Source organism: Paramormyrops kingsleyae, chromosome 2 (genome assembly GCF_048594095.1).
Source record: "Paramormyrops kingsleyae isolate MSU_618 chromosome 2, PKINGS_0.4, whole genome shotgun sequence".
In the NCBI taxonomy this organism is placed as follows: domain Eukaryota; kingdom Metazoa; phylum Chordata; class Actinopteri; order Osteoglossiformes; family Mormyridae; genus Paramormyrops; species Paramormyrops kingsleyae.
The window spans coordinates 6,473,251-6,545,339 of NC_132798.1; positions in this window are offsets into that span (position 1 = coordinate 6,473,251).

Consider the following 72,089-nt stretch of genomic DNA (forward strand, 5'->3'; position numbering starts at 1 on the left):
GAGTTGCCCATAAGTCAGACATTATTAACCTGGGGACTGTCTGTATTCTACTGTTTTGTATGTATGGTATTTGATATTCTTTTTGCAGATGATATGTGGAATACGGTTGGAATATGGTAAGACTTTCATAATACATGGTTGCATTTGTGAATGCAGAGAGCAGACAGGGATACCCCCCTCCCAAACCCCTTGCCCTTCCTGGCACACGTGCATTACTTTACATCAAACAGAGAGAAAATTCATCACCAGATTTATTTTCAGTCAACAGAAAACCCCCAGCAATCATTCCCCAGGTTCCCGCTCACACTGATACTTGCTGACTATTGTGTACTCCCCAGGTTAGTATGCTTGTGCCATTATCACAGCAAGCAATGCAATCGGCCCGCTCTTCATGGATGTGCAGATTATGGGGAAGACACAGAAACACAGAATTATGTAGAAAGGTTAAGTATTCTGAGCTATTACCAGCTTGCTCTCACCCTACTTTTGCAGAAATATACCATAATATTTTCCAGCTTCTCAGTCACCCAATCTGAAATGGAAGGAAATGACCCCCCCCCCCCATCCAGACTGACACTTCTTATACCTGCAATACTCAGAATACACACTCTCACTGTTATACTCTGCCCCCAGTGACCCCCCCCCCCCCCTCACACACACACACACACAGATTAGGTATCTATATCTTTGTGGGGACTCTCCATTCATTTCTACTGGTATAACCCTAATCCCAACTATGATAACCTTAACCCCTACTCAGCCCTAACCATTACTATAAATCACCAAACAAAATACAAGACTTTTGTTATTTTAAGTTTTTTGATTGCATTAACAGATTTTTGTAAAATTGAGTTTCCCCTTGTGGGAGGTCAAAATAGCAGACTTTCATCACATTGTGGTAAAGTGAAGGGCAGGTGTGATACCCAGGTGTGCCGCACTTCCTGTTTATCCGGAATGCCCCAGATTCAGGGCTGTACTTTGGCCCTGTGCTCATCGAACTAGCCTCCTACTCTACAGCAATTTGTCACGAGTTCAGTATTGACATGCAACCATTTGGCTTGTTGCGATGCTTTATATAAGTCAGCTATGTGGAAAGGATATAAAGAATGAATATATGTAACGATCATTTAATCCTTAATGGATAATTCAATCTGTGTAATGAGGCTAGCTAATAAACAGCCATGGCCTATTTCTATTAATATTAAAACACTTATTCCCAACTTAATCTAGCCATTCAAATCAACCAAGCATGAGTACCCTCAAACCACATGAATGTTTTGGTTTAAAAAAGGCAAAAAAAAAACCTTAATTATGATATAAATAGTTTAACTAAGGAAATGGGCAATTATAGAAACTTATAAAAATATATTAAAACTTTATTAAAGTCAGAGATGCGTACAGTACCATGGCAAAAAGAAAACATTCTTGAAATTAAAAATATTATCTAATATAAAAGATGAAACATTCTTTTGACCTGATTTGCACTTCTGGTTTAAAATTTTAAAGGAAATGCAATATAACACCTCAAAGGTTTTTTATTGTAAAGTTCTGGGGTAATTAGTGTTGTTTTGAGGACAAAATAGCTCAGCAGGTAATTATTGCCTCAGAGCTCCTGCTTGTGAGTCTGATTTCTTCAGAAGGTTTCCTTTCAAAACTCCATATCTGCAATCCTGGAACACGCTGTTCAGTTGAACTGCTGGTTGAGTTGCCTGTGTGACAATACAGGGCACCTCAGTTTTTCCCAAACTTTTTTCTCTCGCGGAATACTACTTGCGACGAAAACATCTCACATCCACATGACATTCACCATACACAAGTCACAAAATAACTGGTTTTTCTGTTTATTGGGCACTGGCTCACAGGCTACTTACGTTTAATGTGGAACTTTGGCTTTTTTGCACATAAACTCTGTAACTCTATAGCTCATAGCTTTATCAGAAATGTTAATTGTTTTCATCATGAATTTTGCTTGTACATTAGTTTGACTTTTCAAACAACTGAAGTGCTCAGCGTTCTTGATGGCAAGTGCTGCATATTTTGTAGCAAGATGTCTTTTCAGTTGAACCATCACTTTGTTTCTCCCCGTAAACCAAGGACAATGGAATTGGAGCCCAGAGACATCCTGTGCACATGAATCCATAATTTAAGTAATCAGCATTGAATTGTCTGCTCACCACTGCAAGACAGAGATAGCCTAGGTTCATGGTCAGAAGTCCTTTTCAAGTATTTGTCCATTGTCTATCACTTTGAGCTAGGAACAACAGAGTGTCAATAGTGGACAACTGTAGGCTATACAGTATTTGCTGTTACTTTTGAATGCAGTTATGTTGTGCTGTGTGCAAGGTGTGATCGGTGTTAGGGGGACGCAACTGCAATAGGATCTTCGAGGACAGACCGATAAAGACGATGACAGTACAACACTGTTATTGGAGTAGTGTAGCTTAGAAATCATGACATTAAATTTTTATTATTATTAATGCAATAAAAAATTAATATAGATTTTTCCTGTGGCACACCTGGGCACCGTTTGGGAAACATGACCCTAGACATTTCCCTATGCAATACATCAACATTTTGCCAAATGATAACCATGAGTAGTTAAAATGTTACTGAAGATCTGTAGCTGCATTTCTCTATCCTAAGCAGTAGGTCTAAACATGTTCCTTCGGGGTAATAAAAGTCTTCTGATTCTGATTCTTTAAACAGCAAACAGAAGCCGTATAGAGAGCCTGGTGCATTACATTTCCAAATAATCGGGGGGGGGGGGGGGGGACCACAGACTATCTGGAGGGAAACAATCAGGGATGTACATTGATTAGTCCAATCTGTCAGCATTTTGTATGTCTGAGTTTTCTGTTTTGTTTTTCTCTCAGTAGCAAGGGCCAACATTCTGGCAACACCCCTACCCTGCCCCCATCTATGTCCATAAGGTTCATATATTAAACATGTTTTTGGTTTTGCCAAAAACCAAATGCAATAATTTTGATAATAGACAAATAATGTTAATTAGAATGTATTTTAATGTGTGTAATAATGAATATGCATAATGCATATTAACTGTACAAATTATGTACTTGTGAATAATGATAAAATTAATTGTACTTGTGGGTAATGAAAAAATAAGTAATGATAAAAAAACATGCTTTTCTTGGTAGATAAAAGAGACTAGCTTCAGTAAATCACTTTCAGTAATACTTCTGTAATACACCACCAAGTCCTCCATCCATCCATCCATCCAGGGGTTATCCTGGACAGGATACCAGCCCTTTACAATATTTTTCTTTCTACATTAAATCATGTCCATATTATTAATTAAATGCCCTGTAGAACTGTAATGTTATGAAAGAACTTAACTTAAATATACATTTTAAAAACACGCTTGCTTAATATACAATTACAACATAGGTAACCCCAGCTTTACGGAAGTAGATTGTTTCTATGAAACCTTTTATAAGCCGAAATGGCTTAAAGCAAAGAAGCAATTACCATTAATTTACATGGGAACAATTTTTGAGCATTCCAAGAATCCTATCAAATCATACCAAATTACACACAAAAATTTAAATAACACCTGACTCCAGCAAAAGCAGGAATTATATGATAAATACACAGACTATATAAAGTATAAATAATGTATGCATAGTATAGTTTCACTTACAGACAGGGGTGCTGCTAGAAATTTTCGGCCCCGTGAAAGTGTATCATTTTCGGCCCTCAACCCAGAACAATCTAAGATTGCATGAAATTTTTTAGGGCCCCTGTCTAACCATATTTACACACTATACACACTATTTTCGCTTTTCTCGTTTTTTCGTAATAGCAAAAATCTTCTTTGGATCACTTTTGTAAAAACAATGTGGCATAAAACATGCCTTCGTAATGTGGGGGATGCCTGTATATAAATGCAGCGCTATGCTATTCTTATTAAAGTGATGCATTGTTAGTTGACTCTACCTGTCAAGTTGTAATGTCAGGATCGGTCTCTGTCTTGTCCCATTCTGTCCTTCATTTCCTTAAGTTCCCTTCTCTCCCCTGTTGACCAAAATGTTTTGCTGTTCTTTCTAACTATTCCTAGTCTAGCCCATGTCTTGATATCCTCCCAATGCCAAAGTCTTATGTTATAGTTCCCTGTTTGGCCATCTGGGATTATGCTACTTTTGTTCCTTTAGTATTATACCCAGTCACAGTTCCCATAGATCTCCCTGTTCCCTGGCCCAATGCATAGCTGAATGGGCTGATAACCACTAAGCCCAGACCATCAGGAGTTCAGTTATTTATGCCTCAGGACTCAGTTTTTCTTTTCTTAACCTTATGTGTGTATCTTGTTCCTTGTGTTTGACTCTGGTTTTGCTCCCTGCCCTTAGTGTCTTTGAAGCTGACTAACCCTTCTTTGCTTGAGTTGAATATTAAGTGCTGTGGCGGGATCGGCCTCTGTCTTTTGTCTGTTCCCTGCTTGGCCAGCAGGTGTCGCTGGCCGTCCGGAGTGCTTGTCTCCTGATGTGTTCTCATGTAGCTTGGGCCACTCCACGGCTTCCTCTTTTGTTTTGTGTTCAAAGTTGGCTGTTTTTGTACATCCTTGGTTAATTTTGGATTTGTGTTACGGTTCTTTGTTTTTGCTCCCTGCTTGTAGTAATCATCAGGTACCCTTGTTATCTAGTCTCCCCTACTATTTGATCCTTTTTCTGTTTGTTACTCTCACCTGTGCTTGTGTTCCTAGTGCTTGTTACTGCCCACACCTGTCTCTTGTTGATCCTCATCATGTATGAATGTAAGTACCTGCCCTTACTTTAGTCTTTACTCGGTCATTGTGATTGTTCCTTATCAGCTCCAGTTTGCTGTGTTTGCTTCTGTTTGGATGTATTGGATTCTTTGTATTTTGCTTCCTGGTTTGCTGTGTTTGTTCCTGTGCTTCTCCCTTGTTTAGTTTTTGTATTCTACTTACAGTAGCTGCCTTTGCTAGACCCCTCGGGGTTTGATTTAGTTAATTGTTATTTTGAATTCAGTATAGTCCCTTGTTTTGTAAAGCCGCAACGTGGCTCGTTTTTTTGCAAAGCTCCGCCACCGTGCTGTGCCTAGTTTGCAACTGTGTCCTGTGCTCCAAGTATCTCCTGGTGCCCTAGTTCTTGAACAATTGTTAAATCTAGGCCTTGTTACTTGTGTATAAACATCCCTGTTGATTCTTTCTTCCCTTGTCAGCTATTGAATGTGTTCAATGTTGCATGTTCTGATATGTACTCAGCATTTTCTTTCTCATGTTTGATTTTAGTCTCTGTTAGTTCCAGAATTGCGTGTCTGCCTTTGTTTAGGTCAATTACAGTCTCTTTTGTTTCTGAATGTTTATTTTGAAATAAAGTAACCCAAGCTTGAAAGCTGCATTGTGTACCGTTGATTATGTCCAGACATGACATTGTAACATATACAATGTTTCTTTCTTCTGCATTGATTCTGTCCATTTATCTATATCCCTATATACATATGTGTGTGTGTGTGTGTGTGTATATATATATATATATATATATATATATATATATATCAGTAAAAAGGTTTTTCTTTTCATAAAATCTATCAATATTTTGTATATTATATGACACTATCGTTTTGTGTGTGGAATTTACATGTTCTCTCTGTGTTGAAGTGGGATTCCTTTTACGCTTCAAATGATAGATTGTTTATATTTAAGTTTACAAATTGCTCTCTCTGTGTGGTTTTCGGTGTGTATTTGCTCTGTGATGGACCAGTATCCCATTTGAGATGTACAGGTACCAATCTTCTGCCCTATGCTTCCAACCTTTCTGTGACCCTGTACTGGGTAAGCAGTTATGGAAAATGGATGGATGAATAAATGGATTATTGCAGGAAGGCCACAACATAAGAATATAAAATTATATCATAATATGTCATGTGATAAACAAGGTTCAGCTCTTCAATACCCCTTAACTTTTGTACGAGGAGCATAAACCAAATTAATGGCCCAGATTTTGTGTGACATCGTTCTTTTATGTCCTTCAGGGACCTTCAGGTGTGGTCTTAGTTTTAAAAACGGGAGCTTTTTGTTTCTTGTCAGTTGCTCTGAGCCCAAGAGAGAAAAGACAGAACACCATTCTTTAGTGAAGCCGTACAAATTCAGCAGAGTAGATCTTTGAGAAAAGCTGATTGATGTTAAATGATATACCTTTCATTTTTAATGGTTTTGTCATTTTTTAGTCTTTCAACTCCTGTCACACTTCTGACAAAGAAATCAAGTCAGACTACTGTTTCTCTGCGTATGCAGAGAACGACAGGTTCAACCATTTATTAAAGTCTTTTTTTAAAACAATGCTGGCAAAAGCATTATTTCCAATCTCACGTTCATGTATTATAACGTAACTAACTACAAACACAGTTAGTAACTTGGATTCTTTGGTGTTAATTTTGATTCATGACTTTCAGTTAAATAACATTTATTTCCTGCTGTTAAAATTAGCTGCAACTCACAAAAGGGACACAAAGACAATGTGCTGTATATTATAGGCATTGTGCATTTTAAATTCACGTTTGTTTATCAAATGGCAACACTTGATTCGGGGGGGGGGGGGGGGGGGGGCAGTGAAGTCATGTGATACGACGATGAGAGGAAGGAAGTGAGATTTTATTTTGGGAGGGTGGTGAAGATGAGTAGGAGTGAAAGCAAGACACAGGGGGCTGGGTCGAGTATCAGTGTTTGGGCCCATTTACCAGGGCTGAGATGAAACAGAACTCTATCTCTTATAATGATTAGGAACAATAACTCTAACTTTACCCCACCCACCAATGGCATCCTTGAGCTGTCCTTTATATAAACACTTTAATTGTAAACAATTCACATACTGCATTAAAAAACTGTGCCTCTCCAGGATAACCTGTAGCCTTTCAGTCAATAATACTGAAATACCTCTGAAAAACCCTCACAAATGAATCCTATGTTAATTTTTTTCCTTTAATCTGAAGTGCTGCAGGTATCTCCATTTTTAACTCACAATGTTAATCAAGGGCGTAGGTCTGGTTTCAACAAATCAGCCCCGACCTCTCTGGCCTCTCTAGCCCCACAATATTGGCAGGAACATGTCCCTACCATCCATGCCCAAATCTACACCCTTGATGTTAATGTATTTTTTCCTCTTTTTTTCTTGTAAAAGTTAACATATTGAGGGATGGTGTTTGGCTGGATGGATTAGGACTCACAGTGACTGAACACTGATGCTGCTGTTAGGCCCTTGAGCAAGGCCATTAACTCCCACCTGCTCCAGGGTTGCTGGAAATTGCTGAACCCCCCCTCCCCCCCAAGCTTGCTCTCACCTGTGTGTGTCTGTGTGTCTCATGGAGAGCGAGATGCGATAGTCAAAAAGACAATTTTCCATGGTCATGAATAAAATGTAAGTATTCTATTCTATTCTATTCTATTCTTTTCTATTAGCAAATTAGTGGGCTTTACTCTTTTCAGTCCAGCTACACACATGGTCAAAACAATTGTGGCCAATCTTATGCACATAGCAGTTTCTTTCATAATGAACTTAAAAGAATTTCACTGGATTGGAATGTTGACACTTGAAGCATGCTTTCAATTCCTGCTCAATCCTTCTGAGTCATTACTTATTTCTTTAAAAAAGTCTGGTTATTAAAAACTTTTTAAAAGCGGCTATGTAAACGTAATAGTACAATGAATTAAAATCAATATATATAGAGTATATCACTGGACCACCTAAAACGTTAAAACATGTACTGGCCGGTTGCTTTTTTAAACGCAATGGTATTGCTTCTATAATGCATACACACAAAGTTAAAGAGAAAACTACATTCTGAGCATATATTGCTGTAAGATTTTTCCTGTAGAAGTTCAACTGTAACAGTTTGCATGAAGTTCAGCTCTATTGTACAGTGTTTGAAGAGATATTACCTCAATAATAACACATTGAGGTTCACAATTCCTTCCTTGGTAAAACATACATTAGTAAATTTTTGTCTCACATTTGAATAAAAAACAATTATATTTTAGTAAGGCATCCAGCAATTGACACAGAAAATGTCTGGGTAATCTCACTACCTCGGGAATAACTATGTAACTTCAGCAAGAGGTACGGAGAAGCTCCCCAATTCTATTTTACGCTAAATTATCACTGGAAAGTCACAATCAGTGGTTTTATAGCATGCTGACACATTTCTCTGTGTGTGACACCTTTCAAGAGACATAAAGTCAGCAGCTGTGCCTTTTAACTTCATACCTAGGAAGTGAAACTGTCTACTCTAGTATGATTAGATGTAGTGAAAGTAGTTGGTCTTGGAGAGTCATTCACTGGTAATGTACAAGTCATCAGTGGCCACAGTCAATCTTAATGGCAAAACACACAGAGGTTCATATTACATGCAGGAGTATTTTCTTGGAACCACTGCTTGCAGAACTTCTGTAAAATTCACTTGCAAGAAGCATCAAAATCATTACCAGAAGTCATTAATCTTATACGTAATTTTATAAGACGTCACACTATTCTGTTAATTGGTCAAAATCCAACACCTCCCACTCAGTGAAGACCAGCTGCATATCAAGACTCATCATCCACCCCTACTCTACCGGTTATATTCAGTGCTCAGGCATTAATATTCCCTCTTAATCTCAATCCATTAAAAGCAATAGAAGATGACTGAGCCTTTCTCCTTAATCAGCAGAATAACAACACTATAATGCTAACTGCTAATGTGTTAAATGGGAACCATTTAACACATTTAACACTAACTACCTGTAAATGCACCCCTTAGGCACAACCAAGGTTTTCAACTTAATAAAACACTAAGAAACTATGAGCTAGACCACAACTACCACATATTTTTAAATACAACAAATTTGTAACATTTCAAAATTTTGTACAGTGTTATGACAGAGAAAATGCCTCTCAAATGTCCTGCTAAATCTAGTAATTAACTGTGATCTTTACATAAACCACAGTAATCTAAAGCCATGTATTTTAATAGAAGGCAATATCTAGCAACAAATTCCTCTCCAAATTAAATTGCCTGCTACACTGACACGATAATATGCTTTCAAATGATTTTGTTTTTAAGTTTTTCTAAGTTGATTTTAAGTTTTTATAAACCAGTTTCGGATTTATTTTTTTTATAAGCTACCAAATCGAATAAATGAGCATTTACATTTCATAGTTTTTCAGAGTATGAGTTTTGCACTCTCTCTGTTGCCTGTATCCATTTCTGTTTCCCTCAAGGCTGTATATTATGGAAGCGCGTTGCAATCTCAAATCAAAAACAAAAACAAAACTAGACACCTTATCTCGTAATTATGAGAAAAGATCTCGTAATTATGAGCTCATATGTCATAATTACGATCCTCAGTCATAATTACGAGGCGTCTGCACATGCTTGGCAAGACTTACGTTTTCGGGTTTCCCCTGTATGTAAAGGCCATCTACTGGTGCTGTCACGTTTTATTGTATTATGTGTATATATATATGGAGCATCCGACTTTGAGTATCATACGTCACAGTCAATGTATATGTTTATAACTCTTCCTTGATTTGGATGCTAGGGGCAAATTCAAGAGTAAAATTATAATCAGAAGCTTGACTGCTGAAGTTTTTTTTTAATGGGGAATACTCAGTGTTGAAAATTCAATTCTGGTCATTCATGTAGAAGGTATGAACAGCAAAAGACTTTACATTATGAAACAACATTATCATACCATCACTGTGTTATAATAACGATAAGAACAATATATAAAAATTGCATGAACTTATTTACTGTATATGGAGTACATTTGAAACATAATCATAATCATTGGGTAATAGGCCTCATTATGGCTCTTACACTGGACAGCATGTGTTGAGGTAATGCACTGATAATTAAACTTAGCTTCGTATTTGTTTTTTTAAACCATAAAACTAATGTAGATTATAGTTACGTTATAACTACATATCATTACCATATCATATTTTATTTCTTTTAGTAAATCATGATATAAATGGCTGTGATTTATGTGTAGCATCATACTTCCCAAATGGAGCACGACTGTTTCATCATGCCAATAACACTGCATTTGAATATTTTATAGTCAGGGAAAGGCAAATCGCCAATTTGTCTCCAGGCTACGGGTTCTGAAATCAAGCTTTATAGGCCAAATACTGAAGCGCGCATGTATGTGTGTGTGTAGGAGGTGGCAAGTTTTGCTTGTTTTGGTTACGCTACTTTGAGTGCTATAGCGGCTATTAACCCAGAAGTCACCTGCTGTTTCTCCATTCCTGCATACTTCTGGTGAGATTATGGCATCATTATTTGTCAAGGTGAATTTATGTTTCTTGTGTTCCTCAATACAATGTTGTCTGTCTGCTTACAACAGGTAATGTGCTAATATTTCTCAATTTTAAAATGAATTTCAATTTCATTAAAATTTAGTGTAATATTTCTAGCCATTTGAAAATAAGCTTTAAAAAAGTATCTCTTTTTATAAAAGCGTCTGCTAAATAAAATGTAAATGTGAAATATAATTTGATGAGCCCAACAGCATTTGTTATCAAAATAAATTAGCTAGCAGGTGAGTGTGCTGTTAATAAAATATAATGCTACAAAAATAAAATAAAATGCTACACTGTTGTGAATGAAATATGAAAAAAACAGTACCAAAGTGAAGAATAAATGTTAGCATATTTTAATAAAGAAATAACATGTCAAACTACATTGGAGGAGGGAGACAGACAGGATCTTGTGAGCATCCACTATAAACAAGATGAGAGGATAGATGAGAGGAGAGGAGAATGGGCAGGAAAACAACATGCTCCATTTTAGATTAACACTGATATATATTTATGTACAAATGTAACACTGGTATTATTTAAGTCCAATAAACCAAAAAATATGATAGATTAATACAGAAAAGGTAAAAGAAAGAAATGTACTTAAATGTGGCACATGAAAAGTTTGATCACTAGTGGTTTTGGTATCACATCACTCCTGAAATTCAGCAAGGACACTACAGAAAATATTTGAGAATAGGCACATTATAAAATCTTCTCTTTGTTCATGCACATGGATATATTTTGACTCATGCAACACTGACAACTTTTCTGCCAGTACTTGGGAAAGATCAGGGCAACTCTTAAGTTTATGAGGTTAATGTGTAATTCCTCATTTTAGTCAAGCACAAAAAACACATCACACCTCCCAGTCAAGAATATGATGTCACTGTGATCTCGTACTGATCTCATAGGTTATCTCACTACTGTGATACCACTGCAAGATCAATTTGAAATCACACACTTGACCACACTTCCATCTCACCATTTTATCTCATACTGTGAGATCATCATGATACCCATGTGATATTATGTTCATTATCTATTGATCTAGATGAAAGAGATGCATAAAATACGTTGACCAAATGTATAGGTACATACATCATGTATTAAACATTCCACGAGTATGTTTAAACAAAAAACAAGCTTAAACAAAGCTTTTTTTGCACAAGTACACTGGAATGCTTCTCTGCATTTAACCCATACGTGACAATGTAGCATAGCAGGGGGCAGCTAATTCAGCACCCAGGGAGCGGTGCTTGGGGGTGGTACCTTGCACTGGGTACCTCAGTGGTGCCTTATTGATCGGGGATTTGAACCTGCAACCTTTCAATTACAAGTGCGCTTCCCTAACCATTAAGCCACCACTATCCAGTTCCAGCTGAAGAAGAACAACCAATCAATTTTGGAGGGACGTCCAGTTCTCAGTAACGTCACCGTTGTCCCATATTTACGCCACTTGTTGATAACTGTCTTTACTGTGTTCCATGGTATATGTCATACAAATTGTACCCTTCTCCTGACTGATACCTGAACAATGAGATCCCTTTGATGCTTTGTAAGCTCTCTGTGAATCATGGCTTTTGCTGTAGGAATCAACTGAGCAAATGTCAAGAAAATCCTCCTGGGACAGCTGAACTTTATTTGGGGTTAATCAGAATCACTTTAAATTGATGGCAGGTGTGTACCCAGAAAGACAGAATACCTTAACTAAATTAAAAGGTGCTTCTACAAATCATTAGTTTAATGGTGTGCACACTTATAAAACCAGCTTATTCTGTTTTTTTTATTCTTTATATTTTCCCCCTAATAAATTTGCTTGTTTTTTGATTGAATTGTACAAGTTTTAGGTCATAGTAAAGGTGGGAAAAGTTTAGAATTGATTTATTGTTTTTTTACATCACAAAACCTGGTATTTTAACAGGGGTGTGTACACTAAAATAACACTTTTCACTGTCAAAGAATTCTGTATTGAGTACATAGTACATCAACAATTAAATCAAGATCAAGTAACATTAGAAATAACAGTCAACACTGTCTGGACCCCCATTCCTGACTGCAATGATCACTTGAGCTCCTCCATAAAAAGCAAAAAACTTTGACAATGATACAGGTTGATTGCATGTGCAGTCCTAACCCCAGCTCAGCCCGTGTCAGTGTGCATTATGCCTACCTTTGCACTGATTCCCTCCCACATTCCATATATACTATTCAGTCTGAATTGTTTATGATGCTCTGCTGGGTACAGTACACCTTGAAGCTGTTCTTGAATTTGCATTATCCTAGTTTCTCTGGCATTGGAACCCCCACTTGCTCGTTGTCTTGATCTGTCTTTCTTATGGTATTCCTGATAACAACTTTCCTGCTCGCATCTTCAAGCACACGATGAAAAAAATCTCTATATTTACCATTATCGCATAAGCAGCTGACACTGTTTTTGAAAAGATATCTAAAAATAAACAAGATATTTTGATGGGATGTGTTTGGAATGAATACATCCTATTTTTAAGAATTTTACAGGGTGGAATTGAAACCTTGGGAAATAATTGCCGGGAAAGTTGTCAATCTGTGACAGTGGCATAACGGGGCCATAGTTTGACCTGGAGGTATAGCAGACATAGAACTGTCATATGGATCATTTAAATAAGTCCGATCCTGCGAAGGAGGCAAGTTCCTACAGTCACACTGCAGTCACGCTGCAGGCAAACCACAGGCACAAGGAGTAAAAGAAAAAAAACGTAGTAACAGACAATCAGTCTACAGAGGAATTTTCATTTGCTTCATAGTGGTTGACAAGTAGTGTTTGCATTGTATATTTTAATAATAAATTGCTGAGTTGTTATAGCATATGACATATCACATCTTTTCCGTGCTTTGAATGTAATAATGTTGTACCACAACACACCTATGGCCTGGGGTGACTATTGTGAAAGGCGCTATATAAAAATAAATTGAATTTTACACAGTTGCCCTTGAAAACTAGGCTAAAATCATCCTCCAACTTGAAATCTATACAAGACTACATTGATTTACCATAATAGTGCAGAAATAAAACAATGGAAAGAAATTACTTTAGTTGATTGCTCATTAATACATGAAATAGAGCATAGTTATACATGATAAATTGAAATGTATGTGTTTGTGTTATAAAAAATTAAACCAAAATGATCCATCCATAGAGAAACATCAATGCATGTACTATAAACAGCTGTTGACTGATGTGGGGATTTTCTAAGCCTTGAGCCAAACCCATGGCACATTTTTGACAGTTCAGCGACAACAGTTCACCTAAACCATATTTTTATTGCTGATGGTGGAAACCATAACATTCAGAGGAAACACAAGGACAGCATGTAAAATCCTCTTGTATACAGACCCAGGGCAGGAGACAAGCCCACAAACCTGAAGGTACAAGCACACAATGTTACCCACTGAGCAAGCAACCCACAGATGATAGATAGATAGATAGATAGATAGATAGATAGATAGATAGATGAACTACATTAAAATTGATACATTTAGCAATGGTATGTAGACAGGCCTCTGCATCTAAACCGTTCTAAGGTGTTTTTTGTTTTGGTGCACGAATGATGTGGAGCATGACAACTGCCATAATGTTGCTCATCACATTTCACTTCGCTTCACTGAGTCATGGGTATTTCATATAATTAATGAATTTGCTGCAAGGAAATAATTTATTTCTACCATCAGTGATTGAAAAAAAAAGATCTTTGACATTCAAAGCATGTAAAGTCATTATCTAAGCAGGTAATAAGGTACTTCGAGCAATAAGTGTGAAACTAATTACTATTATACCTCAAATAATTACTATTGACTTTTTGAACATATTTTTAACATTCAGTAATATCGAAAGTATTCAAAATATTTCTAACATATCATCAAATAAGGCTGTTTACATGCAAAGAGCGGGACTTTCTCTCAGGACGAATGCGATCTGACTCCATGCCATGTTACCAGCTAGTTACTGAATCCCCTACGGGCTTCACACAACTATCCTCAGGATACCTGGATCGGACAGATAACATTTGCCTCATCCCTGGGCTGGTGAGTTCTAGTACCATGGTGTAACCTCATCAAGCACTTGTCCTCAACCCCCATCGAGTTGGAAACCGCGGATGATGCAACCCAGGGAATGGTGCTGAAAGGGACCTTGTTTGTGTTTTTCTCTCCCCCAGGGGGATTGCATCAAAATATGTGCAATGAAGATGAAAGCTTTAAAAGGTACCCCAACAACTAAAGTTTAAGTGTTTATTCCTGGAATAAGAATCAATGCATAGCAGATAACTTACTGCATATTTTGGAATGGAAACAGCCATAAATAACACAAAACTAATGGAAAAACTCATTCTAATTGATCTCATACAAATGTCACCACAACAGAGGAATGTGATAAATTTGTGTTTGGATACATTGCTCAGTGTGATCAATAACTGATCATGGAATGAGAATTGGTGCAGAAACTCTCAAAATGGCAATGAGTACCTTTCATTACATATCAATATAAATAGTAAAATAGTTTTAAAAATGTTTAAATGTGGGTATTTTGGCACACACCTGCACTTGTATGAGGTCAAAGGAAGAAGAAGGAAAAAACCTGCATGTTCCCAAGACAGTGATTTGTTCAGAAATCAAAGTAAAACAAGAGAGCCAACTCCAGGTCGAATGAAAAGCACAAGTCAATTACCACATCAATTTTATGCAGAAATAAACGCATAGCACTGAAAGCAAACTCTTCCTAATCTGCTTGTCCTTTCAAAACTTTTTTTCTTTGAAGACCTGGTTTTAGACAGGATAACGAGGGTTGATTGATACCAGATGGTTCAATTAGGGTGACTCGTTCTGGAACCCGGCATTGCAGTGTCCTGGCAGCTGCTGAAGTCATTTCCCTATGATTAGGTTATGCTCTGTAAGTTCCGCTATAAATTTACGAAATAGGAAAGGTCATAGGTCTCCTATGTCTAAGAAATTACAAGTCACGATGTGAAAATGAATGCAAATATGCAAGGAAACAACTTCTTTAATTCACAATTATTTTCTCTTTTTCATTGTAAAATAGTAGAGTAATAAGAATCTAACTGCTTTAATTCACAATTATTTTCTCTTTTTCATTGTAAAATAGTAGAGTAATAAGAATCCAATGCAATCATACAGCTGTTTCATTTGCACTTGTCACTTCTATATTTAAACATGGTTTACCATAGCAGGTTCAGTTGTGTCTCTCACCTTTAGAAATGTCATGTGATTCAGATGTACAATAAAGTATAACATAGAGTGAACTTGAAGTCAGTACACCATAACCAACGCTGTGGTCTTTTGTCTGAGCCAGTAATGTTGGACATATTTCAAAATGTGGCGCCACAATATAACAGACACAACTTTTGTTGCTTTCACATGGAACATCAAAGTCACTCATACACAGAATGCATATTCTCCATCCACGTGTCCTGAGCAACATGTGAAGAAATGTGATGATGTGATTTATGGGCAGCATATCGAATATTTGATGAAGCACCTCTATATCATATTAAGAGTTTTTTTTGGAATGGAAACAAAATCAATGCCCATTACTAGCCATAACACTTATCTGTCACGGTTTATTCAAATCTGTCACAAAGTTCTATTTGCACAGTCAGTAACAACAATGTTGCTATTGACGTCTATACCTGCACAATAAAATACCAAGGGGACTAGGCTTTCAGTCGTTTGTCACCAGCTGAACTGATGTCTAAATAGGACAAAAGAGAATGAGCTCACTATTGAAAAGATTGCTTGGCTTTTCCATCATCGTATTGCTGTCAATCTGTCCACAGCCTCGTCAACCTAATATTTATACATATATTTCGTTTTTTCTGTTTCCTGCTCACGAAACACTTTAAATGACGCAAATTCTTTTTTCAATCATTTGGTCAGCGTCACATTTTATTAAATTTTAACGGCCAATATTGTAGCGCAGAATGGACTGATTATTACCTTTCTGTTAACCAAATAAATTGCAATTAACTATGCATTTCCTGTGGTAAGATACTTGCTGCTACATTGCTCTACAGTGCAGTTTTAAAAGCATCCCCCAAAAACCTGATCAACGAGCCTGACCTTAATAACATGGGGATAATTTGAAAATGGTGTTACCTAAACTTCTCATCTACTTATGGCCACAACTAAGCCTATAAGCTGTCTTGCACCTAATTGTTAGTATAATGCTGAATGAGGTATGGCAGCCCTATATGTTAGCAGTAAGGGCAGACATTGATTGTCCCTCTAGGGTAAGCAGTCACAGACAGTGAGTGGAAGCATAGCGGGAGAAAAACCAGCAATGAAAAACTGACACTCGACAAGGAGCATCACGGTGGAGGCTGAGAGACACAGAAGGAAAGTGACTCTGTCTCGCTGACCTGTTTCAAGGAAACGGCTGTCATGGCGACCAACTTTAGAAGGTACAGTGTGGAAGGACAGGAGAGTAAAATCAGAGAGCAAAATAGCAGAGTAGCCCTATGGTACTATTTCAGCAAAAATACTATATGTGTGGATGGAGAAGAGGAGAACAGTGTGTTCTACTATTAGAATACAGTGGCTGACCAGTGTATAGTTAGAGAAGCTTGTGATGGAATTCAACAAAGCCATATTTACAAAGCTGGATAAATGGGTTTTGAGAATGGGATTCAGAGTCATCACAGGGGGATCGTTTGGAGAATTCCTTATCCTGTACCCATCAACCAAACTCTCATCTCCAGCAGCTTCAAGCAACAGTCATATTTGTGAAAATGAAGTATTTTACCAACACCTGGATATAGGCATTTGATAACAACGTTCTTCTCTCGCCAATAGTAAATTTGCCATTTGGGCTATTTTCTCCATTTTGGAGAAATTTCAGGCAGTTTAAAACAAGCTTGAGAGAAGCAGAGTGTTATTCAGTCTGAATTGAGAATGTGACATGTTTGTTTCTATTTGAGGAGGTGCCTTGGGAACACAGAGCTGAGCTGACATCCTCAATTCATTTCCTATGTTTATCTGTTAAGTGTTTTCTATTAGTGACCCCACTGCAGGTCTATCAGCAGAAACCCATCAGCACGGAAGCTTTGGCCCGAGGGTGGGAGGTTAATACCTGGGAGGTTTATAAGAGTACTGTATAAAATAGGACATTCTTTTGAGCTCATAGGTCTGGCTGTAGGAGTAGCAGCGGAATTTTAGAGGCCAGGCTAGACAAAGCCGAATTTAGGACTGGCTTCTGGAGGCTTCCTTGACAGACTCAAAGAGCCCATCAACTGTATGCTCTAAGTGGGTTTGTCGTATACACTTAAAAATCACATTTCAGCACCACTTCTGAAAAACAAGAAGCCTGACTAAGCACTCTCAAACCCTGGTTTAGTGCAGTAGTAGAAAGATGGCTGATGAACTGTTGGATGAAGGCCATCTCATTGTCCAGGATGTCTGTGGTTTTGGATACTTATCTAACCACTTGAAACATCTCCTGGATTAGGGGCTCTGGCGCCATGAAAACTTTTAATGGCAACACTTTACCTGACAGGACTTAAATAATATAGTATAATACTAAATAATATACTATTAGTTATGTATTAATTAACCACAAACTAAATCTTAGTTACATACTGATTTCATGTTAATTCATCATTAATGAATCATGATGCATATTTCATCCCAAGCACTGTGTTTGTTACTATATCTGTTCATTCTGTATACCTTTGTGAACTGCTAAGGAACTACTAAAGGAACAAATAACTATAACACAAGTGAAATACTGATCTCATGTTTGATCATCATTAATGAATTGTGACATCTTTTATCTCAAGTAGCAACTTTACTTGTTCATGTTCATAATTTGTACTTCAGTATTAACTAAATTAAAGTCAAATAAAGTATTACCCCTTGAACAATGTTTAAATATCCGTATTATAGAAATTCTGAAATTCACCATGTAACAGGATCCAGTAGCAGGTTAAACTACAGCTTATGTATTTATCAACAGAAAATTTACATTTCTTCTCAGACAGTGGCTTTCGTTAGGTAGAAATCAGGCAACTAATTTTGGGTGCACAAAATCAACATCAAGACGACAAACCATGGCTAGCTAAGGGTAATTAGTAAAATTCATTTTCTTATGTGAAAACAGGTGTATTCAAAATGCGTGAGCTCTCAGTGGTAAATATTGATATATTATCACAAATCATAACAAGAATCAAACAGCCCACAACGTGGCCTGAATTTAATCTGAAATCTCTCCAAAGCATATTCCTATACTTATTCTTATAGTAGTCCTTTTCTGTGAGACCAACAGAGGGCGCTGTTTGGATATTTAAATTTGAAATCCGTTTCCTTGGAGATATTTTCAATACAGTCATTCATTTATAGATGTTGGTTTAATAAATGTCTTTAATGGGACAATACAAACATCTTATATCAATGTTATTAGGACAATTAAGCATAACGCATAGGCTGAAGTCTAAACCAAACAGCCTTCAGCGCAATATAATGACATATATATATTTTCTGTTTCTATAGAAATATACATTCTACATTTTTGTATTTAATTCATTTCTCATGGGAACTGCTGATATAAGAACTTATGAGTAACAGTTTAATTTTTTTGTGTTGTAGCTAGGTGTTTTTTTTCCTCTCGGGTATGACTTCAGGCAGATGGCTTATGAATAAATTCTTCAGCTGTGGTTTGAAGGCTAATTCATTAGGTAATCTAGAGAGATAAACAGAGGGTTATAAAGATAAACAACATAAGGAAAATATGGGAGCATCACAACCATTTAAAATCCAGGCTTCCTACAAACCTGCCACGCCCGTCAACCTGACACGGTCTCCGCTGAGACGACGATGATCTCATTATTTAATGGAGCTAAATAAATATATAGCACACGAATGAAAAACAAAATAACAAATAAACAAAAACAAAACAACAAGAAAACATAAACAAAACGAAAGACAAATAAAGCATGGGGTGAAAATGATCAGCCATCCTGCAGTATTCACAAAGGCTTTGGCGGCAATCACTCACTTGGCAGCTGAAAAATGTGTTCTGGGACCTGCGCTGTATTGGTATTCTTGCTGAGTAACAGCAAAAGCCTTTGAGACTGAATTACTTTATAATGTGGGAGTTCTACAGTAAACCTTGTACCAGAAACAAGAGAGGCTAAAGGGAAACAAAAGAATATCAATGAGTAATGGATTGCTCTGGGATTCTCTGTTCTTGACCTCAGAGTCGTGAAATCACAGCCCGTCCATCTTTGAACTCTGTGAGTTAGAGGTCTGTCGCCTACTAGCAGGATGAAGAAAAAGACAGTTCATAAATGAAGCGGGTCTGGAGTTCCTTTTGCTAAGATAGCAATGGCAAAACACGTCGCACGCATGGTTCTTTTCACATGCCTCTGAAAATGTCTAGGCCATCTGCTGTTGATACGCATGGAGAGAGATGCCAAACAAAACCGAACTAAGCAAAGGCAATAGAACAAAAAAAATGCACTGCAAAATTAAAAGCCATAAATACTCACTGAAATTTGCAGATAGGAAATGACAAACATTATTTAGACAAAAACAGTCATTCACCAAATAAGTAATTACACTAATCAAATAAAACAGATGGCACTCATTATGCTGCTAGAAAAATAAATAAGTAAAAAATGGTTATGTTTGTAATCTGAACAGCAATCTGTAGTCAGGGTGCCTGCTAAGGTTCATGTCATTATAAGTTAAAATATACACAGAGAAGAAAATAATGTTTTGATGTCTTGCACTGTGGGCCATTTAGAGATATCAATTAGCCAGACTGTAGGAGGGAACTCGGATTCCTGAATGACACCCTCATGACGCATGCACACTCCACACACACACACAGAGCAGAGGTGAGATTTGAACCCCCAACCTCAGAGGTGTGAGCTATACTGTAGTACCACCCACTTAAACATTTACATATTTATTTATATTATGTCGATACATAATGACCCCACAACCCTGACCAGGATAAGCAAGATGACTGCGCACTTAACACCAAAGGCAGTTCCTTTAAACAAATGACCTTATTTGCTAAATAAACAGTGTATAGTGAATATCTAATTCATTTGATTCACAGCATTTCAATATATTGGTAAGACACATTTTTCCTTACATTGATTCCTTTCTGGAAGTTCACAACAATTATCCATTATGTGAACTTCACAGATTAATTATGAAACACGCAAAGAACAAAGTAAAAAAATACTGTCAGTGGCCACTTCATTAGCTATAGCTATTTGTTATTGCAAACAACCTGCTCCTTCAAACGGCAGATCCTGTGGCTGCAACTGAATAATACAACATACAGACAGGGTCAAGAGGTTGAGAGTCTGTTTGGCTAAACATTAGAAGAGATAAGATGTCTGATCCAAGTGATTATGAATGTGGTGTGTTTGTTGGTGCTAGACGTGGTGGGTCCGGCATTTCAGTAACAGCCGCCCTCCTGGGATTTTCACACGCCATAGTGTCTTGAGTTCTGATGTTGTGATAAACAAAAAAAATAAAAGAAAAAAATTGCAGTCAGTGGTAGTTTTGTGGGAAATAAATGTTGTTCATAAGAGAAGTCAAAAGAAAATGGTCACACTTGTTAAAGCTGGGAGGATGGCCACAATCATTAGTGCAATATTAAGAGCTCAGTACAAGAATGCTGTGTAGAAAGGCTTCTGTCATGCCCTGCTTGCCCGATCCTCCCGTGTGCCATCTCGCTACCTCGTGTGGAATCCTCGTGTTACCAGCTATTTCTCATTGTTGTTGATTAGTCCTGTGTATTTAAGTCTGCGTTTGAGTATGTTTCCCCAGTCCAGTCATTGACGTTGTGATGTGTTCCAGTGTGTATGTTCTTCAATTAAACCCCTTGTTTGCCCGATTTCGTGACTCCTGCTCCTTTTTGCCCATTCCATGCCGATCACATATAACAGTTTCTCTGACCACACAAGTCATCAAACTCTTGAAGTTATTCTGTAGTGGGTCCTACCTGGTACTAGCCAGGTGTATCTAATAAATTGGCCAATGAGAATAATATTACCATAGTAAATGTTAGTAAGATCTTTGACAACTGAACTTGTCTGCTGGTTTGAGTTACTAATTGTGAATACTGTCCTATGTCCATACTTTGTTTAAATCCATTTCTCAACTGCTTCCACTGCCCTTGAACCCCAGGACACGTGGTTGGGGTACACCTTCCAGAGGGAAGCAGTCCATTGCAGGGCACATGGCCACATACGTCACAGACTACAGGCAAGATGCCCCACAGTCAGAGTGGAGATAGGATTCAATCTCCCAACCCTGAAAGCGTGAGAGAGCAGTGCTACCCACTGAGTTAACACATCACCCTTATCATGTGGAAATTGCAGTTGAACCCACTTGATCTTATCAGTTTGTCTGAGATGGTCTCAGTGGACTGCCACCAGTCTCTCATCATCATCATCATTAGATTGTCACTGAAAATTCCCAAACCAAAATGGCAAGATAAATTTATATTTATATAATAAGCATATTGGAATATGTAACCAGCTCATGTCAATGAAGTTTAAACTGTAGTAAAAATTAACAAAAACAAATAAATAAATAAATAAATAAATAAATAGAAAAAAATTATGATAATAATAATAAAACATTTTGACTGATTTATTATTTGATTGAGGATAACTGGTGCATTTCCTACAGGTATTTCCATTCTATTTAAAACACTCCCTCTGATTATTCACATTCTTTAGGATGTTTGTCTGAGTGTTTGACAGGGCTCAGTAAGTGTATCTTTTATACCTTTATTTTCAATTTCATTTTTCCTTTCAAAGAATTATGACTGATTTCATGTTTTTTCCCCCACAGAGCCTCATTATACATTTTATGGCTATTAATGAATGTATTTTTAATAATGACAGTTGATCTAAACAAACCAACAAACAAGCAAATGAATAAGCTACTCAGTTGTTATGTGTAAAAAAAAGGCATCAGAGAACAACATGGAGCAATTCTGGAGCAAATGACAGCACAGGAGCACAGGTGTAAAAATGTCACCGCATGTCTTAATTCTGACAGTCTTGTATGACATGAATAATGCATTAAACTCAAAGTGATATGCTGTTCCAGACACAGGTGTCACTGGAACATTAACTCACACAACAAAATGCTTTTGTCGCACAGAGTTTATGGATACACAGGTTCTCACTCCAAACAGTGTATCAGGTAGCATGGAGGCAAAAAATCTGGACAGGCACCATAATGCTCAAGTTCAAATTCCTTTTGCTTTTTTAAGAAGCTTCTGTATCCAATTTGTTTTATTGAAAAAAAAAGTATATCAGAAGTGACGCATATAAGTCTATATATGCCATGCAAGTTCATTTAGATAACTGCCAGAATACAAAATCCATAACTAGACAATTACTGCACTTAACCTTGTGGGACCTTTGTATAATGATAAAAATACACACAACAAAAGACTTACAATTTATAATAATAAAATTGTTCATTCTTTAATCATCTTCTCTTGTCCAGTTCCATTATTTTTAATTTGCCCTTTTTTCTGCAGAATGACTAATTAACCCGTCAGCATGCCCGTGTCAGTTCAGGCAGACTGTTGACTAGCTCACACTTCCTTTGATATGTGTGCTGTCATCTAGCAACTTAATTCATTTTATGTTCTGCGGGTTTCATGTGATGCAACACGCTTGAGAATACTATTTATATGATTCCGCCCGCAGCCTTTCTACTGGCAGTATAAATCGCTGTACATTGATGACAGGGGGAAGAACTTTGCGGCTTAATCTACCAGATGTAGCTCAGGTAAATTTTGTGTTCTGTGTGCATCTTCTCTGCTGCAGGACACACATTGTTCCCTTTAGCCATAATGACAGAAAGTGGTCATCCTGAACTGAATGGCCAAGTATAGCTAAGGCAACTGGCAGATCATTATCATACTGGGATGGTAGAATGCTCCTGTTCTGGAGATTCACTGGCAATTCACTGGAGATTCCTTATAGGGCTGGATGCAGATTAACATCATACCCAGGACAAAGCAATTGCAGGTTAAGGGTCTTGCTCAAGGGCCTAATGGAATAGAATGACTCTGGACATCCACAGGATTTGAACCAGTAACCTTCCAGATACTGGCACAGAACCCTAGCCTCAGAGCCACCACTCTACACTAGACCTGGGTGGTATGTAATTTTATATCACCCATACAGTACACTGTAGTGTACAATATTTTGATGATATTTTAAAAAGCAATGCTATTCCAGTATCTTGGTGGTGAGTCTTCTATTTCCAGGTGTTTTGCCTCAAAATGAAACCAGGTGTAGATTTCCATCCATGTAACATTTATATACATCAATATTTAGTGTTATCCAGATCTTCACCTATGCAATGTGTCTGCAATGTTTGGATCTGACAAATAATTTCATGCTGACAAGATCAAGTGTGTGAACCTGCCCTCCTCTCTGCTATAATTGTGCAGTACTGCTTCAATTTTGGTGCAATTTGTCTCAAAATGTGACCACCTTTGATCTTCACCTTTACAATGTGTGCGCAAAGGTAGAAAAAGTTGTGTTGAATACTTTTTAAATGATCACAGTAACAATTTCAAGTGTCTGAGCTTTTACTTTTCTTTATTATCACTATGTGGAGCTGCTTTAATTTTGGTGCAGTTTGTTTCAAAATGTAATGACTTCCAGATCTTCCCCATACAGTATGTCTGCAAAGGTTGAAAAAGATTTGTGTAGCGCTATATTCTTAAGACCAAATGTCTTCTACAGCTGCCATTTCCATCTGTTGTTGCCATCGATACTGGCAATTCAATTTTAAGGTAATTTGTCCTCAAAATGAAGTGAGGTGTAGATCTTCACTCATATAATGTTTGTGTAAAGCAGAAATAAGATCCATGATCCTTTTTGACTTATCACAAAGTTAAATGTCATCTGCAGTCTCCCTCCATTTTGCTGGCACTAAACAGCATTATTTTGATTTTTGGGCGATTTGTCTTAAAATTTGAACAATTCCAGTTTGTCACCCACACAAAGCCTAAAAGTTTGAAAAAGGTCTGTATAATAATTCTGGAGCTTTCACACCCAAAAGCATTTGTATTCTCCATTTGGGGAATAAAAATACCCATAGTCTGATTTACTAACAGCAAGTGTTGATTCATCTCTTTATCTTACAACCACTTGGGATACCATCCTGAGGAGAGTTATATGGGGACTATAGTCTATTTGCATACACTCAACTGCTGGAGGAAACCTGCATGACACAGGGTGTACATGAAAAATCCACACACATAGAGTGTGGGAAGGATTAGAAGGCCCAAAACTGGAGGCAACAGTGCTGAGAACTGTACATGCACTGCTACTGTACTGCTACATTAAATATTAAATGTGCTGTGCTTGTTCTGTCAGTACTTGATAGAAGTGGCACTGAAACTAACAAGAAGCCACAAACTGTTGCTACTGTAAGTTCTTCAATCCCGAGTCAATCTTTCATTCACATTTATTGAGCGGGTGCTTTTGACCAATCTGACATACAAGTGAGGACCAGAGGATAAGGTCAGCCAGTGTCCCTCAGACAATTGGGGTTAAGAACCTTGTTCAAGAGTCCAATGGTGACATGACTCCTTGCCATGGGATTTGAACCAATGACCTTCTGACCTCAGAGTCTTAATTTGCAGAGTCAAATAAATTTGCCATTTATTTTTCAGAAAGATATTACCAACATCTACGTCGGGTGTCATTGTCCACAGCATTCATGAGGTGTCCACCTATACTCGGCCCGTTATGCCCTTGGGGATGCCAGCTTGCCGGCTTCCACACATCAGTGCACAGAAATGGGTACAAGCTAACTGCTTGTTGTAATTTGTTAGCACACTATAAGGAGCTGACACTCTATGTATGAACATAAGTACTGTATCTGACATAGATTCTCATAACTCTAATATTGGTGATTTTCCACTGATCCATTCCTCTGATGAATGTGCTTTATTCTTGGAAGATGTCTTTATGATGCCTTCTTCCTGTTATTCCTCTTGATTAATGAGATTGTGTTGTGGGAAAAAAGCATTCTGGGTTCCACTGAAAGGGCTGGGTTACTGTGTAATCAGCATGCGCTGCCTCAGACATGTTTTGGAATGACATACTTTAGAAAGGTTTTCCATTATACTGTTAAGTCTTAAGTGTCTTATCATTCAAATACAATGCATTTTAATAACATTGGATATTTTAGAGGATTCCATATAGAAGCTCCTTTTTTGGAAAACTTGGCGTAGATATTCATTTATGAAACCAAACTTCATATCATCATTAAAAATTCTGTAATAGTTCAAATACTGTGCGCATTTTTTTTAAGCAAATACCTGCCACATCTGAATGTTTTCTACAGTCTTTGAGGATCTTCATAATCTGGCAGATCTAACATACACTGTAAATGTATATGTACATGAACGATATAGGTTAAAATCTTCAGCAGTAGAAGAAGCATTACAAATCTGGAACCTTAAGCAAAATATTAATGTAAATAGTTTCATGATACTTTAACAATAGCAATTTAGTTTCCTTGCATTTTCCATCTTAACCCTGGATGTGTGAATTCTCTTTAGACATCTCTGAATGTAACCTTTTCTAGGTGTGCATAGCCATGAGGATTTAATGGATAATTACCCGAGAAATGTACTTGGACAGTGTCCTTTCCAGCTCTCTTTTTTCGGGCAGTGAAACTAATTGCCTTTAAAGTTTATTTTTCAACCAGCACTCCCAGCAGAAATACATTCAGATAGGAGTCTGTGCTAGTCTCTCAGTTTTCTCAGAATTATATGATCGTTCATTACGCAACAGGAAAAACGAAAGCCTGAACTTTAGCTTCCAACCAAAACTGACTCAGGCCTGCTGATTAGATAACAGGCCACCAAGTGCCAAACGAAATACAAAAATGGATGACATTAAAATAAAGGTTAATTGATGTAAATAGCTTGTCAGACCGAACAAGCTATCTGAACATAATGAAAAGAGATAATAAGGGCTTTTGTCCAGCACAGAATGGGGCCTCAGCTTTTTCCCATAGTCTCATAAGCTTATAAGATCTTGATACACTCCCATTTCACTTAAAAGGTACACAGTTTATTCCAAACCTTTATGTCAAATTTGCATATAGATCATCCATCCAACTCATTTTGCGTTGAGTGCATCATGGGAATTGCAGACAAAGGGCAAGAAGAGAAACATCCTGAACTATACTATCCCAAGCAAACACTGTGTGTCCCTGGTCCTTAAAACGACAAGAAAGAATGATGGCTCCGGACGTAGATGGGCAGGTGATGCACTCAAGGCTCAGGAACAGGGAGATGCCGTACCCCTCATCTGAGCTTGATACAGGTCAAGATCTGGCAGGCAGACAGGCTAATGCACTCAGACAGAACAAACATAACCAGCTCTTAAACAAAACACTACAGCCAGGATAAGAGTTAAGAGTGAAATGGAATACAAAGATGTGACAAAGAATACACCTATGCAAAGAATAAAAAGGAAACCTTATGCATAGGAAGCTGATTATATATCCCCTGAATCTGATACTAGGTCATGAGAGTTATCCTCTTTCTCTCTGGAGGGGGGCATGATAACAGTTGCCATGGTGAGTCTGTCATAAAAATAAAATAATCTGGAGAAAAATGATACATTGCAGCAGAATGAAAAAAAAGTTCTGCCATAAGCGTGTTTTATTTATATACACCCATGAATTAATTTAGCCAGAATAAAATGCCTATTTGAACTAAAACAAGGTATAAATAAAAAGCCCATGTATTTATAAACACATTCTTACAATATAGAATTCCCCATTACACAAGTTGAATTGTTTACTTAAAGTAAGCCATTCTATCATAGGTTGGGATATTTTGTGTAATATTTAGAATATCTGTGTTGTTTATTGACATAGAACTTTATCAATCTTACTTTTCTCGGTAACGCTTTACATTAAGTGCACCTTCATAATGCATTCATAGAACATTGATAAGCAACATGCAAGTACAGTACACCTTAACATCCTCACATCCCGTAACAGCTTTAATATACATTAATAACAAACAGTACATGATAATACAATTATAATGTTTGTTATTATTACATAATGTTTGTTATTAATGTATAATACTACTGTTAAGGGATGTTATGGTATACATACATGATGTTTATGAATGTTTTATGAATACTTAATGAATACATTATGAATGTGTACTGAACGTTTTATGAATGCAATATAACAGCATTATGAAGGTGCAGTTAATGTAAAGCGTTACCCTCTTCTCAAACCATAAGACTTCAGTAAGTTATAAACTGAAATAGACAGGAAAGTTATGCTGCACAGCCGGCGATACGCTCATCCCCAGAGGGTTAATAAGTCAGGTGCTCTCCGCGTTTCTACCATGAGAGACAATGGCAGCCATACCACTGCATCCCATGTCATTCTTTGGTGATGCATCTTGTTCAGTTGCTCATTTCTCACTGCTGCTTAGAGCACTTCAGGACTTTTAGAGCATCGACACATAATCAGACACCTGGACGACCAGCTCAGCCACTCACATATTACAGATACAATTATCACTCAGGGCACTGAGCCAAAGTTCAGATGAAGCTTTTCCTTCTGTCGTGACTTGTGGTGATTCAAACATTTTTCCTTTTATCGGATAGCAGGGCTCTCTATTCTGCAGAAAATAAAAATAATCTAAGAAAGAACGGGGGCACTACAAATGCCATCACATATTCTTTGTTTAGGGGTCCTGTTCATTAGCCTGTGTGTTTCATACAGAGCAATATCACGGAGGGCTACTTTAAAGGTCAGAGGAAATTGTTTTGAATACAACTAAAAAAACACACTCCCAGAAACACTAAAGAACTAACTTCAGACCATTTCAGAATTCTGTGAACTTGAGGACATAGTAATAATGTGGTCAAAGTAATAATTTAACAGAGTGAATCACCTGTGACCCCTATAGTTCATTTGAGGATGAAGAAATCATTGGAAATAACAGCACTGAACTCTCCGTGATTCACAATACTTGAAATGTGACTTTTTAAAATATTTGTAGAATGAGCTCCAAAAAACAATTATTTCTGAATTTTCTTTCCACAAATTTTTTTTTCATGTATTACACCAATAGGATTTCATAGCCAAATAAATTCTCTTTCATCTATGTAAAAATGACAAAAAACAAAACTGGTGAACAGATGATAAATGGCTAATGGTTAATGAAAGATTTAGAAGCTCCTTGTTGTCATTCTCATTAGTAGTAGGTATAGGACATTATGTTGATGTGTATATGGACATGTGTTTTCCAGATCCCAAAGGACACCAAGGGTAAAGTAAGAAAAAGAAATAGGCAGTCATTCTTCACCTGTAGAAACTCAGATTAGCCGTCTTGCTCAATGGTACACAAGGCTTCCCAGGTATTCATCTCAACTGCTCTTCCAGGACTCACTGTGGGTGAGAAAGGAATTGTTTGTCATAGGCAGGGGTGACTTAATGCAAGGGCTTTTAGCACTCTGCTAAATAGGGGCCTCAACTAACCCATCCATTCATCCATCCATCCATCGATTTTCTGTGCCCATATGTCTTTGGTGGGTTTGTGATTCTTCCAGATCCTTTCCTGGAAGATATGGGCTCAAGGCAGGGAATAACCCAGAATGGGACACTAGGCCATCACAGCCTCAACTAACCTCTATTTTTAAATAAAATTTGTACCCCTCCACCCCCGCTCCATTGTATAGCATGTACAAAATAGTAGGGTGGTCTCTGACAGCTCAAATAGCCCAGGGCCCTCTGACCATGTTAATGTGTCTCTGCACATAGGGACAGTTTTGTAGTCAGAGATGAAATATAAACACAACTAGGCTAATTTTACTTCCTGATATAGATCCTGGTGTAGATGGCTTTCTAAGACATTTTTAGACAATGCTTTACTTGAAATTAGGTAGGTCTAGGTGGAGACCAGCAAATTCCAGCCTTAGGTCAGCTTCCCTTTACGAAGCTGCATTAGACTAACAATGTGCATATGGTGCTGACTTCAGGATGCTTTGGAAACTCAGTGTGGACCCCTAGCAACATAAATATTGTATAGAACCGGAATAAAACCTGCCTCAACCACACAATGGCGAAAGCCCAGAGAAAACGTTCAAAAGACTTCAGTGACTTTGAGATGAACCTCTTGATGCAAATTGTGTCAAACCTCCCAGTTACTGAAAGCAAGCAGCATAATTCAGCAAGAGCAAACCAGGAAAAAAAAAAAAACATGTGGACTGTCACTCGCATTGAAATTCATCTCAAATAAAAAAGTATCCAGGAAACCAGTCCAGTAACTTCAGGTAAGAATACTTATTGTTGACCCAGTTTTACAACTCAGACTAAACCGTTTCTTTAGTAACAATCATACATGGGGCACAAACAATAAACATTATATACAGAATAATCAATATGAATTCTATATAGCATTATTTTTCAAAAGTTATATGTCAAAATGTAAAAACAAACATGAGACAAAATGATTTAAAATTGGATTATTTTAATAGAATTAGCCTAGTCCTGGCTTAATTTAAACCCTGTTTGTGACACTGCCCCATATCATAATAACAAGGAATGACAAGGAGAAGGAGTGTTTTTCTCCCCACAAATGAGAAAGCGTTGTGTTTTGTGTACTACAATCATAAGTTTCTTTGAGAATGAAAGGGAACATATGATGTGATTTTACAGAGATACCCTATATGACTGGAAACCTGGGATTACATGTCAGATCATGTGTAGAATGTAAAAAAAAAAACATTTCAAAAAAGTTGGGACAGGGGCAACAAAAGACTGGAAAAGTTGTGTAATATTAAAACAAAACACCTGGCTGAATATCTTGCAACTAATTAGGTTAATTGGCAACAGGTCAGTAAGACGATTGGGGTTGTACAGATGTGGTGGATATGGGTGACAAAACAAATTCATTGACCAGAGTTAATTTGGAGTCATGGGCATGAAAATGCAGGAACAGTGAACCTGGACTTCCCAGTACAGGCTGGCTTTCCTGCAAGTCATAGGCATGGAAGTGCAGGAACAGTGAACCTGGACATCCCAGTACAGGCTGGCTTTCCTGCAAGTCATAGGCATGGAAGTGCAGGAACAGTGAACCTGGACATCCCAGTACAGGCTGGCTTTCCTGCAAGTCATAGGCATGGAAGTGCAGGAACAGTGAACCTGTACATCCCAGTCCAGGCTGGCTTTCCTGCAAGTCATAGGCATGAAAGTGCAGGAACAGTGAACCTGGACATCCCAGTACAGGCTGGCTTTCCTGCAAGTCATAGGCATGGAAGTGCAGGAACAGTGAACCTGTACATCCCAGTACAGGCTGGCTTTCCTGCAAGTCATAGGCATGAAAGTGCAGGAACAGTGAACCTGGACATCCCAGTACAGGCTGGCTTTCCTGCAAGTCATAGGCATGGTAGTGCAGGAACAGTGAACCTGTACATCCCAGTACAGGCTGGCTTTCCTGCAAGTCATAGGCATGAAAGTGCAGGAACAGTGAACCTGGACTTCCCAGTACAGGCTGGCTTTCCTGCAAGTCATAGGCATGGAAGTGCAGGAACAGTGAACCTGGACTTCCCAGTACAGGCTGGCTTTCCTGCAAGTCATAGGCATGGAAGTGCAGGAACAGTGAACCTGGACATCTCAGTACAGGTTGGCTTTCCTGCAAGTCATAGGCATGGAAGTGCAGGAACAGTGAACCTGTACATCCCAGTACAGGCTGGCTTTCCTGCAAGTCATAGGCATGAAAGTGCAGGAACAGTGAACCTGGACATCCCAGTACAGGCTGGCTTTCCTGCAAGTCATAGGCATGGAAGTGCAGGAACAGTGAACCTGGACATCCCAGTACAGGCTGGCTTTCCTGCAAGTCATAGGCATGGTAGTGCAGGAACAGTGAACCTGTACATCCCAGTACAGGCTGGCTTTCCTGCAAATCATAGGCATGGAAGTGCAGGAACAGTGAACCTGGACATCCCAGTACAGGCTGGCTTTCCTGCAAATCATAGGCATGGAAGTGCAGGAACAGTGAACCTGGACATCCCAGTCCAGGCTGGCTTTCCTGCAAGTCATAGGCATGGAAGTGCAGGAACAGTGAACCTGGACATCCCAGTACAGGCTGGCTTTCCTGCAAGTCATAGGCATGGTAGTGCAGGAACAGTGAACCTGTACATCCCAGTACAGGCTGGCTTTCCTGCAAGTCATAGGCATGGAAGTGCAGGAACAGTGAACCTGGACATCCCAGTACAGGCTGGCTTTCCTGCAAATCATAGGCATGGAAGTGCAGGAACAGTGAACCTGGACATCCCAGTCCAGGCTGGCTTTCCTGCAAATCATAGGCATGAAAGTGCAGGAACAGTGAACCTGTACATCCCAGTATAGGCTGGCTTTCCTGCTTACTGTGGTTTTCTAAAGTGCCTTGTCATTGTACTGTTTTCACTGTAATCTTCACAACTGAGGTTTTTGGTTCTCTTCTGAATATTATAAATATTCATTTCAAGAAAAAAAAAATCAAGGCAACACAAAAAGCATGATGATTTCAGGATATGAAAGATGTAAAACAAATTTAGTGAAATAAACCATCTCAGTCTGCCAACAGACTAATGACTGAACCTTATTAAATTTGAATAAACTAACTTAACTACAAAAACAGTCACATCCACACTTGCCCCAGTACAAAACAATAATAATAATAATAATAATAATAACAACAACAACAATTTTGAGTAACTTTCAAATCACAGTATATCACAGTAACTCCTTTTTCTCATTTATATGATTATCTTGAAAATAAATTCTATTTTCAGAGAAAGTAAGCTATAATTAAATTTCCAATGATGCACAGTCAGTAGTTGATATGCAAGAGGAATATACAATTTTAGTACTGAATTAAAGAAATGTTTCAAGGGACTCCGCTGTTTGTGGTGTAATATGACATTGTGCTGCTTTACTGGCCATCATGACTGTAATAAGTGCATTATTAACACAAGATACGAGCATAAATTACCGTGGGTATAGAATTCTTTGTTTTTGGCAAGTAGAGCTGAAGCACATGAGGATGAGCTAGTGCCATTTCTATTGCCGCCATAAATTTGGGTGGTGAGTGGCTCAGCATTCTGAGTCTCTGTGCCTGTGATCAGCAGTCAAGCCCCTGTCTCAACCGACCAATCACATGTCTGTGGGCCCTTGAGCGAGGCCCATAGCCCCCAGCTCCAGGGGCCCTGCACGTTAGCTGACCCTGCACTGTGATCCCCCCCCAAGCTATGGAGAGCCATTTGGGGTCAGTGCAGAGAAGCATTCCAATGTACTTGTGCAAATGGCAAATAAAGCGTGTTTGCTTGTTTTTTTTTTATTGCACGTCTCTTCTTGGCCACAACCATGGACTTAAAGCAAATCTTGGCAATGAAGAGAGCAATTCTGGACAAACAGAACAGGCAATGGGGAAGGTCATTTTCCATCTTGCCTTTAAGTGTGGTTGATCTACAGTATTATGTGGGAGAGTTTACAGGGAGTGAGAATGCTGGATTTGTTGCATTTATGTAAAACTTCGTTCTTGTTAGGAAACTTTTGAACAATGTTTACAAAGCTGTCACAGCATCAGGAAGAGTTGAGGACTGGATGCAACTGGTTGACTAAATTACACTAGTTCATGTGATACAGTATATGAAATTCCTATATGTGCAAATTATCACCCCCAACCTATGTTTTTCCCCAATACAATAAGGATCCTCTGTGTTCACACAGGCCACTTACTGTGCAGTCACACAGGGAATAGATCTTCCCAACTTAGCAGGGAAACTGCCCTAATCAGGCAGGCACTAAAACAGATGACATATACTACCACTCCACTTCACTACGCCTTAAAAATATACAATTTGAATGAACACCCCAGTTAAATTGAGCTCTGGACCACTGCAACCCTGAATAGGACAAGCGGTTTCAAAAAATGGATGGATGGACCCTAGTTAAATAGCATTAATTAATATCAATACAATGCACAGTTAACTAAATGATCTTTTACAAAAAAGATGATGATAAAAAAGGAAAAAAAGCAAGTATGCATAGTTCTTGAGTAGCTCTTGCTCCTTCAGTATTTACCCTTATAACTGGGCACTTACTGGAAGCCCAGCCTAGCTGCACTTGTGGCTCCTTGACTCCATGCCAGCGGGTATGTTTGTAATGTGCCATTTGTCTCACTATTAAGCTGCTTTGGACAAAACATTAGCTGAATAAAATAGATGTAAATAGTTTACATTACACTTCCCATCCAAGCCACAACCATGCACTAGTACAGCATAAAACACACGGAGACAAATAGCAAAGAACAACATTAGAAGTGAGGAAGGAAGAAATAAAATGATAAAAAAAGAAAAAAGCAGAATTCTAAACTATTTCTGCCTGGTCCAACAACTAGTCCACTGCGAAATTAACTCTCCGGAATATTGAGATCACTAGCTATCGATTAATCAATAAATACACGCACACACACACACACACACACACACACACAGACACCAAGCAACTCCAATAATAAAGTCACCTTTAATTACTGTCCAAGCCAAATGTTTAGTCCTTCTGTTGGCTTCCCTAGCAGTTGTTACATTGTTACATTTGCCTAGTTTAAATCCTCTTATACACTCCTGTTAAGCTACTTGTCTTCCACTGGGCAAGGCACAATTTAGCTGAAAATCTGACACAAGTACTGTTAACGTTCCTTTGATTTCCGAATAGAGAGTATCGTTAACCTCGCCACCGCCATGCTCATGTATACTGCAGGCCTCTGTTCAATCACACAGCCGCCCAGCATCTTCTCTCCTAGTCCAGGCCAGCTCACCACTTCCTTTTATGTGCAGTGTGCACAGATAATTCAAATTACTGTGGGCAGATTAATGGATCAGTTAGGGCAGAGGCCACGATGAGACAACTCAAGAAACTTGGGCTGCGCCAGCCTGTGCTGATACAGTTCTATACTCTGATACAGTTCTATACTCTGATACAGTTCTATACTCTGATACAGTTCTACTCTGCCATGACAGAGTCCATCATGACACCCTCCATCACCATCCAGTATGGCTCTGCATCTTCACACACCAAACAAAAGCTGCAGAAAACAGTGCGATGTGTAGAGAAAATCATCGTTTGCCAGCCAGGATGAAGAAGAGGGCAGGGAAAAACATGGCTGACCCCTCACTCTCTCTTCCTGTGTTTTCCATCTCAGGAGAGACCAAGAGTGAGAGCCCTCAATACTCAGCCCTCATCTTCTTTCCTCAGACCATCATCCTTCTAAACAAGGACCCTTTTGATATCTCACTGCAGAACGTGCATTTTATTACATGCATTGTAATGCACATTACTACTGTCTGTCCCATACCATCTCATAATCCTTCTGAGTAAGAACCTTTATATTTTTCTATGCTTTGTACTGGATTAGCATTATTCTGACACCTACACCAAGAGGAATTCCTTGCAGACTTCGTACTTTGTAAATAATATTTTGATTCTAATTCTGAAAACCATGGATAAAAAGCACCATGTGAACATATACACCAAAAAAACCCTTTGCAATAGGCCTTTTTGATAACCTTTGTTTTTATATTATTATTATTTGTCATGCCCTGCTCGTCCGATCCTCCTGTGTGCCACGCCCCCTCATTTAACCTTGTGTGAAATCCCCATTGTTACCAGCTGTTTTGTGTTATTTCCATTAAGTCCTTTGTATTTAAATATGTTTCCTCAGTCCTGTCATTGACGTCTCCACCGTTTTGTACCTGGCTATGTTGTTTTCTGCAATAAACCCCTCGTTCCTGATTTCCCGTCCCCTGCTTGTCCGTGGTTGTGACAAGTATGTTTGTTGTAATTGTTGTTTCTTAATTTTTTTAAAGACATTATATTGAAGAACAAGTTGCATCTTTATGAGAAGAAATTTATAACTGCACATGTTTTTAATTGAAATATATTTTTATTTCACTTGATGCACAACGATGAAATTCATCCATCTTATTCCCGCAGTGTTTCCTTCTCTGCGCCCTCCCACTGTCTCAGTCCATTGCTGTAAATGAGCAAAAGAGTTAATTGCTAATTAAAGGATTCATGCTGAGTCTTCTGGCATTTGGACTTTGCTACTACAGAGCGTATGCTTTGTATGCTTTCCACATGTATAAGGCTCGACTTTGGTGCTAGTTTGCTAGGCAGGGAAGTGTCAATAGTGAGATAAATCACCTAGGACATATGCTGGAAGCAGACCAGGGATACAAATGTTGCCATAAACAGCCACTGGCGAATGAATGAAGCTGTGAGTTGGGGTGAGGGGAGGAGTCATGTTTTGGCTCATGTGTAAACAATGCAGGACAAGATGACCTGTGCCAGAAGTCCAAAGTACATTATGGCTTCAGTGTTTTGAGGTTTTGAGTGGGAAAAGTGTCCATTACTTAAGGGACATTATATTATTAGATATTCAGTTCTGGTCAGTTTGTGAAATACCCGTCAATATTCGTGTCCCATCTCCCTATTGTTGCACAATACCGATCTTGAGACCCCCTTAAAATTTTTGAGGCTTTCAGGGGGTCTCATGAGTTAATCAGGGGTGTCAGACCCCCCCCCTCCCAGACCCCCCCTAATTCACACACTGGTTCAGGTGATGTCTCATAGATCGGTGGCACTAATGCTGTATAACCCCATTAGAGCTCATGCTCAAGCTTACAGTCTCATCTGCCCCCCCCCCCATCAACATTTAGTGGTTTATATGGGTATGAGACCTACCATCTAGCTGTGAGCTGTGTTTGAAGTTTTCTTATCAAAAATGGCAAAAATTGTTGTTATTAACGCTATTATTGATTGATGCGTTTTTTCACTCCAATTATAGTTCATTAGTAATTATGTGTAGTGAAATGGTCTGTTAAGTGAAGCACTTGTCATTCACAAGATTTTGGTGCCGTTTGTAAAGATAAAATTGAAACAGCTTTCTTAATTTTTCTTGGTTCATATTCAGAAGCGTGTTAACATTATTACTTAATTGGCTGTAACTAATGATTACTTAAATGTTTCAATTAAGTACCTAAGATAGCAAAAAATATTAATTAGGTTATATACTAATTACTTTGTTTTGTTTTTATGTAACAAATGAACCAAATAAAATACAAATGAGGTTTGCATTCCACAGGTCTGTTGATGCTCGTCTTTGTGTATATGACATCTATGTCAATGTTTCAAAAATGCTCTGTGAAGTCTAATTAATAGATACGGTAAATTTCTTTGAACAAAAGTCAACATTCCAGTGGGGTATCCATAGCAAGAAAGAAAAACTCTAGTTAGAGTCAGGGGAATAAGAAAGACATCACATGTGCAGAAGTTAAGTCTTGTGTTTTATGGTAAAATGTAGAGTTCCTTTTATGAACAAATCTATGTGACACAGGGGCTGGATCTGGAATATGGAATGAAGTTCATACAAATCAAATGGGTCAGGGGTGCAATGATGTTAGAAAGTTTGAGAATTGTCAGAATAAGTGTATAAAATTGACCTGAAAAATGATCAGTTCTACATCTCTGACATAAAATCAAGTGAAACCAAATAAAGCAAATAACACACAAAAGGGCATCAGGCGTGTCACACTTCCTCTTGGGATTGGAAGGGAAAGAAGTTCTTCTAACCAATGAACCATTTCAGTATGATTACTAAGGTTTCCTTCTGTAAGTGTGTCTGTGTAAAAGTCACGATATTGCCGAAAAACTCATTGTAGAATATATTTTACATCTTCTTGTGCACTTTGTTCCAATCTTCAGAGAGACCAAATTAAACAATGAGAGGAATAAACTTGCTGTATATATATATATATATATATATATATATATACACACTGTATATGGTCCAGTAAAAACAACAATTATGATGGTCTTCATTTTAAATTTCCAAGGATGTGCCATTAAAATAGAAAATAGAAATATAATTTGCATTGATCCTAGACTTGAAACACATGAGGTTTGACCTGTATAAACCTTTGGTGGCCCCCATAATCAGCACATTCGTCATGGGTGCCAGTAGAGTTCTAGTTTATGAAAAACCGGTTATTGCCACTTCAAAAGGAGACAGAGATGATGTGCCCTTGAACCCTGGCTTGGCACCGTACCACCGCTGGCACCTGCAGCTGCAGAATTGGGCACTTTAGTGAAACATATCAGGAGACACATCCATGCACAAAACCGCTTTGCCACAAACTCTAATACAAATTCACATTTCTCCAAAACAAAATAATCAGACTGCTTCACCCTGTCTGCGGACTGTATGTATTCAGTTTCAGCCACATGACCTGTTTGGAGGAGCAGGTTCTTTGCATTAATGAGCAGGTGTACCTAAAATGGCCACTGAATGTATATTTGTATGATTTAAATATTATCTAATGTTTTATTTTAGTTTTTTTGTATAAGGGGAGGAGGAGTGATTAGCCTTGTTGACTCACACTTCGAGGACTGAAGTTCCAGTCTCCGTCCCGGCTCCGTGTGTGTGGAGTCTGCATGTTCTCCCTCCATCTTGGGTTTTCCTCCCAGTACTATGGTTTCTCCTCACAGTCCAAAAACAGGCCGAAGTGAATTGGAGTGAGCAAACTGTGAATGGTGTGTGTGCCCTACAGTTGGATGGTGCCCCATCCTGGGTTATTCCCTGCCTTGCACCTACAGCTTCCTAGAGAGGCTCTGGACTCCCATGACCCTGAATAGGCAAGTGGGTACAGAAAATGGATGGACTGATTTTAACCCTTGTGTAAAACCACATAATTAGGGGCTTAGATTCTGGAATAGAATTAAGGTATAGCCAAGTGTCAATTCTTATCCACCCCATGAACTAAATTTTTGATATACTGTGACTGGCAAATTTAGAGGGGTCAGGGACATCGTAAATGGGGGGAACGAGTCCACCCTAATATCGGCAGACCCTCTTTCTCAATTAATAAATAAATACATAATCAACGGCGTGTTCCTTATCTTTCATTATGATTCCGCACGTTACTGAGGCCAATTTACTGTGCATTCAGAGCGCAAGGACTAAACCTAATGAAGAGTGTAGTCATGTGTCAGACAAAAGAATTTTATGATATGGATATCTTATTTTTTAGTTAAGTGATGTGTGGTTATGAAACTGTACCCCTAATGATGTTAGTCTTATTTTAAATGAGCAGTATGAGCCGACAACAGCAAGAAGAGACAGCAGAGAGAGCCTCAAGCCAACCTTACGAAAGAATATGTTACTTAACTAAGAATGTTTCGGGAAACGTGTCGGAATGTTAAAAGACAACTTAAGGTAGAACTTACGCACAATGTAGCATTAAGAAGGTTTCAGGAAACCCTGGATCTTTGCACTGCAACATATGCCACTTTATATTTAGAACAGCTGTGGTATGTTTGGCACCTTTTATTTCATATAAAATGAAAAACCATATGTAGAAAGATGACCTTGTGAAAAAATATTGTTTTAAGTTTTAGATCAGTACACTACAGGTTTGGGGACTGGGGCCCGTGTTGCTGAGAGTGGTGCAGTGCTATCACAGCTGTGAAACATTGCATTTCTGGACCTGCTCTTCCCTATGCTAGATCCAGCTTTGTCCAGTTTTTCCCAGTAATCATAATTGAAATCTTTTGATTCCGGGCAAGCTTAGTCTCCTGGGCAGCGATAGCTAAAGCATTGATCATGGAACTGTACCATCCTACTGCGTATGTTTACAGGGTAATATTAGGAGGTCTGGCTCACCTCGATTATCAGCCTCTGCATACCCAAGGTCTGAAGGTATAGGCAAAATGTGGAGATGATCAGTACATTTTCAGCTGAATACACACGTATATATTTATACAGTGTTGTCCTCTGTGCTGTCTGTTTTTGAGGGCAGAGATATAGTAAAAGCAGCTTTCTTACTCTCCGTTGCCTCCCTGTCCTTCTCCTCAACATGGACGTTAAGCTTTGCTGTGCTGGACGATGCCACCCAATGTCAGGGATAATTAGCCGTCACCAGGGGCTTCCTGTTAGCATTCTTCACAGGTAACATTGTGGCTAATCGTGAGGGCGCCATGCTTACTGTCTGCCTGTAGGGTGCTGATTGGTGGCTGCTTGTGCATTGTGGATTCCCAGTGGGCCGTCGCGTTACATATCTTCTGTATGTATATAGCTGCATGTACAGTGTGTGTGTGTGTGTGTGTGTGTGGGTTTGCATAGATTGCTTTTGGAGACCAAAGTGTGCTGAAAGTGTGGCAAAACCAGAAACTTCCTTACTTTTGAGGTAATTTTTCAGATCCTCATTTGGATAACCTCAATTATATGAAAATCTGTGAATGTAATCAAGAAAGGAAAAATTCCAACTTATGGTGAAGGTTAGGGGTGGGTAGGGGTTAAGGGTGTCATGATTGGGGTTGTGATTTTTTCCATAGAAACGAATGGAAGGTCCCCAATTGGATTGGCATGCCAACATGTGCCTGTGTGTGTGTGTGTGTGTGTGTGTGTGTGTATTAGGTTTAATTTACATTTTGTGGACCAAATGTCCCCCATAATGCGATAACTACCTGTAATTTTGACGTTGTGCAGACTAGGGTTGAATCTGGATTTAACGACATTAAGAACCTGGCATGACTGGAATACTTCGTATTACTTTGTAATAAATCGTGCAACAGCAGTGGTGCTGTAGCTTTATGACAGGCTTGGGTCTACAAAGGATTTTCGATAGAATACATAATAATTTGCTTCTTATGATGTTTATATGGGACGATCCATGTCTGCTTACTGCATATGCTTCTATTAAATCTGTCTTCTAAACAACATGGTCTATACCACTTTGTAAGGAATTACCGCATCATAGTTACACCAGTGATAAAGAAAATCCCTCAAATACAGGATTATCAGGAGGTTTCTACAGAGACCCAGAAAAAATAACATACCATAAATGGTGATATTCGTATCCAGAGTAGCTTTCAAAGGCACAGCTAAGTTTACATTGCTGTTCAAGTGCTTCATGTACACCCACAATCGTCTAAACACGAGACACAGATGGCAACCAGTAACTTTTGCCATTCATACGTTATGCTGAAACTCTGAAGCATGGGCTGTTCTGGATGTCAGTCCTGGTGAAACTTCAATGACCAATCATTATTTTAAATTTCAAAGCAGCTCGCCATCACCTAGAAACGCTCACTGGAAATGATTCATTTCCACATTTTCAGTGTTATTTGTCATTTTATCTTTGCAGTCAGAGAGTTCATTATATAAATGTGAGTCAGATATAATTAAACTAACAATTGTGTATTTCTGAAAGAAATAAGAATAACTATCCTTGATTATGCAGTGCCTTCAGCTGTCTTCTGTCATTGGATGAGGATGTCAGAAGCTCAACAAAACCAAGCTTCTTACCTACTTTTGCGTGCTACAAAAAATCATTAAACTTTGATCTTAATTCCTCGACTCATAGGCTATTATTAAAGCGTTAAACATTTTCTGAAGGCATATTCATTTTTGTCATAGAGTCTGCCTACGTTGCTGCACGTCCCCTATGTGAATCCAAGTTTTCAATTTTCCAATTCTGATGTAAATCACTAATTGTAAAAGCACGCTGTGAGGTAAAATGCATATTTCCTTTTTCTCTAAAGTACTAGGCATAGAAATATATTTTGAAAAGCAGAAATGCTTCTGTAGTTCCTCAGTACACTTTTTTAGACAAAGCGAGTGGGGGAGAAAGATAAAGGCAAAAGAAGTTAATTAGCTACCCTTGGAAAATGTCGGTCTAAAGATGTAACCACTGAATAAGTATAATGGATTCTTGACAGGAAATTAGTTTAGAACTCAGCAATATTCATGAAGATGAAGAAAAAAATGACAGTGTTTGATATGGTGTCACCAAGCAACCATGCAATTAGCTGTGTATTTTACCCTCACAAAGGTAACTAATTTCAAACTAGAGTAATGTTAATGTACATCTTTAAAAAAAAAAAAAATTTGATGAATTTTCAAACTCATTTAAATAAAGTCTTAATTTATCATTCAAAGCTCTTGCTCTTCACTCTCTCAACCCCCATTTCATATTTTAAAAACTTTTTGTGGATAATTGCACAATGGAGTAAATTGGGTAAGGTGAAAATCCTATATTTTATAATGTATTTTGTCCACTTCCATTCAATTTTTTTAACATGCAAGACCAAAATAAGTAACGTATTTCTGATTTTTTATGGCAATATACAGAAATCCCCCAATAATATGCTTTGCATAATGTAACAGGTATAAACCAATTCATCCTATCATTCTCTTTCTCTCTCCACTTATCCAGTACTGGAGTCTCCCTTAGCCAGCACAGCAGAGCAGCCAGAAATCCAGGGTGGGATGCCAGCTGATCACTGACAATTGTTCGTAGTGTCATGTTTTTATATATATTTTCTGTTCTGTGCATTGGTGTCTAAATACCCATATTGATAGTGCTCAGTGATTCCAATTCAGATTATTACAATGATTTGTTATTCTAGATGAACTACACACACACACACCCTTGTGAGGTACTGTATGTTCATTGTACCCCTGTGATTGTTCCCTTCCCTACTTTGGTTAAGTACTTGTACTCCTGTACTCCATCCCTATTTCTGTCTCCTGATTCTGATATTAGGTTTAGAAACCCTGTCTTAGTTGCCTGTTTTCTGACCAGTTTCTATCATCTCTGTGTTTGGATTTTGACTGAAATTCTGTTGACCTGCCTGTTTTTGATTCTTGCTTCCTGGATATTGGACTACGATTGTGGATAGTATCTTCAAAGACACATTGCTCTGCACAAAGATCCAACTAAAATCAGTTGATTTAAGTTATTTTTTTTTACATTTTTGTTTATTTAACCAAATGCAATTATCTCAGTTGTTGTTGAAAAACATTTTTCTGTGCTATAGATGAAAATATCTACTGCATCCTATTGCTATTAAAGCATTATAACCTTGATATAGGCCTCTTGGATTTTTTATAACATAATGATCTTTCTTTGTTTCTAAATGAATGAGCAGAGGCCAATTCCTTTTGCAGGCAAACAAAGGCTAAGACTACTAACCTCCAAGTTGGCAAGTGGAAGAGAACCATTTGAACCGAAAGTTTGTAACTTCGTAACGGGTTCAACTAGAACTGTGTTTGTTTGTGATTTTATTTAAAGAGTTGGACTGGATGTAATAGAACCCAAGACAAAATATCAAACAGGATTATAATTCATGAATTAGGACAAGAAGAAAAAAAATATATGGGTATAAAACAAAACACATATATATTTTGGGCTGAGAAAGAGGGACTGAGGGGAAGAATCAATAGAAATAGCCTTGGTCACATAACTCCCCCTACGGAGACATTCAGAGGCCATATGCTCCGTCCCTACACAGCCTATCTAAACATGATTGATACTGAATTTCCGATAAGTGCATTGAAGTGCTACTGAAGTTTGTACAAATGCAAGTTATATAGATAAAACATTTCGGAATGCAATAGGATATGGTTTTAATAGGTATTAATTTAGTTCCCTTAATTAATTGGTGGTGAATGTCTGATTGTTTGTACATCAAATGACAGTTTTTAGCTCTGTCTGGTGCTTCAGGATTTGAACAGTTCACTATGGTTCATGTCAACCTCTGTTTCTTTCTCTTAAAGTAAAACAGGATAGTGTAAAAATGCTGTACTGAAACTTCCTGCATTGGAGGACGTCTTTCAGGATGTATACTAATATCTAAAGGGCAAGTCTGGTCAACAAAACATTTGCCATGCATCACTTATCCATCTTTCCGGCCTCCTCCACCTCCCAGTCTCCAGATTTGAGGCGACTTGTGGAACAGACAGTGATTGTAATTTCAATCGATCTTTCTGACCTTACCCTGGAAGTCAACTATCTGCATGTTTTATCCATTTGGGTAGGACACATTACAATATTACACACAAACGATAGGATTTCTGGAAATCTCCGTCTAATTCGGGGTACGCGGCAGCTGGACTTACTTTTGGGAGGAAATGGAAATCTGGTCTTTAGTAAATGCATTCTTTCATTCTGTTGCTGACATTTTAATGAACCTGTAAGACATCAATTGAAGTAGAAGAAATAAGAACTTTGGCAAGCTCCAGTTAACAAGGGGAGGACTCAAAATCCTTTACTTTGATATTCCTTTCTATCCTTCTTCCTTCCTGCTTTTAACATGTAACCATTTCAATAACTATATTGAATAACCAAATAAAAAATGTAAAATATTGTATGGTCTGTATAAATAGATATAAAAGATTGAGTTAATATACGTATATCAAGTACAGGATCGTGGGGGGCCTAGAGATTGTCCCGGGAGGCATAGATCGGCATGCCACCTAACTGCGTGTCTTTGAACTGTGGGAGGAATCAGGAATACCCAGGAGGATCCCATACACCATGCGGGGAGCAGGACCCCCAGCCCCGGAGGTGGGGGCTCACACAGCCTCCCACTGAAGCACCTTGCCACCATAAAACATGCTCCTCAGACACACAGAATGCAAGCAATATGATTATTTTTGCCATATTCAGTGTTCTGTGTTTACAATGGCTTGTGAATTAAAATCACAAAATTGATTAATCATCGAAAAATACAGTGTATTGATTAGTCATTGTTAAGTGCCAAAGGTAAAAGAAGAAATTTTAGAGCATAATTTAGAGGGGGGAAAAAAAGATTCTTAATTGAACAAGCATCTAACTAGTATTTTCAGATGTAGTTTGGCACTTTAAGAGGCTGTACGGAAAGGGTTGGGAATCCCCCCCCAAAGCAGATTTTTTTCTGCTTTGTCCCCTAAAGGCATGTATAGAAATCATATTAGCTACTTTTCTGAAGTGTTTTCTCCAAGAATTCAGCTCAACATAGAGTTTTGGGGTACAGTTCAATGTGTGTGTGTGTGTGTGAGGGGGGTGGGGGAAACTTTCCATACCTGGAACATGTGCAGCTGAAAGTGTGTAGTAGAGAAACTACCCTGGAATTTTCTAGTAGAGAAAGCACCTACGTCATCTCACAGCTCAAATTAAGGACAGAGACCTGGACTGCACTACAAGGTAATTTTCAAGGTAGAGTTAACATGGTTCATTTATTTAATCTAGTGAACAGCCACTCATTTCAGACCAAGAGCCAATTTCATTAAAACATATTTGTATGTTCTTGATATAATTAAAATACTATACGAAGATCATGCATGTTCATAATTAATGATTAGTGTTCCTCATCTTGTGTGTGGAAGAGTACGCAATTATCACCAAGTAAAAAGTCTGCAATGATACTACAGTTGTTTGGAGCAGAGGATTAGGAAATGTGTTTCAGCACAATGAAATGGAATTGGGTATGCATGTTCAACAATCAGTGCTCCAAATGTTCAACAATCAGTGCTCCATATTATTTGTTGCTTCTGTTAGAGACCACAAACATGTATTTATTTTGCTTTGGTCCACTCAATGAATATTGATACCACCTGATATCCATTGTTCTTTGATTTGTCCTAATGAATTGGACAGCGATTGCCCAGGAAGGCACAAGATCTCGTTGTCTTAAACTAAAATCAATTGAAATATTGCTGTGTTTGATCTCAAGATCAGTGTTAATTTCTATATTCAGTGGCACTATTTTTTTTGTTGATAAAACAGTTATTGTGAAGTTTCAGTGTCATTGTCCACTACTAACAATGACCATGTTAAACCGTTTGACAGAAACGATCAAACTATCAGAATGTATCAGACAATATTTGATAGATTGCTTTATTAATCATGATATTATAGGAAATCAATGAAAGTAAACAACTCCCAGGAATTACCTTAGGCTATCGCAAAGATTTGCATTAATGTCACACTACCAATTTCCATAACACACATTTACAGCCAAAGGGAAAAGGAAGTTTTTTGAGCTCTTTGAAATACATTGATAACGGATTGTTTTTGCAGTAGTAATGAAAAAAACCCCATTGCCATTTAAGGTGACTTCATGCAGACACTTGCAGTAATCCTAAGAAACATAGAGGGCAGCAAAATACCCTTTTTTCTGAGTGAGGATGACATAGTAGCTGAACAGGCCCCATATCTTGGGGGTTAGAATCGCATGTTGTCTCCATGTAGCATGAGGTTCCTCTAGGTCAGGGTTATTCAACTCACGGTCCTCGAGGTCCGAGCACTGATGGTTTTCCAGCCTTCCTTTACCTATCAGTCAGGTGTGAAGCCTCTGACCAATCAGAATCAGTAATTATTAAACAACTACCTGGGAGAACTGAAAACACGGCCTGGATTTGGAATCAAGGTCCAGAGTTGAAGAACCCTGCTCTAGGTACTCTGATGTCCTTCAGCAGTCCACGACATGCAGATGGGCCACGCCACTATTTTTCTTTTTAATCCAATTTCATTTGGATCCAAGGTCCCACCAATATTCACTGCTGGCCCAACCCTAACACCTGCATAACAATATCCATTTTTACCGAGCTCGTTGGGTGCTGGTTTCCAGTGGATCAATCGTTCCATCCCCTTATGGGTGGCCCAGCCTCGCAGTAGCACATGTCCTATAATAATGTGAAAACCAAGTAAAAATTCATACTTTTACCTTATAGATTTTCAAGATGAAACCATTCCGATTGAAAGAACCAGTATTTCAGTATTGATCTGCACATGCCTAGTGTAAGAATGTGTAAATGCTCTACAATGGATTGGCATCCCTCATAGGGTGTACAGATTATTTTTTCCCTAACCTGCCTGGGATAGGCTCAAGACTCAACTGCAATTCTCTGAGTGAAATACTCGGGAAAAATTGCTTTCTTTGTAGCCCTGACTATTCTCAAGCAGCACTAAAATTGACTAGCTGAGTGGTAAAAGGTCCACGTCAGGTTCCAGGGGTGACGGCAATAATGACGTTATTCACCGGCTGTTCGACAAACGGTCACCTGGGTCTGCAAATCAATGACTCAACAGCCAGTACATTTTTGTTGATGCTAATGTATTTCCTGGAGGTATTCAGTACAGGAAATGTCCATAGTAACAATGCACAAATTGTTCAGAGCTTTTCTGTGGTTAGAGAGTTACAGTTACTTTGTAAGGTGAGAAGCCAGAGAAATGCATGGTGAAAATAGGCCACTGTAACACGGCCTGGTTCCTGAAGGCACAACTGCAGGCTTTCTTCTGAAGTACTAGTCAGGTATGATTTTTGATACATTCTAAGAGCACTTTTATATATAATTATCAGGTGTCATCAACTGATTTTCATTCCATCCTGCCTATCATGAAAATGAATTTATACACTTGATCCACTTGAAAAATGCATCAGATGTAGCAAACAGTAGCTGGCAATCCTTAATGATCATGTCTTTTATCATGCATACCTATTCATTAAAGGAGGCACAAGGACATCCAAGTCGGTAAGCACTCAAAGAGAGCTCTCAGGATCTCTCCAGGCCAGAGGAACCACCAAACATGTCCTAAGCCACATCTGTCCTCATGCCAGGGAATACAGACTCCTTCTGATGCTGCTTTGAGGCTAAGTGATTCGTGTTGTCATATTCAGTGTTCAGTATTCAGTGCCCCATAGGCCACCATATAATGTGAACACAACTGTGAAGGAGTAAAGGCCCACCCTGTTACACCTCCTCTGCTCATAGCCTCTTACAGCTAAGGGACAGTTTTGCAAGGTTAGTAGTAGCAGTGAAGCAGTGAACAGTGTCTTTCCCGCCGAAATGGCAAAGTGGCCACTTTTCCACTTTTTATTTTTAGTACAGAGCATGTGTCGAGCATGTGGTCTAAGTTACCTTCATCGTGCTCCTATATCGATCAGGGAAACTTGCTGATTTGTGCTGGGGGGGGGGGGGTTGCCCACGCGCTTTACCACTTTACTCTCCCTCTGGCTTCACTTAGTGGAAATTTGCTTTTCAGCTTTATTACTACAAAGTCCATCAGTTTGCCTTTACTCCTGCCTTTTATATGCTTACCAATCACATACAGGGTGAGGCATTACAATGGGAAAGTACTACATATGGTGTAATGAAAGAGTTACTGCACATATAAACTATGCCAGGATATTACAGCATTCAGCTTATAATATAACCATTTGAAGGTACTTGCACATGTTTAAGAACCAGTATGTGTGATGACTAATTTTTTCTATTTATTTTTTTCATCTTTCAGTGAAAATGTGTCAATTGAATGGTTGGAATGTGTATTCCAGAGTAGCAGTGATCTCAAGCTGGTTGTAAATAAGTATTAGTTGTTTAAGTGCAGTTTATTTTCCTTGGCATCATTGTGTAATTGCCAAGTCTGTGATGGTGAAAGCATTTCTCCTCTGAGTTCCCCTGATGTCCACTTTTTGCAGGTCTGGCAAACATGCTAATATTAAACTGGAGAATGGGCAGTATATTTCATTTGTGGCCAGTTGTGGCCACTGCTGTTCTCTCCTTAAGACAGGGGAAAGAATATCACTCAATCAAAATTGTGCTTTTTTCTTAAATCTATAATGTTCTTCCTAATGCACACTCTTACTGCAAAAAAATTAATTGTAAAATATTCAGGCAATGTTAAAACAGGAAAAATGCTAATATTAATAGTATTTCTTAGTACATTTTCGGCTTGTTATAATAAACATTTGACATTTCCATTTTGTACCTGTTCAAAAGTGTGGGTTTTATGTAAGCAGACATACCTTAAAAGGCAAAAATATTACCACAATTTAACTTGTATTTGGATAATGGTTTTTAAGATCAGTTTACCTGAAAATCACATCATACCTTTCAGAGGTTGCTTACAACTATAGAGTATCTAAGGTTCTATACCTCTGGTGTACACAGATCTGTGTAAAATAGCTGTGCAATATAGCTATTAAAATTTGTGTGTAGATTTCTATACATGGAGGGACCTGCATTATCAAGCATACAGGTCTGAAATGATACATAGTGTAGTATTCTCTTTTTTAAACCATTAGTGTGTATTCCCTGAAGCCAAGTCCTTTGAGCACATGCATACACACAGACAGACAGACACAGACACACACACTTGAATAATATGCTTCCCGTAACTTTTTAAAATAAGAAAATAGGAATCTATTATATTATATTATAGGAATCAAATATATTATTCTGAAAAAATTGAATTAGGAACATTGTAGTCTATGGGTCATTATTTGGATGAGTTAGATCACCAAAAACACTACATCCTGCAGTGCACACATGTTCTACAGTGACTGATTGATGCAAGAATGCAATTACTTCATTACTGAATTACCGCTGGTTAATCATCAGCAACTGGTATATGGCAAACATTTCTCTGGAAAATTCTGCTGACAATGTAATGCCTTAATCAGGATAAATGTTATCCATATTGGAAATGTTAATATATTTAATTCCAAATGTTTCAAATGAGGTGCTTCATTCATTATGACTATTAATAAGTGTAGATAGATAGAAATTCCTTGTATAAAACGCTAGTCCTCTGTTATGCTAAACTGATCTTGCTTACAAGAGTTCTTGCTCTTTTAAAGCAGGTCATAAACAGTATTTCTTAAACATTGTGTTTATTTGTAGAAATTTATAGTTAAATTCACCTCAGACTGGCAATGCAGTGTTTAAGGTCCAGATTTCTGACCATAAGGGCTCAAGTCTCTGGAGGGGCACAGTGTTTTAATGAGTATGAATCCTGAAAGGTTTCAGTAGAACAATACTAAATATGTAAATGTAAAACAAAAAAGTATAAAACATGTCCACTAAAGTAAATGTGTTAACCAATTTAGGTATATAAACTTAGAACATGATTTTATACATATTTTTGCATCCTTTGAGAAAAGCCAAAGCTTGCTCAGATAACAGAAACTGACACACACACATGCACAAACACACGCACGCATGCACGCACACACACACCTATATGTAAATATTTTTAAATAATTGTACTGAGAAAATTGGATATAATTAATATTTCTTGCTACAAAAATGTGATACTGACTAGCTTGACAAGGTAAATTATTGAAAATGTTTTCACTATTTGAGTGATCTGCTTTATAACGGATGGCCAAAGAGCATTTTTATGGCTGTAACGAGGGGATTTTTCTCATTCGGCTCCCTTGGAATTTTAATATTTATGAAGAATGTCATGGCACAGAATTCAGTCACTATTCCTCAGAGGAGTTATTACAATGCTTACATTATTAATCCTTCAGCCAATTAACATTTGGTTCATATGGTTTTGTGTGCCATCCGGATGTCATAAGGTTGTACATATGTTCACTTCTTAATTAATTGATTTACCCTTGTGGCTCAGTGACCCTGTTTCACCCCAGAGCATTGTGGATGACATCATTCAGTATTTCATCATCTCATGCCAAGAGGTCAAAAGCTGAGCCTATGACCTATGACTCTGCTAGTGTCCTGAGATGCAACATTCCAGATATATGCATTGCTTGGATCATTATGGCCATTCAGGTTGGGTTATTGGGCAGTAATGCAAACACAAGCTTTCTGAATAAGATGGCTCTTCTTCTGCATTTCATCAATGCCATATGGTGACTTTGAGACCCTTCGATTCCTTGGAGTCCCTTGGGGGACATTGTAGTAATACAGGCTTCCCTGTAAAAAAAAAAAAAAGCTAATTTGCACACAACCATACATTATGGTAACATTACCCAATAATTTAACAGCCTCATATATCTCGATATATATCTATTTTAAATGCAATATTATTAATTATTGAAGCTACAGTACACATTTGTTCAGGTTGCTACCGTTCCTTACTGTTATGTTTAAGCTCTAGGCAAATCTACTTTCATAAGTATCAGACCTTACTGATGAAACAAAAATGTATAAAACATGTTCGCTATGTCCAGAAATGCAGAGAAAGCACCATACTTACATTATTTAAACTGAGATGACACCAGTCATTAAAATCTTACATTGCCATATAAACACTGCAAGCAAGGAATAATGTTGTGTAATAGTTGCAAAACACCTTGACAATTCCAAGCACCTCAGGGCACAGTTACAATAATTTATTGGATTTTTTTTCTTTTTTAAAGAGAAAGTTATCTTCAGAAATAAGTTGCTCTAGGCATTTACAAATTTACTACGGCTTACTTCTAAATTTCTGCTGAAGAACATTTACAGAGCCAATTCCCTTCTTATCAAAGCTTCTGAGTAAAATTACTAATGCATAATCTATTCTTTATGCATAATCTTTCATCAGTGCAAGCTAAAAAAAGTATCACTAGGTGATGACATCAAATTCCACAGCTGAAAAGGAAGCAACATAACAAACTGTTTTGATCCAGTGGAGTCTGCCTGTGGTTTTCGTTGCTTTTGGTGTAGAACAATTCAGAGTCTGGGGCACCCGGGCATGAGAATGTGGATGGATGAGGAATCTTCACTCAGAAATTGCATAAATAACACATAAAAGTTCCATGTCTGTGAGTAATGGCCCATGAGGTGTCATTGCGATGTGTTGTTACACCTGAAGCACCCTGTGTTCCCCACTGATGGTGATGGTCCTTGTCATCTTGCTGTAACCCCCAGGTTTGGGCCTTCGTGTCCGGCTCTGAGTCATCTCCCGGTTTATTGCTCTCCACTCAGCATCCCGAAGTCCCGCCGTTTGTCTGTTTCATGTGGTGTTCTGCCCAACGCACTCAGAAACTGTTAAGAAGGGAAAACACCAATGTGAGTGGGCTGGGGGGGGGGGGGCTGGTCTGTTTCTAAATGTCTCAGATGTTGGAGTATGTAAAAAGAATTGCATCAAGCTCTCTGTGTCCAGCATTACTTACTTACTACTGTTCAATCAATAAATATGATTTCTGCAAGCTTCACTCAAGAATAACAGTAAGACACATATTTGATACATTGTGTATGTGATGTACACATTTTTACAATTTTGTTAACGAGAATTTTGCATTTTTAAATATCAAATACCAACAATCGTGTCTCAAATACCAATGCAGCTGTGCCTATATTCTGAAAATGAGCCCTTTCACATTTTTCTCTATGCCAGATATTCAATTTGACATTGTTACAAGTTAAAATTAATCCTTTGAAATTGTACCCAGCTTTTTTCACCACTTTTGTGTCATTGACAATAAAGTATGACAATAAAAATTGGAGAATGTGTATATAACAAGCATCATGAAAAAAACAAAAATCATTTTGCAAATCAACAAATTTATACGCATATGTAAAAGAAACATAGTAGAAATTCCTATTTTCCCCACAACTTATTATCTTCAGATCACAAACCTGCAATGTTGAAGGTAAACAATGCCAAAAAAATTGTTTCTAAAGAGAAAACAAGACAACTAATAAAGTCTCCCTAAGTAAAAATGCACACATACAGAAACACACACATACAAGTTTGTAGTTATATCTTTCTGGAAACTCTCCATTTATTTCTACAGGGAAAACTCTAATCCCAACATGACGACCTTAAATCCTACCCAGCCCTAACCTTAACCATAAGTAACCAAACAAAAAAACTAGGCAAAAAGTTTTTTGATTACATTCACAGATCTTTATAGACCTGAAAAATGGTCCCCACAACACCCAAATAACAGATTTTTACTACATTGTGGGAAACACTGTCCTGCTTTAATTAAATTTTGCATACTCTTTGTATATGGCATTCTTGTATATTCTAATTACCTCAAAACCATCTACACGTTGTCTATGAGAGTCCATCACATTCAGATTTTTTTTTCGCACTGGCTCAGAAAAATTGCTCTTGAAACAAAAAAATCATGCAGATTATTATATCCATGTGCAATCTGAAATCCACTTGGAAACAAACATTTTTGAGATTCATGATGCGTCTTTGAGATGCATGATTCAATTTTAGAAACCATAATCACAAGAGTACGAAAAATCACTCAGCATAAATAAATTCGCATGCAATTGACATTCATGGGAAATTCAATGAGAACTGGAGAATCCCTAAATAATACCAGTTATAATTGCCTCTATGTAAATGTCATTGCCAAAAGTGTTATCATAACCGAACATCCACCTTTAAATTAGGTAGGGCTACAAGAATGATTCCTGGTCTTAGAGGAATGTCTTATGAGGAGAGGTGAGATGAATCTGTTCAGCCTCGAGCAAAGGAGACTAAGGGGGGACACGATCCAGGTATATTAGATTGCAACAGGTCTGGATGCTGTTCAACCAAATAGTTACTTCAATAGAATACTACAAGACCTCATGACCATAGGTGGAAATTAGCCGGAGAACATTTTAAACTGGATTTGAGAAAGCATTTCTTTACACAGCATGTAGTCAGAGTATGGAATAGCCTTCCTTTTAGTTTAGTGCAAGCTAAAACCATAGATAAGATTTTAACAGCTCTGAGCTATTAGTTAAGTTCTCCCTAAATGAGCTTGATGGGCCGAATGGCCTCCTCTCATTTGTAAATTTCTTATGTTAAATTAGTATCAGAGGCAGGAATTCATGTCAAGGTGAGGCTCCCTGTTGTATGGCAGGACCTGTTCTTGTCTGGCTCTGAAACAAGAAAAAGTTAACCCAAAAAACCATTCATTTAACAAAACAAGTCCATATATCACCTGATTCTGTTCTCCATCCATCCTAAAGATTCATCAGGATCAGTGAAACTATAGCTGAGTACTTGTAAGATACTAAGCTCATAAAGAACTGAATGGAAATATATTTATGTGACATACTGTAGGATGAGAACCCAAAAGCTACAGTGGCTTCTGAATCTTTATCGTAATTATTCTGATGTTATCTAGCTGTTATCTAGCTGATGGTCCTTTTTGATTTTACCCTTGTAAAAGAAGATTATTCAAAGACTCAAATAAGGCTGTTTCTATTGCTAAGTCCAGCCCTTACAAGAAACCAGCAGGACAACCCCTAATACATGTCAGAATCGATACAGTGCCTCACAGTCTAAACTGAAATCATTCTTGCCTCAGATAATGACTAGGAAGTCCCAAGATTTTTTTCCTTTCTCTGTTACCATGATAGAGTGATACATTCCAATGAACATGGTCAGGTGTGAGGAACGACGTCTTTTGTATAAGGACATTTTCAAGAGAATACTGTTGATATTAGGTTTGTCAAAGGTTTGTTTTATTTTTTACTTCCTAGGATTAGCCCTGAGCTCACTGTGACCCCACACTGGAAAAAGTTTTATTTTATTTTTAAATTGGGAAAATTATCAAATCAATGAGCATGAAATCATCACCACAGAAAAAATACACATATATATTTTTAAGTGTCTTATAATATGAGACAGAATATGAGATCAAACTGGGGATGTAGTACCCTGTGATGGTTTGGCACCCCATCCTGAGTTGGTCCCTGCCTTGCACCCTTAGTTTCTGTGGCCCTGAATAGGTCCAGCGTGTACAGAAATGGATGGATGGATGGATGGATTAACCGATGGTGATGCTGTATATTTGTGTTTGTGTGACAGTATTTTGTTGTATCAATATTTTACTTTTCTAGTATATGAATTACCTTTTTGCCCCTCTATCTAATCTCTGTCCATTTTTCTGTATTAATTAACTATCCCTTTATCCCTGGGTCAAATTTTTGTGTATATAGCACCAATGTATGTAAAGTTTAGACAAACATACTGTGTAGTGCAGAAACCAGACAAACTGCAAAGACAGTAAACATAGTGCAAACCAGCAAATAATAGAAATGAATTTTAAATAGAAAAACTGAACACAAACAGAATCTCCAGAAAAAAAGAATATTAAGGAAATAAATGAATATCAATAAAAATCAATTAACGAATTCTATATGTGCAATCAGAAAAGGAAGAATCACCAGTCGTGCTTCTTAGCACGCCGTGGTGGAGTGAGCTGGTAGAGTGAGCTGCTGGAGTGACTTCTTTTCCTTTCTCCCTGCACCACAAGACAAACTGGCCATGTTTATTAGAAGAACATTGGGTTGAACAAATTGCTGAATAAATTAACGCCCTTGTGATGCAGCGATATCTGCCTTTCAGTATGACCTTTGCTTAGGGGTCCATGATTTCCCAAAAGGCTTTCTGGCCCGGTTACATGAGAGTCAGCCAGAACACTAACCTCCAGCAAGCTTGGCTAGTTTTGAATCCATGTTTGTCCTGGACGTTTGCCAGAACGTGACGGATGAGGTGATGCAGAACTGCCCGATGTTGGCTCAGCCATCCCATCAGATCTTTGATGCACCAGCAGGAAACAGCTGCTTGGCCCTTGAAGAGCTTAGTAGATACTGTAGGCTGTCTTCGTCACTTTATGTGATAGGAAATGTTTTTAAATGAATTCATTCAATTGCTTAAGTAAGGTTTAATTTCATTGCACCACCAAAACAAAACCACAAAACTAATGCTACATGGACTGAATGAGATAAGCAAAATAGCAAAGGCATTTTTGTTTATATTCATGGAGGTTTAATGGATCTATGTAGGCAAGATAGTTATCATCTCAATGTTAAAAAAAATCCATTCATCCATCACGCCCGTACAATCTCTGATTTTGCCGACATAGAATTGCCAACTGAACGATTCCAGTTTCCTTGATTCTTACTTGTATTACCTGATTGAGATTCTAGTTGTCCCTTTAAATTCGGTTAGTGACTGATAGACCTGCACTTGATTATTGTATCGATAGTATTGATTTTTGATTCATACTTAGGAAATAAGCTTGATTGGATTCCAAGAAATGCTGCATAACTTTTTCATAGAAAAAAAGATCTAGCAGAATTAATGGCTTTGAAAGCAGCCAGTTTGGTTCAAGGACCTTTGTTGGAACCGCACAAAATCCCCACAGAAGATCCTGCAGTGATTACAAAGTACAGTACTTCCACTATGCTTCTCACACATCGTTTCTTGATGGTGGAATGAGCTACCCAGATACCCATCCACATCTGCACCCACAATATTTCATTAATGAGATTCTACGTGAACACCTAGTAAGGTTTTCATATTGATAGTATCCTGACCTACTTCCCTGATTACGAAATCCATGCAGGACATGTAGGGCTTGTTTGGCGGTAGCTATTGACCGATCATTTTTTTGTGAAAGTTCAAATGTGAATGTTATAAAACAGAAACCAAGTTCCTTGGATACATCATTAGTAATAAGCAAAGAAACAGTGGCCTAAATAGTTAACAGCAAAGGAAACTGAAATTTTTGGGATTTGCTCATTTCTGGCCATCATTTTATATGGAATTTTAGCTCTGTTAACCCTGTTAAAAGGAGGTTCCCTCAAATTCAAGTGGACCGGAGTAGTCAACCTTACCTTCTTGTAAATTGGCATAGGAGCCCTTCTTACCCCAAAAACAAGGTAAAGGCCTGGCAGGTGTTTTCATTTTAAGAAAGCTCTTACCTGAGAAAGGAATTAGGACATTTGTAATTGGAAACTATTAAGCCTTAGAATATTGGAAACATTAGATTTACTCATCTTTATGGATCATCATAACCTAGAATACATCAGAAACTCTCATTATGTACACTATCATTTTTGCTTTATTTTGTCATATAGAAGAGGATCTAAGAACAGAAAGACTGATGCATCACACCTTCATAAATTTCTGAAGCCACAAGATGCTTCAGAAACTATATTTTTTTCTATATTAATCCCATCTGGACTATTCTGATAACTGTCTTTACATTCTATGAGGGATGTCATTTAGTTTCACTAAAGAGACTGCGATTGGTACTGAAATCTACACATGTCTCATTCTGTGTTGTCTTTAGGGCTTATGGCCTATCCAGGGTGATTTCAAACAGACGACCTTAGTTTACCTCACAGGTCTGGTCTGCCTTTTTTGGGAAACCTCAAATGCAAGTATTTTGTCAACCCGAATGCCTCACTCTGGTAAACCTGAATGCCTCAGTCAGGAAATACTGGAGTGTTTCTGCACTTATTGCGATTACCCAACGACAAAACTGAGAAAATGGGTGTTTCCCATGGGCTGAATATGCTGAGAATTACCTTGTCAGTATATCTACTAATCTCCCCCCATTCCAGTGCACTCTATGGTATTGACCTTTCCTCTTCCCTTGGCTGGGAAAGCTCTTGGACATCACTGCAGTGGATGAGTGGTTACGATGCAGCAGAAATCGCTGGTGAATTCAAGATTCAAGATTGTTTATTCGTCACATACATAGTTATACCAAGTACAACATGTAGTGAAATTAACCCTGACCGATCCAAAGAAAATCCAAAAAAGAGAAAGAGAAAACAGAGTAAAAAAGTGCAGGCAATATAAATATAAAAGTGCAGACAAATAAGAATGAATTTAACAAAATATACAACATATACAAAAAAGTGGCAAGTGGTGACGCATGAGATGGTTGTTGTGCAAAGTGCAGTGTGCATTGAATTTGCCTTGATAAGTAGATTGTCCATGCAGTTTACGTATCCGCTGTATGATATTAGAGAGGTAGTGGTGTCATGTCCTGATTGAGAAGTTTCACGGAATGAGGATAGAAGCTCCTCCTGAGTCTCTCTGTTTTTGCCGTAATACTCCTACAGCGTTTGCTGGATTTTAGCAGTTCGAAAACACAGATCCTTGGGTGAGACGAGTCGTTGATGATCCTGATTGCTCTCGTCCGGCATCTCCTAGTGTATATGTCCTCTAGACGGTAGAGCAGATCTGGTGCAGTGCTCTGCTGCCCGAATCACCCCTTTAAGTCCTGGACACGGCTATTTCCATACCAGGACGTGATGTTCTGCGTCAGGACATTGTCCACTGCATCGCAGTAGAACGACTTCAGGATCCCAGGAGAGATGTGAAACTTCTTCAGCTGTCTCAGGTGGTAGAGACGCTGCCTCGCCTCTCTGCACTGGCTCCGGATGTGTTCTGTCCATGTCAGGTATGCGAACGCCCAGGTATCTGAAACTGCTCACTCGCTCCACTGCAGCCCCATTGATGTAGAGGGGGGAGTAGGAGCGCTTCATCCTCCTGCTGAAGTCCACCCCCAGCTCCTTGGTCTTGCTGACGTTTAGTTGGAGGCAGTTCTCCTGGCACCATGATGTCAGGTTGTCCACCTCCTCCTTGTAGGCTGCCTCGTCGTCGTTGGAGATGAGGCCCAGCACTACTGTGTCGTCAGCAAATTTGAATCACCCATGACTGAGGCAAGCCGTGCAACACCAGAAACACCACGTTGACTGATGGTGATGACCTGCGCAGCATTTTCAGCCCAGCCAGGAGGTTTGGCTTTCCACCACAGCGTGGGTGGCTTTCCATGCAGTTTGGTTTCGCCAGCTCAATTTTGGATCTCCCTTAAAACCTTTTTAGTGAATGATTGACCTACACCAAGCTTAGACTTTCAGCATTTATTTACTTAGAATTTGGAAATCAACTCTGCAAATGAATCTACTTCTACAGGACAAATGTTACCCCATACATCCAGTACAGGATCAGATGGAGCTTCAAGCCTGTCCCAGGCCGCATAGGGCACAAATTTTCTGGATCAGTTACAGTACTGAGCCACCATGCCACCCCTAAAATGGTATTTCATGAAAAAAAAGATTGTAAAATTACAGTGCTTATTTATTTCAACACAGTTATGCATTTATTTAAGTTATCTTACAGATCATCACTAAAAATCAACCAATCAATTTGCCTAGAGCAAAATAGTCAGAGAAAAATCAAAATCAAGGGACCCATAGTTTTTGAATGATTTTTTAAAATCAGGATAGCATCAAATTACGATAAAGTCATGATACCATAAGCAGAGCTCTCCGTCAATCATAAATGTCTAATGTGGCAGGGTGAGAAATTGGTTTGAGGTTGGTGAAGGCGTAGTCGCAGTTACAAGCAGCTTTATGAAGCCGGGTAGAGATATTCTGCTTCAGTTTCCTTATTAAAACTGCTTCTTATTTTTTTGCATAAGACAAGCCTTCTTTATAATGCTATTTTCATCATTCAATACATATGGGTGACAAGAGGCTACTGTTCTCTCGGAATTATGTGCTCTTTGCTTGAACGTGGGTTTTCGGATTGCAGAAGATGAAACAGCTGTGTGGTGTGGTTCTGAGAGGTGTACGCAATTAAAGGGAACCTCTACAAGGTGTTAAGTGATCTCTGCTGAAGGCTAGTGGTGGACAGGGTTCCGCTAATCCATTAACTGCTAATTAGTGAAGCTAACTTTTTCCATTAGCGAATTAGCATTACCACTAACTTTGAAAACCAATTAGCTTCTGCTAAATTTCCACTAAATTTAGTTTTTACACAAGTACAGTGAGTAAAGGTTAATGGTCAAAAACATTTGGAAACCCTAAAATCATATATATTTGATCCTGGCTGTTGTAAGCAGCCTGTTGGTCTGTCCTTAAATTTAAGAATACCGTAAATTGACAAGTTATCTGGCTAAGCAAGAAATCCTGATTCGTGATAGTCCCCCAGTTATATTTTCCAGGTTCTGATGGGCACAGCTATAGACCAATAAAAAGCTGAGACCCTCCTACCTAGTTCCGGGTAAATGGTGCCATTTTTGTAGTCCACAATTAAGCGGCTTCACTGACGGCAAAATGTCAGCATGGGCCAGTTGCAAAATAGGGCTTCCCCAACAAAAACACTCATATCTCACAAATGGAATATCATAGAAAAAAGGTTTCAACACAGATCTCTTCAAGTCTCTACGTATATATCCCCTGGAGACTTAAGTGTTAAACAGGTTAAAATTTTAGGTCTCTAGGTATTTTTTTAAGGGTTTCAGAACCAAAAACACTAAATTCATACAATAAAAGTTAGCAGTTAGTGGTTATCATTAACCTCTGTTAAACTTTTTAGTGGTTTATCGGTTTAGCGTTATCAAATTAAACTTTAGAGTTAGCAGATTAGCGGCTATCAAAGCTAACTTTTTGGTTACCTGTGCCCACCACTAGTGAAGATGCAGGTCGAACCACTAACATATTTAGTTGCATTTAGACATATTTATTTCCCTTTTTTAGACAAATTTGTATGTTTTTTTGTAATCATATTCTTAGTTCAACAAGGTTTAAAAGATAAACATTTCAGTTTGATTTTTATAAAATGTGCAAGTGAAAAAACCCCAAACAGTCATTGTGTCCTGAGTGTTCTTGCAAGGGTTGTGTCCAATCCAGAGAGCTACCAGCACCACCTTCTCCTCTTCCATCTCCTCATGGCCTCACTTTGGCCTGCAGGCCGAAGGTCCGAAACAGGCTACAGCTGAGCAGCTTGATTAGTCACCAGCCGTGAGCCATCGGGTTGCCATGAGGTAATGCCCAGCAGTGTCGCCTGTCGCTGGCATGGTGCCCACACCGCTGAAGTCATGCCATCACATTAGTTAAGTAAAACTCATACTGGTTAAGATCACATTAACAGTAAGTTTGATTTTGCCAGCTAGAATGTTCCCCTGCTTTATGTGCTATTCTGCTTTGCATAGACTCCAACACTATTGTGACCCTGTACTGGATAAGCTGAGATTTATTGCTAGCTCATATTTAACTTTACTTTCACAAACCCTCCCTTTCAGTATTATTGTTTAAATAAAAATAGTCCTTATTTGTGTAAAATTTGTGAACTCTGTCTCTTTCAGAAATCAATAATTAATATTTTTTGTTATGCTTTTGTAACATAATCAACTCAGACTTAGCACATAACCATTTTTTTTCCCAGTGTAGACCGCATGATGGTAATGTGTAAAATATATATTTTATGCACTCTGTCAAGAGAATTAGAGATCTATATTGCTTCTGTGTTGTATTTTGTAAAGACAATATTTTGTGACCATCTTAGGCTTGGTGGGAAGACTAAAAGCATACAGTACAATATCACACCAAAGTAGTGTAGAGAGAGAGAGAGCAGGAGGTCTACTACTTCGTCTGCAGATATGTATTTTGTTAGGGCCTATTTGCTCTGCATGCCTACCCCTCTGAATCTTCAAGGGGCTCACAAACTCCCCATTCAATCCTCTAATTTCTGTGTCATGTGGATATGTCTCCAATTCCAAAGGACACAAATCTTACTATCACCTGGCAAAAGCACATACCAAAATACTGTCTAGGAATAGATGTTTTTTTTATTGTTCCTGTGTCTTCTACTACTATCCTTTACTCTGAGTAAGAGATATAAATGTTATGAATGCTAAAGTGCATTAGACTGGCAAAGAGTGTTCAAAACACACACATACATGTCATGCCATAAACTGGATAGCAGTTCCATACAAGTCTTTCTCCGCTGAACTGAATGCACTGGATTATCTTCCTCGTGGTTCAGCCCTAGTGAAACCTTCTCAGCAAGGCAAATTTGTCACAGTTGTGGGAAGCAATGATATGAGATTCAGATGGTGCCCACTGAATTTTCTCTTTAAATTTCAAACCAATTTTCTCCACTCAGAAACCCACCTGCTGAGGAGCCTTTATAGTGTTTGAATACTCACAAATGTGAGTTAGAACTACCAGTGACTACAGCTGATTGCATCTCCGGAATGGGAGACCAACAGAGTCAATTTTGAAAATATGCATTTTTAAAAATTTGTAACCATGTTAGCACTAATGACATCCAAGTTAAATATAGACTACAGAAAGCAGCATGCCAATATGTAAAAGAGCTAAAAAGATACTTTGGATGCATCAACATTATAGAAGGGACAATATTCCAATTTTAGCCATGCTGTGAGTTATGGAGGTTTGGTTTATCTAGACATTTGATCAACAGACCTGTAACCCATGAAGAATTGGGCAGAATTTACTACAGTAACTAAACCAATTTATTATTGCAGTGGAACTGAAACTGACTCTCCATGTGAAATGAGCATAAAATAGCACTGATCTGTTGACTTCCTTGATCAGTAAATCCTCTTCTTTAAATAAAGCCTAATGAAGAACAACATCAACTTTCCTCGAAAAGGTAAATAATCGACATGCTGCTGAATATGTTAACAGGTTATTACAGTATAAGCCACGGGTTTGTGATGCATCTGCTAGTAACAGTGATTGTACACATATGTGAGAATTTGTTTTGTTTACACAATTTGCTGGTTCTAAATTATCTGATCAATATTAATTCCCTAACATACAAACCTAAAGAAGGAGTTTCCATCTGGAACTAAAAATGTTTTACTATCAATATAAATCTATTATTATTTTCTGGATATTTTCCAAGCATCTTAAGAGAAGTGAAAATGAGGCACTTACGAGAAGCCTGATTTTGATCTCCTTCTAATTTTATGTAAAATCATAGAGATATATGTTTTCCCACAGCTGTCTGTCATTCTGCAGCTGTGTATGATGTTTCAGTTTAGAAAACTCCATTGCACTAAAATAACATATGACAGATTAATGAATGATTGATAATCTGCCCTTTTGTGCTGCTGGACTTGAGTGCAGGCTAGAAAATCTGATTGGTCTCAGTGAGTATGTGTTTCTTGGTTTAGGTCATACTTTTCAGATCAATATCTCTGCGTAAATAATCAAATATGAAAATGCTCAGTGGATTTCCACATGGCTCATTGCCGAGCCCATTACTCTTCATCATGAACATATTGCCCATTTAAAATATAATAGAATAAAAACACAACAAATATGTAAATCTGTGTTATGGATTAATTAGAGAAAATTTGGTTCCGACCTTTGTGTGATTGTAAGATACATGTCTGTATCTATGATTCATACTCTCAACCAGTGTTTCCCATTCCTTGGGGACCTACAGATGATCTATGTTTTTGCTCCCTGTCAGACAGTCCACATTTTTGCTCCCTCTCAGCTCTAGATCCATGATATGGGGTTGCTTTGCTTGTGACACAGTTGATGATCTTCACCAAATCCATGGCACTTTCAACCAGAATGGCCATCATAGCACACTTCAGCATCTCTGGCGTTTGCATGATTCTCCCTGTGTCACATGGCTTTCCTACTTCTTCCTATAGCTCAAAGTTTCTGCAGTTAGGCTAATTTGAGTCCTTAGTACATGTGTATATGCCCTCCAACGGACTACCTCGGCCTGATGTCCTGTGCTGCCAGGGTTAGGATAGGATAGGGTTAGGGTTAGGATAGGATAGGGTTAGGGTTAGGATAGGATAGGTAGGGAACATTGAAAAAAACTGTTTTTGTATTTAGTTTATGTTTAGTTATGCTTCTACCAGCCTTGTCAAAGTTCTACTTGTAAATCAATTTTCCTTTCATATTAATAATTTAAGGGAGAAAAGAGGGGAAAACAGAATTAACACAACATAAATTTTATGCAATTAAGACAAGAATTTTCTTCATGGTAGCTATGTATTATTTTCACTGGTAACTACATAGAAACTTCTGTTCCTAAGTAGCTGCAGAATATGTTGGTCGTTATTGATAATTATATACCTGCATCAGAGAATAAATTAATAAATGAATTTTAATGACATTGCGGGATCTATGCAAAGGGGTTCTTATTCATTATTTGCATTTTTCGTCTATATTATACACAGAGAGGAAGGTAGCACAAAATTAAGTTAATTGACACATTTATTGCAAGTCAAGAAATAAAGCTGTAAAGTAATTATGCAGAAAATCACCATCCAAATATAGGATCACTAGCATTTCCAGTCTGCTCTTCTCCAAGGTATTCACTCTTATTTACACACGTGAATTCTTTTCAGAGTCTTTTAGCTTTTATAATTTAGTTTCATTGTGTTGAAAATAGGAATTCATTCAAGCTTAAGCCCATAGAACACTTGCTGATTTGGCTGACAGTCAGATAACTTGAAACCCTGCATTTTAATTTAACAGTGTAATATCACATCAACATTTATGGGGCATATCTGTGTGTGACATTGCGTACTTTCCTCCCTCAAAAACCTTTTTTGTTGTATGGGGGCGTTACATGTTGCGCACACTCACAATGTTATAACTTCATTCCAGTACAGTATTTGATATTGATATTGTTTAAAGAAACCAAATGACTGCAGGCAAATTACTGTTTTATGAAGCTATATGACATACAGTGTATATATATATATATATATATATGTATATGTATATATATGTATATATGTATATATATATATATATATATATGTATATATATATGTATATATATATATATATATATATATATATATATATATATATATATATATATATATATATATATATATATATATATATATAGAGAGAGAGAGGGTCAAGTTTATAATTAACTTTGTAATTCTAATTGCCTCTTTTTCTGACTTTTTCCCTTCAGTTGAACTGTATTAATGAGATGTTCTCTTTTGTGGATGCCAAGAACACTGAAGACAGCTGTCTACCCTCTGCCTATCGGCATGCATTACAAGTCACTGAAGAAAAATCAGCAGAATACCTAGTTGAGGAAGGCTAGGATAAAGGCTATCGCCATCATTACCCCCCAATTGCTGAACCATTTGTATGTTCTGTAGGGATGCAAAAAAATTGTGTATCTTGAAGCTAGGCTAAAATGAGAATAATGCATGCATAAATCATCAAAGCCTGGTCACAAAAATTGGCTACTTTTTTGGGATGGTTTGAATGAAACATTACACAGAAGTGCCATTGTACAGAGCTTGTTGACACGTTGGGCTAGCAGTGTTTTTCAGGTGAAAAGAGATAAGACATGAGTGGGCAGCCTCGGTTTTGTAAATTAGTGAGTTCAGCCATTGCTTTTCCCTGTTATTTCTCTTAGTTTTTCAAATTAATAGGAAAAAAGTGACCAGTTTGTCAATAGTGAAAAAAATGTGGATGCCAACCTGATCTTGTAGGAATAATTTTGCATTTGAATCTGCTCAGACCTAAAAACAGTAATGGTTATATTTATCTACTATACCATTTTCACAGGTTTATCATTGCCTGTATGTATGTATGTACATATTTTTCTTTTGTTAAAAAAAGGAGTAACGATAGTTCACTGTCATATAATGCTTAAAGGTTTCTGGGGTGGTGGCCTCATTAAATAATCATTGGGCCCACGTGGCATAAGTTTGAGTTGCCTGGAATGACATATGGCAAACACTTTGTTTAGGGGACACTTTGCAGGCAGATTATATACATTCTGATTCTTTCAAAGAGCAGCTTTTTTAAAAATATGCAGTGACATATGAGCTATGACACTTGCAAGCTGTGCAAATGGAATGTCTGCCAGGAACCAAATGATTTAAAGACAACTGACATTAAGAGCCATTATGGAGACAATCTGCAATCCATTATCCAAACCGTTTGGCTTCCTTAAAAAGAAGCTGAATCAATAAAGAATCCTTTACAAAACAAATCTATATCATAAACAATGGCAGGGCACAGTACTGCAGTTCTTGTACTGCATTTTGGCAGAGTTATTGCCAGGCAGCAGTTAGGAAAATATCAGCTTTTTGCTAAAGTAAACCATCAATCTTAAGGATGCAGAAAAAGCTTGATTTTGCATACTCATTTATTCTATTGTTTAGAAGAACATGCAAAGAAAAAAACAGTAGTTCTTGATATATTCAACTTCAGTCACTTTGTATTAACATTGCAAAATGAAAAGTAAATTTCAGAGAGTGGAAGAAAAGTTCCTTAAAGAGGTACATCTCTTAGGAATATCCTGTGGAATTGGTCCAGCGAAATGGTGGGGGAGCCCCCATATTTATGAGAGAGCACATTACACCAACAGACTCAATGGGTACCCCCCCTAACTGACGTACAAGAGAGAGACTATGCTATTGAATCTTTTTTCTCTCATAATCACACATGGTAGTTAACTGACATAATCACCGTACAGTAACAAGACGCCAGGTTAAAAGCCAATTCTGCAGGGTACCTCATGGGTGCCATCATAGAGTGGGGGCAATTTAACCCACATCCACAGCTTCTCGTGGCTGTATATTTTGTGACTGTTTAATTGGGCCTTGACTTTAAGCAGGGGCGTCAGAAGCATTTTGACTGTGGGGGGGGGGCACACTGGTAGAGGGTCTGGGAACCCTCCCCCAGAAATTTTTTAATGAATTAGATGCCATTTCCTGCAAAACCCGGAGTGGCCTTTCAGTGGTATGTGTATTCTCATATCCATCAAGTGGAACGGATTCTTTCGCGAAGCAATAGAAACAGCGCTGGGTGAACTAATATTAATGTTAAATGTGGGGGGTCCGAACGAATAATTATGAAATGTGCGAGGGACGCGTCCCTCAGATTTAATGGTGGCTTTAAGAATAAGACTGATCGTGTTCTTTTTTCATTCCAGGACGAAGTGAAAAGTTGCCTGAATGAGGCACTGACAGCTCGAACCAACGCTACTTAAGCAGGGGAATGAGCAATTTCTTTTGTATAATGGTTCTATATACAGTATATAAGACAATAAGTAGAACCATGTTGTACTATATAAGTCTTTTATTCCATTTTCCCTGTACTATTACTAAATTATCAAGGTGCCAGGTATCATAGAGCACAAGGTCAGGGTGTACTACAGACAGGATGCCAGCCTATCATAGAAAGCCCACACGACTTGAAGAGAACATACAAGCTTCTCACACACATAGAGCAGAGGTGGGAATTGATCCCTCAACACTAGAGGTGAAAAGCAACATTGCTATCTACTATGTCACCCCTTGATTGATTATGTCCTATCTATATGTAAGTCACTGTCCTCTGTAACTTGTTAGAACAATTTCTATCTGCATTTAGAAGGGGGCTGAGGTGTTTGAGGACTCACACTGCATAACCCATAGCTGAACTCTGCTATTGCATGTAACTTCCTTGTTTTCATCATAGCTGCAATAGTCAACATGAATTTCAGTGCATTGCAGTTTTACTATTTCGTTCTGCTAGTTGCAGAAGGGGTAAAATCAATACCTAGCAATGGCGCAGTTGATTGTAATTGAATGAAAAACAATTTATAGTTTATCTAGAGCAGAGGATAAAGGAAAAGCTTTTTATGACAAAGAAAAAAACTGGGCAGTCATGTTAGCATATGGTTGTGTTCTAAGGCAACATTATTCACTGAAACATACTTTCATATGAAGATACTGGTTATAGTTTTAAAGTTTTACAGTAGTTGGGGAAATAGAGCAATTTAGAAACAATAAATGTATGAAAGGCAACGAAAGGGCAATCAATATTTTGGCATAAGTAGGTTATTTTATGAATTTTTTTCAATGGTGTCATTTTTTATATCATGTGATATGAATCAGAGCAGTTCTGAAGCATACATTTGGGTGCCTAGCATGCAATTGTCTAAGACACCTGTTATTTTAGTAATCCATCCATCCATCCATTAATCTTTTTACCGTTTATTCTGGCAATTTTAGTTGCATTATTGATAATTCATTTCATATTTATTTGAAATTTAGCATTAAACTGGCCAAAATTATATTCACAGAAAAGCCTTTAAACATATGTACGAAATATTGTATGGAGTAATTATACATGATTTTGTGGACAGGGGTATGGCTGAGTGTTTGCAAACAAAATAAGGTACATAAATCCTGAAAAACAGTAGCACATGGTAGAATTATACAAAAAGCTACTCGGTCTTTTCCTTCCACTGTGGGGTAATTATTTGTCATGTCAATATTTTCATATAATTTTGTTTTAAATCTGCTTTGCTTGTACAAAGCTAATGGAGTTTCAGCATGCATCCAACTCTAGTTATGCTGCAAAATCTTTTAAATGTGAGAAGTTAAGGCTCTGACTGTATCCTTTAATACACTGTCATTATGCCTCCAGGCTGAAGATCATGGATGACATGAACTCATAAAACCAACCAGCTGATATGTTAATCTTTCCTCTGATTAATGTCTCATCTGAAACAATATAGTTCAGAGGCATCTCTGACGGCCCTGATTCTCAGACCCCCCCTAACAACTAAGAAAATGATTTAGTAAAGGCAGGGAGGCATTGTCTCAGATGTTCTGCCATAGTTTAATAGGGCTATTGTCTTTTAAGTACTGAGTCATCTGGGAGACATTAGTGTCCTTTATTCACTGATCCTTTATTCACTAGCAGTAAATGCTTTGACAGGAATGACAATCCAGTGTTGTTTGTATATGCGGAGGAGGTGTGTGCAGTGTGTGCAGTGTAATACATGAAACTGAGACTTAGTCCAGTTACAAAAACATTTTACATTTACAGAACTTAACTTATCACTGCCAGAACACTCGGAACATATTGCAACTCTCCTTAACAAACACTTAATTACTGAAATGACACTATCTGTGAGAATATCTATATAATTACAGCCTATTAAGGTGAATGACTTGCAATAGAGCATGATCAAAGTACACATATTACCGATCTGTGCTTTAAACGGCAGCGTACTGCAGATTTCTGATCAAAGTGGTCCTCGTAGTCACCCCAGTTCTGACTGATCTGACTGATAATTACTCACAAACTCAGGTATTAGGTCATGGAATGTTGCAACAACAGTATCAACAGATGAGATCATAGTCCACCTCCTTCAAGGAGCAGGAGACAGGTTTATAGGGTCGATGGCAAATGACAGGAAAGCCAGAACAAAAATATGAACCTTTCACAGACCTACAGTAAGAAGCATTGCAACACTTTCAAATGTGTTCAATGGAGAACAATATCATTTTTGACTTTTACATTGTGGATTCAGTAGATTGTAAGACAAATTACAGTTTAATTAATTAGTTATTAATTGTATTAGGTGAATACTAATTTGTCTCTTCTGCTTATGGAACTGTAGTACTCATGACTAAAGAAAACATTTATGGCTGAAAAACCTTGACGTAAATTTTGTATTCTCCCTGAGTCATCAAACTGTGGTGGAAACAATAAAAATAGTACTCCTTTTGTATTATTGATGTGCCTGAAGTTAGCCGGCCCTCGATGCTTCAGCAGCAGAACTGCTGCATTACTTACATCAGACCTATGTCTCTTTGATGCACACTGATTCCCTACAGCTTTGTTTTAGTGATTATTTCACACACACCTTTTACTGCATTGTCTCGAAGATCTTATATAATATTTAATTATATAATATTTTGTACAAAGTGCCCTGTAGCTGGAAAAAAAAACTAAATTGTTTATTGCAGAAAATGTAAGATTTTAATTTGGTCTTCTGGCAGGGGGTTTTAAGGGGCAAATGCACTGGATTTAAGAATGTGTATTTGTTAAAAAAAAAAAACAGTTGGTTTGTTTCTCTAACAGGAAAAGATGGTAATGTTAAGTCATATGACAACAATATAACAATATTCATAAAGATGTGTGGTGGGGGCATGTCCGGCTACAAGGGGACACGTGCATCTTTGGGAGGGGTGGGGAAAGGGACCCTGGCTTCCTGGTGGGATTGCTGTCAGTCATCAGCACCCGTATCTGGTTGAGTCTGTGTCACCAGACAAGACAAGTGCACGGCTTTCAGTTCTTCTCTCCCTCTCTGTGCCGTCCTGCCTTTTTCTCTCTTCAGACTGATGGCTGGAAATGGGCGGCAGCTGGGTATCTTTACTAGCCTCCAGCTGTGGATAATCGGGGCTCCCACGCCACGGTGCCAGGCTGCCTGTTTGCTGCCGGCACGGCACAGCGGCCATGCTGCCACAAGAAGGGACAAATCAATACTCAGAACAAAAACAATACCCCATCCATCCATCCATCCATCTTCCAGCTACTAACCCAGTATTGGGTCTGGATGCAAATTTAATCAATACTGAATAATGATTCTCTCATTTGTGTATGTTGCCACACAGAGATGGTGAATGTGGAGAGACTGAACATCATCTTCTTAACATGCCCATGTTTCATAACCTGCAGCTAATCGCTGAACCACACTGAAGAGAAAAATGGGAAATAGACCACTTTGGGGACTCCACATAACACAGAGCCAAGTATTAGTGAATCTCTGAGGGAATATAAGAGAGAAATATACGGTATGTACTGGCAGGGAATGCAGGTAAATCAAAGGGACCCTATGTGACCGATTAGGTATGATACACTACACTACACTACAGGAACAGTTACAGAGTCAGAACATCTGAAGCTTTTTGCAGAAATCGCCATGTATCGTAAAATCCATCCATGAACTATTGTGTTGGACGAAAAAAGGCAAATGACACGAGCTATTAAATGAATTGTACTGATTTATTTAAAAAATACTTGAGTAGCCCTGAAGTCAGTCAACATTAGGAGAAGGCTGAGAAATGTCTAATTTTCCAGATAGATTTCCAGATCTAACTGGGTTCACACTTCTTGTGTGACGCTCCATCATCATTCCGCCCAGTCCAGGGTCATCCTGAAGTGATTCCGCCTTAATAGTGTCAGCACCCGCAGCTATCCTAACCAGGCACAGCTGAATTCCCCTATTATGATGAGGAACTGCAGCTTGTGAGGGGATGAGACAGAGTGATCAGACACTGAATCGTCTCTTTGTTTCCCCCAGCTAATGAAAACTCTAAAACCATTACGAAACATTGGTAAGTGGCTTGGCCCCAGTGGAGGTGCTCACCAATCAAGTGTTTATTTCAGTGTTTTTCCCATGTAGTTGCAAGTCTACTTTCTTCACTTTTTTGTTTTTTGTGCTTGTTTTGTAACTCCACACAACTTGTGTCTGTGAATTCAATACCCCCACACTAGTTACTATACATCTGCACCAAAGGGACCAAGTGTACAAAAAACTTTGTGGTATGGGTCTTTCTTTCCTCATTTATTCTCTCCAAATTGACATACATTTCATGGTAAAGGCTCTCCTTTCTAACTGTGCTCAACCCTCATCCCCATTGATTTTACTCTGTTTGAGTGGATGCAGAACAATACCCTCAGTGAAAGAATGAAAATATGTGAAAGTTGCTAATTTCATTGTACAGATTTATGTTAGTATGCACTTTTTCTATGTTTTCACATGCTTATAAGCTATTTTAACAACACTGGATTGACAGCTTTATTTTACGTGCTTTTACTTGGGCAGTGGTGGCTTAATGGTTAGAGAAGCGCACTTGTAATAGAAAGATTGCAGGTTCAAATCCCCAACCAGCAAGGTACCACCCCCAAGCACTGCCTCCCGGGCACTGAATTAGCTGCCCCCTGCTTTGTCACATTGTCACATATGGGTTAAATGCAGAGAACGCATTTTGTTTTGGTGTCTAATCACTAAATTCATTGTAGAATAATAAAAGAAATAATTTATATTTTCTCCTTCTATCTTCCAACCAGTTATATGCCTATACCCTGTCTCAGGTAGCCTAGAGCACAGGCAGAAGAACACCTTGTATGAGATGCACACATATGAAGGGAATTATGGGCATTTAGAGACAGGACTTTAACTGAAATGCATGCCTTTGGGCTGCAGGAGGGAGCTAAAATATCCAGAGGAAAGCTTTGCGGCACGGGGAGAACATGCAAGCTCCTCACGCAGAGCAGGGGTTATATTGAACCCCCAACCATGGATGTGCTAGGCTACAGTGCCTCTCCCAATACAAAACTGTTTCATGAGAAACGCATATGCCCACTTGCTCTCAAAAACAGGGAGCAAAAATGTGGACTGGCTGGGGTGCCGAGGACTGGGTTGAGAAATTCACCTATCAGTGCAGTTGACCTAGGTCAGTAGAATCATGGTATTAAATTTCTTCCTGCGTCTGCTGGTCAGACAGAATGCCAGCCATATTGTCGGGTTAATCAAATATCTGAATTGCCCATAGGATTTATTTGCCTAAAATCCATTTGTACCACTGTACTCCTGGGCTAAGCATTTGATCCAGATTAACTCTCTCAAAGAACTACAACAAACTAATCAGTTTTAATTTTATAGTGGCACGGAGACTTTTGGTTTAGAGCTTAAGGTATTACAGTATACACTGAAATAAGCTAACAGAAATTATACCTATTTTATGCAAAAATTAGTGTCAGTACAACATCTATGTCTTCAGGTCAGAAAGATATGCTGAAATTCATTCAAATATTTCCTATAACCTTCAATATTTCAGAATGATATGTAATGTGCACTAGCCTCCTAATTGACAGATTTCTCAAAAGGTTAAAGAAGCACAACCTTGATTGTACAATAGGGAGAAAAAAATCAATGTATTGGTACAGGGATTCTTTTTTCTCTGTATCCCAGATCAATCATTTAGCTCCAAGGAAACACAAAGTAACTTATTATGTGCCCAGAAATTAGCGGACCTTTTACTCTCACAACTAAAATTGGGCTGTACACGGGTACTTACACAATTGATTATCCTTATGAGGGCTTTGTCTGTGAAACATTCCTTGAAGAAAGAAATAAATCTTAGCTTAAATAAGCACAAATAAGTCATAGCCCTCCAAGCGCAGCCCCTACCTGATGAAAGGCAAAATGATTATTTTGAGCAAGTAGTAAAAGTGAACATATAAATGCATTTTAAAGGCTAAATATAAATCATAAGCAACAAAACCAAATACCTCAGACTGCTCTGTCTGGTCTGACTCTCCAAGGCTTTTCTTAAGTGGCCCAAGTAAAACTACATTCTGCTGCCGCATTTTGTCCTTCAAGTAGACATTTCTCAGGCACAGTCTTGCATATAACCTTGGTGTTCCTCCGGTGTCATTCTTTCGGCCAGTTCTGTTCTAGTCCATGTTAGGCAAAACCACAATAATTACTTTCATTTCTGTACTAATGATACTCAATTGTACATTGCAGTTACACCCAGTTAACTAAATAGGGTAACTATTCAGAAGATGGGTCTAAATGATAATAAGTGCTGGGAGGTTCTAAATTTCTTCAGCTAAATACAAAGTACTAAGATACTTTCTAGTCTTCTAAGAAGTAAGATGAGTTCTAGGCAAACTAGGGGACCCTTAAGAGAAAATGTGAAAACTGCTTCCAGTGAAAACTTGTGGGAATTTTTAAACCAGTAAAGGATTTTGAGCTTTACAAAAATAAA